Source organism: Homarus americanus, unplaced genomic scaffold (assembly GCF_018991925.1).
Source record: "Homarus americanus isolate GMGI-L3 unplaced genomic scaffold, GMGI_Hamer_2.0 scaffold21914, whole genome shotgun sequence".
NCBI classification, from domain to species: Eukaryota; Metazoa; Arthropoda; class Malacostraca; order Decapoda; family Nephropidae; genus Homarus; species Homarus americanus.
This window is the reverse complement of record NW_024719665.1, coordinates 1,494,617-1,566,705: the sequence shown is the minus strand read 5'-3', so window position 1 is coordinate 1,566,705 and position 72,089 is coordinate 1,494,617. Positions and strand designations below refer to the sequence as shown.

Below are 72,089 nucleotides of genomic sequence, written 5' to 3'. Positions count from 1 at the left end.
CAAGATAACACAACTAACACTAATCTAACACCTAAACTAACCTAACCTAACCTAACCTAACCTAACCTAACCTAACCTAACCTAACCTAACCTAACCCAACCCAACCTAATTTAACGATATAGAAGATAGCTCGAACGGTGAACTACGAGACAGTTAAAGCATCCTAAAATAAACAACGCTCACAGCTGATTAGCTCCTGTACCGTATTGTAAGGCCAATGTTAGGTTAAGTTACGATAGTGTTAAGTTACGATAGTGTTTGGTTAAGTTACGATAGTGTTAAGTTACGATAGTGTTAGGTTAAGTTACGATAGTGTTAAGTTACGATAGTGTTAGGTTAAGTTACGATAGTGTTAAGTTACGATAATGTTAGGTTATGTTACGATAATGTTAGGTTAAGTTACGATAATGTTAGGTTATGATGGATTGCGATACACTAAAGATTATTATTCTGCTTCGGGAAAAATAATCTCGCACACGGGATAGCGGGAAGGTAAACACATCTAGATAATGTACCAGAAATGTATGGAAGAAAGAGGAGAAAGAGAAAGAAAGGAGAGAGGAAGAGAAGAAAGAAAATAAAAGGGAAGTCAGGAGAAGACTGGCATGATTTTTTAATATTCTTTTCAGGCTGTCGGATCATTAAAAATTTGGTGACACCATTAAGGAATACAGTACTTTAACGTTAGCCCTGCCCATCACCACGTGCCCATACCACACCATGGGCCAACCACCATGAGCTTCACACTGCCTTCCACCCATAACAACTTGCTCCCGTTCTCCTTACGCTACCCTGGCCCTAAATCAACCTGGACTTCAACACATCAAGAACTCCGTGTATATGTGAGTAAGGCAAGAGCCAGAGCGTCCGGATTCTCTGCGATTCGTAAGAAAAATATTCTACCCTCGCTGGGGATCAGGCTGCTTCTCTATGAGGTGTATAATTGTAATTTCATCGCCATTTGCACTTCCACCTTTGTGTGACTGGTCATATACGGTACGTTTCCACACCGCCACTGAGGGAAAAGTTTTGACTACAGAAGAGCAAGAAGTGACTGAATTAAAGCGATTAAACTGCCTGGCGTATTTCAACTTGGAAACCTGTCCGAGATAACGTCTTCGGAGTAAGAGTTGTGAACTTTTGCAATAATCTACTAGCTAATGTTGTGTCAACACCAGATCTGATTTCCTGAAAGTTGAGGCTTGACCAACACTAAAAACCAGTTCAGGTACATTAACAGACTTTGCCCGCGCCCGTTACTTGTCACCAGTGTATAGCTGCGAACTGACTGTCTGCTCGACCGGTTAGTAAGCCGACAAGAGACTAAGAAGACAAGTATGACCCTCTGTGCCAGACCTCATTATCACCACTTTAGACAACCACCGCGCGGCAACACTGCTGTAGAGGTCAACTCCTGCGGGACAAGCACCAACATTCCTGGGCTGGACGACGACGCACAACACCGCAAAAACTCACCCTACCAATTTGACACTTGCTAGCAACAGGAGGGAGGCACAGGGAAAGAAAAAAGAAGAAGACGGTAAATGAAAAAGCAGATCAGATTAAGGACGACGAATGGGGAAGTCACCCGACATGACAATACAAATTACAGACTAACTTCCTAAGACTCTACACTAATATTAATCACAATCGTCATCACTAACCAACTCCGGCCGCAGGTGACACACACACACACACACACACACACACACACACACACACACACACACACACACACACACACACACACACACACACACACACACACACACACACACACACAACAACCGCGCCTAGAAAAATTATTTGGATCGCCTGAAGAATCTCCATCCTAGCTTATTTCACCTAAGATTAACCACCCAAACACAGTAACGCTATTTGGGTAAGGTTAAGTTAGGTTAGGTTAAGTGTTAGGGTGGTTAATCTTCAGGTGATATAAGCTAGGTTGGAGATTTTTCGGGCAATTCAAATATTTCAAAGTAAAAATGGCCATAAAAAGGGTTTAACATTTTTCCCAGCTGGCAAAAAAAAAAGTCGTAAGTGTGGAAGTATGAGGAGGACACTGCCATTTACCTCACCAAATTAATAACTTCATAATCCCAAGCTCCAGTCATCATATATAACTACTTTTACATTTTTACATTTCAGGCCAAGCAACTATTTTTTTTTTTTACGGGGCTTAGCCCACCCGGGCACAGGTCACTGACCCACATCAGGGCCTGGGGGACGAAAATATAATAATAATAATGTCTATCATTATTATTACAACAATTAATAAAATTAATAGCAAATTAATAAAAATAAAAATAAAATAATAAAAATAATACAAATAATAATAATAATAATAATAATAATAACAACAACAATAATAACCATAAATAAATACAAAAACGAAAAAATAAACCAAGAGCGAGAAACGATATACATTATGTATGTTGTGTTGTCAAAGTAAGAGAAACAATTGAGACCCTGCAATTGTGTGTAAATGAGGCAGAAAGTCAGATCAGCAACCTGGGACTTGGTCACATATGGCAGCAGGGTCTACCATTAGACAACACATTATGCTTGCAATATCTTCCCAGGCGGTAGTACCTCCCTGTTTGGCAGCTGCCTACTACCTACGACCTAACTAATGTAACAAAAATAAATAAAAATAAATCGTAAAAAAATCCCAGTAATTAAGTCAATTTTCTTTCTTCACACATAACCTTCTCGGAAATGGGACTCCAGGCAGCCATCAAAGGTCGGTATCATTTACAAGTCTGGTGTGCAACTTTGAGGTGGGGTGAGGTAGGGTGTGGAGGGGGCGAGGTGGGGTGTGGAGGGCAGGTGGGGTGTGGGAGGGGCGAGGTGGGGGTGTGGAGTGGGCAGGAGTGTGTGTGGTGGGGTGTGGGGCGGTGTGGTGGGGTGTGGGGCCGGTGTGGTGGGGTGTGTGGGTGTGTGTGGTGGGGTGTGGGGCAGTGTGGTGGGGGTAGGGGTGGGGTGTGGTGGGGTGTGGTGGGGTAGGGTGAAGGTGTGGTGGGGGTAGGGTGGGGTGTGGGGGTAGGGTGGGGTGTGGTGGGGGGGTGTGAGTGGGGTGGGGTGTGGTGGGGTGGGGTGTGGTGGGGTGGGGTGGGGTGGGGTAGGGTGTGGTGGGGTGGGGTGGGGTGGATTGTGGGGTGGGTGGGGCGGGGTAGGGTGGGGTGGGGTGGTGGGGTGGGTGTGGGGGTAGGGGTGGGGTGGGGTGGGGTGAGTGTGCTGAGATGGGTGGATGGGGTGGGGTGGGGTGGGGGTGTGGGGTAGGGTGGGGTGGGGTGTGGTGTGGTGTGGTGTGGTAGGGTAGGGTAGGGTAGGGTAGGGTAGGGTGGGGTGGGTTAGGGTGGGGTGTTCATAATTTTAAGTTGTAAATACAAATGCAAAACTTCCCTAATCATATACACATCCTCTCGTGTCACATCAGGGGCCCAGTGTGTAGAATTATATTTTTGTCCATACGGATATTACATAAAAACTCTGCAAATGAAGGACACATTTCTACAAGCTTTTTTATTTATCCATTTTATGAATACTGTAGCACCAATAACAACACTAGTGACGAGAGTGGGTATAGACTGCACCTTCAAAGTTGTCTATGTTAAAATCCCTCCTCCCCCTCACAGGACCAATCAGTGTTTGTGTGTTTACGTGTGTGTGTGCCTGTTTGTGTTTATGTGTGTATGTGTGTGTGTGTGTGTGTGCCTGTTTATGTGTGTGTGTGTGTGTCTGTTTAAGAGTTATAATGCAACTTCGACGCCGTGTTGGTCGCCATCTTGTGTCATGGACGTATGCCACCCACGGGAGCTTTATTTTATTTATTTATTTATTAACTTCGAGGGGTAAACTTTCAACACAGGAGCATAACGGACCCACCCCAGACACAGCTCCCACACCCCAATACGAGTGTTTTTATTTTGCCATTCTGTCATGTGCCACCAAACAACAACAATGGCACCTGCTAATGAGAATCCGGCCATCATCAACCCTGAGTCTTTGTTCACTATAAAAGAAAAAACATCAAAATATGGGGTTGGGTTGGGTGGGTGGGAGGGAGTGTGGGTGGTTGGATAAATTAGAGATCGAGTGGGTAGATAAATGGTGGGTGGGTATAGTGGGTAAGTGAGGTGGGTGGCTAGTGGGTGGATAAGCGTGAGGTGATAAATAAGTGGATAAATTAGGGGGGAGAACAAGTGTTTTTTTTTTTGTTTTTTTTAGTTTAACAAATTTATTGGTCATATTCTAATTGAAGAATAAGAAACGCCATGAATAAGTAAGTGAGTAAAAGGTGAATAAATGACAGGGGTTTCGGCCACAAAAATATACAAGGTAGAGACGGGGGGAGGGGAGGGTACACAGCCAGCTTCCCTCCTTAACGCGGCAATTTTCACACTTTTCAACATTACCACACACACACATACTACAACAATAATAACCTTTACTGCAGAACGAACGAGAGAGAGAGAGAAAGTACCGGGAAGGCTGTGTTTTGTATCAGTGTGCCCAAATACCGCCGCCCCACTCTGTAAAACACTTGCCTTTGTGGGAGTAATATTTACCACTGAGCTCCACTACTGAAACACGTTACAAATGAGTTCTTATTCAGGGTATTAACTGACTGACTGACTTGACTTGACTTGACTTGACTGACTGACTCTACTGATTAAGTTTATAATACTTGTAACTTTGAACACTCGGCTCGACATGTTTGGAGGGGGAATAGCTCACCACCCACGACCCCCCCCCCTCCCTCCTTCCCCTTCTTCTTCCCCCCAACTTTAATGTCACTAGGCTGGAAACTGGTGGGTGAGAATATGACTTGCGTGGGTAATGGGTGAGTCACATGAGTGGGAGATGGATGATGGGTGACTGGATGATGGATGATGAGAGAGTGGATGAGGATTGGTGAGTGAGTGGATGATGGAAGGTGAGAACATGAGTGGGTGAGTGGGTGGGTGGGTGGAGGGCTTTAAGCATGCAAGTGGTGGTGGAAAGTCGTCATACAGCGTGACTAAACACCAAAGGAAGGCTGGGTGTGGAGGTGGGTGTGGATGCGTGGGTGTGGAGGTGAGGCCTGTGGGTGGACTCTCCTCGGAGGCTTAAGTCATCCTCAACAACAGGGAGTGGAAGGGCAAGTGGGTGGGTGCGGCGGTCAACGTGTGGGTGCGGCGTTAGTTAGGTGGGCGTGGGTGACGATGGCCAGCGGGTAGGGTTCACATGGTGTGGGACGGGCCCGTGGGTGGCAGTCAGCAGGGCGGAGGTGGTACTCAGCTGGTATGGGCAGGTGGGTGTGGGTGGTGGGCAGCTAGTATGGGCAGGAGGGTGTGGGTGGTGCCCAGCTAGTATGGCAAGGTGGGTGTGGGTGGTGGGCAGCTAGTATAGGCAGATGGGTGTGGTTGCCAGCTGGTATGGGCAGGTGGGTGGTAGCCAGCTGGTATGGGCAGCTGGGTGTGGTGGGCAGCTGGGTGTGGTAGCCAGCTGGTATGGGCAGGTGGGCACAACAAATCGAGAGGTATGAAGACTGACGTAGTAATCAATAGCTATGGACAGGTAAATGGGCACAGAAACGCATGGAGGGGATTGCTAGGGGAGTGTTGGGGAGTGGTGGGGGAAGTGTTGGGGGGTTGTAAACAAACAAGCCAGCTGACCAGCACCCCGAGGAGCCACGCCACACCAGTAACAACCCCCAGGGAGAGAGAGAGTCCACTGTGGCAGGCACGGCCAGGGCTGATCCCGGCGATAAATCATCACGGAGAGTCGCACGTCAAGAGATCCAATTTACAGATTCGAAAAATGACACAGGTAAGTTCAACCAATAAGCGTACGGTACCCAGCTTGCTTTAGGGTTGAGAATGAGAGGTGTGGTGTCTTTAGCAGGTATGGCGTCTTTAGCAGGTGTGGTGTCTTTAGCAGGTGTGTTCTCTTTAGCAGTTGTGTTCTCTTCAGAAGGTGTGGCGTCTTTAGCAGGTGTGGCGTCTTTAGCAGGTGTGGTGTCTTTAGCAGGTGTGTTCTCTTCAGCAGGTGTGTTCTCTTTAGCAGGTGTGGTGTCTTTAGCAGGTGTGTTCTCTTCAGCAGGTGTGTTCTCTTCAGCAGGTGTGTTCTCTTAGCATGTGTGTTCTCTTCAGCAGGTGTGTTCTCTTAGCAGGTGTGTGTTGTGTCTCTTTAGCAGTTGTGTTCTCTCCAAGGTGTGCTCCTCCAGCAGGTGTGTGTCTTTAGCAGGTGTCTCCTTTAGCAGGTGTGGTGTCTTTAGCAGGTGTGGTGTCTTTAGCAGGTGTGGTGTCTTTAGCAGGTGTCTTTAGCAGGTGTGGTGTCTTTAGCAGGTGTGGTGTCTTTAGCAGGTGTGGTGTCTTTAGCAGGTGTAGTGTCTTTAGCAGGTGTAGTGTCTTTAGCAGGTGTGGTGTCTTTAGCAGGTGTAGTGTCTTTAGCAGGTGTAGTGTGTTTAGCAGGTGTGGTGTCTTTAGCAGGTGTAGTGTGTTTAGCAGGTGTGGTGTCTTTAGCAGGAGAACTAAAGTGAAACCAACAAAGCAGCCACTGTCTATCCCCATTCCACTTACTTAACCTATCTCATTGCCCTAACCTTCCCAAATATTCATTTAGGGATTCCTTCTTCAATTCAAATCCTGATTCACGTGGTACAGTTCCGGGGAAGACTGTCACTCTTGGTGGCCATCAGCAACAGGGGTGCAGGAAACATACTGCAGGTGTGACGACGGGCACCAACATCAGGTGGATAGGCATGTCATTAATGCGTTAAGAAAACCCATGACCTGTCCTCCCTTCCAAGAGGCCCGAGAGATGGAGGATATATGCGTAATACTGTGTAAACAACCCTGCCTTGACAGTAGGAGTCAACACTCGAGGAGGGAGTGATCTGGAGGGGAGGCATCACATACTCTACTCGCTGGGAAAGTCCAGCCTGAGTGGAGCGGCGCGCACGCACACACACACACACACACACACAAGCACGCACACAGCACACGCACGCCCGCACGCCCACCCACACGCGCACGCGCGCACGCACACACACACACACACACACACACACACACACACACACACACACACACACACCCACACTATCATTTAATTTATATATATATTCAGAATTCACAAAAGTTTACAACCATAAACTAACTATGAACCTATACATAGCTGCACGCCATGAATGACGCTTTGTTGAGCGAGCCATCCGCCAAGAACAATTGAACAAAGCTGAAGACAATTCGCAGTCCTAATAAGGCTGTCCAATCCTCCGCCGAGATTTTCTCCATTGTCAAAGGTCTTGAGCCGAGCGGCGTATTTCAGGCAAGTGTCCTTATATGATTTTCCCCGCCCGTGACGATACTAAAACCTCGATGTAACAACACAACCCAAATAACTGCATGAAGATATCAAAGTAGATGTCGGCTGATATTTCACCTCCACAAACTTTACTGCACAAAATAGCCATTCAATAACCAACAAGTGTAGAGCCAGGGAGCGAGTCGGACAAAAACGATAACACAGTAACAGGGGGACGAGGGGCGCTGTACAGGTGTCCAATCAGTGTGTGGCAAGCGTGATGACAGCTGGCACGTTCCTGGCAGCTAACCTACTTCGCCTCGCCAACACATACACGATCACAAGCAACTGTGAGGCAGGCAAGGTGTGGAGAAGTTGGCCACAACAACGATCACACAGAAGGAAGACCCATCATGACTGTACTTTATCTGGGATCAGCTTCTCTACCCCCCGCAGTCCCTCTTCAGGCTGAGGTTCCAAGTTGTTAATGTTTGACAGCCACAGACCAACACGTCCAAAAGAGTCAGGGTTGATTATATATATTATACTGTCCACATGTGTAACAGCCACATGGAAGTGGAGTCAACCTCCTTCACCACCTGGCTTCCCACAGCACGCACACACACACACACTTTCTCCTGCCCCGCCAGCATCTCACGCCGGATAATCCCACGCCCCCACCACCTCCTCCCTCACTTATGAGCTGACATGAGCGGAGGGGAGAGGCTAGATATCCTCTCACTCCCAGGTGAATGTACGTACTTCAGTAGAGTGAGGCCAGGCAGGAGCCCCTCGTCCTGGCGTAGAACAAGAGGCGGTTCTCGTAGTAGTCATGTATTCCCGCTAAACTCAAACATATCATTTCTTATTCTAAAACTACTGAATGGATGTACAGTACACGAACATACTTAAAAATGATAAGTCACACAACTCGTATTAAAGTAAATCACGTTCATTAATTATTAATAACTACCCGGTATGTACAAGGTAGAATGACAGTAACAGTTCCCACTACATCAATCACAACACAACAAAGAACAATAACGGTACTGGCAACAACATACACGAGCAGAACAGGATTACCTTGGGACACACAGTACCGTATACACGCCCCTGTCGTATGTGACTTTGACCTCTGACACGCAGCCTTCACTTATGTGGTCTAGTAGTAATGCAGGCGAACACTAAAATATAGGCATCGATACAAGTTATATTCAGGACAATATTTGGACCCCTTGACCTTCTGACATGACCGTAACACAGGCTTAAATTTGGTGCTCTAAACCATACCAAGTGATGATAGAGTAAATATTCCAGAAAATAACAAACGAAACACCTGCATCTACAACCACACAAGTTATGCTCATAACATTTGACGTTCAGCTGTGACTTTGACCTCTGATATACACACAGTTTAAATTACACAAATACCCATGTCAAAGATACAAGCTATACTCCACTCAGTCAATGTCTCACCGTCAACCATATGCTATAAGACACGCGCCATGTCTTTAACAGGTATAGGCATAATAAAAGACGTTAACAACACAAATTATTTCAATCGTAGCAATAATAACACTTAGTACATTCAAGTATATATCATCTCTAGTTCTTTCTTCTTTAAGCTTTTGAATTTCCAGCTTGAACAGGAAAAAAACTTGGGCCTACATTGAATCACTCAACCTTTTTACACATACTTACTGAACCTAATCCTCAATATCCGGAAACTATTCTAGATCCATACATAACACACAGTTCCTTAGGCCATCCAATAAGGGCCAATTAAAATCTGTTATACAAGCTGATAATATCATACTCATAGGCACCCCGACTCAAAAGATAATAATAAAAAACAGTACTCGAGGCACAATGCACTGATACCTGCTTTATACACACAAGGGTTGAACAACAAGGAAGTAAGTTCACAGTCCGCGCTAAACCACATTCCGACGCTGACATTCATGATTCTTCCATACCCTACAGTTTTTTCTTTCCTTTTGTGAAGACGAGTCGGCGCCAATATCTTTAGTGTGACCGCGGCCAGTGCCCGATAAGGATGCACAAGTACAGTAACTCTCTACCCCACCCCAACACACACCATCCCTCCCTCCCTCACAAATGGGAAAAAAAAATCGAGTTTATCTGCCGTGGATTCCAGAGTTTCTTCCTACCCTCAAAACTCGGGTAAAGAAACGAATACAAAACTAAAGCAAAAGTCTTTAATATCTTGAAATATTTCATTGTTTCAGAATTCCCAGTAAGCCTCTGACTCCTGTTCATATACCAGTGCACAAAATAATGCTTTACAACAATGTATTTATCATAGAGACGTCCAAACTCCTGACGTGGTGTATCTGAGGCTGTTAAGAAATGGATGTGGTGTGTTGTGTAAAGGGCGGTGGTGTAGCAGTCCTCCTTTAGTGTGTCGTGATACTGACAGTACCAATGCTTTAGCCCACAGTGTAACCCCATCCCCCTCACCCACTACCCTGACCACACTGCCAGCTGCACCACCCATTCCCACCCTACCTCCCTCCCTCCCACCTCACCTCCACAACTTCAAAGGTTCACGGGGGTCACCAGCTGCTTGCCTTCCCTCGCTGACTTATGCCCTCATAGTGATAAAATCTCGTTCCACAAGCCGAGCAATCTTGACTCGGCCAAGTTAAGAGAAAATATATAGAAATAGTTTATCTGGCATAGAGCTGCGTGACAGTTCAGCATATAGTAATGAAATAGATGAAAACTGGTCAGTAAAGATTATAAAATGCAAAGAAATATATGTACAAATAGAGCACGGTATAGTACACTTAGCGACATAATTAATAAACAGAGACGGTAAACAATAATAACAAGTACAATAGTTTCCACTCTTCCTCACCATCTATTGTGACAGACTTACCTTAACTTTACCCAACCGTAATTCTGAAGTCCTGGCACAACAGACAGCAATAGCGTAAAAATATGTACCTTTAATTTCAATCGAGCAGTCAGTCAGTCCAGAGAACTCCTGACACACTCACTCGCGGAACATGGAGACTTCAACGCTTGGAGCCAGTAGGGAGAACGACACACGTGGGCCACCCTTATACACCTCCCTCCCCTCCCGTACGATGAATCACCCCAGCAACAAGCTACACACACTTTAATTCACAATACAAGCACCACAATCAATGCCTCCATACAGCTATTTCCTCACCTCCAAAGCTGTGAGCCTTTAACATGATAACATTTGGCCCACACACAAGGCATGAAGCCGGCGTGTGATGGGTGGTATGAGGTGGGCGTGTGATGGGTGGTATGAGGTGGGCGTGTGGGGGGGATTGAGGTGTGGGCTGTGGGGGGATTGAGGTGGGGGTGTGTGGGGGTGTGTGTGTGTGTGTAAAATAAATAATAATAAACGGTTTTTTAATAGAGTTGCAGCCGGTGGCTGAAAATATACAAACTTACATGTGAATTAGATATAATATACGTTAAATACATTTACAGGGCTGTACAGTACATAAATCAGGAGATGTTTATTATTTTAACAACAGATGGGATGGTGCTGTTCTTATATCTGTCGGTGCGGGCTCTTATGGGCTGAATTTTGTTGTAGTGGCGGACTGCGCGAGGTGGGCGGGGGACTGCCGGTGGCAGTAGGTGGCGATGACGAGGATGGTGCATTAGCGTGTGTGTATGTGGTATAATGATGCAGTATGTGTGGAATGTGGTATAATGGTGTGTGTGTGTGTGGTATAATGGTGCAGTGCGTGTGGTTCCGTCATCACCATGAGTAACCACCCACACCGCCAATACTGTCCACACACACCACGCTTTTATGTCCACGCCGACGAGTTATTCAGCATTAATAAGTACCATCTGGACAAGTCAAGGCGAGTGGAACCTTGAGTGTGGGCGTGAGCGTGATAGTGAGGAGACAGTGTAGGCGTGGGCGTGATAGTGAGTGAGGTGACAGTGTAGGCGTGGGCGTGATAGTGAGTGTGAGGTGACAGTGTAGGCGTGGGCGTGATAGTGAGTGTGAGGTGACAGTGTAGGCGTGGGCGTGATAGTGAGTGTGAGGAGGTGAGAGTGTGGTGTGTGAAAAAGGCGTATTGGTCACCACTGGGTCAAGGCATCAAATATTTCTACCACAAACTACAACCACCTAGTAAACACAACAACTTATTAAGGCTACAGAGACCACTAACACGAGGCTGCCTCAGTGGAGTACACAAACCTTCGCCTTGTAAGGAAGTCATTAGTGGTATCAAAGTTCGTTCCGACAACCGAGAATCTGAACGTTTTTTTTGGGGGGGTGACAAGATGGTGGAACTGGGCTCTACTCTACAGTCCCTCGTTATCTTCCCACAGCATATAAACTAGAAACGACCATATAAATCACGAACGAGAGAGAGAGAGAGAGAGAGAGAGAGTGTGTGTAGCTTTAAGGTGCTCTCTCTCTCTCTCTCTCTCTCTCTCTCTCTCTCTCTCTCTCTCTCTCTCTCTCTCTCCAGTCGATTGGTCTTGTGGTCTCGAGCCCGTATCTCTCCCTTGGCCTATAACTCCGTTTCCATCTCCGCTGTCTCTCACCAATACACTGCTGCTGCTGGATGTGCGTGCTGCTGCTGTTGTATGTGCGTCTGAATTCTTTGCTGCGTAGTTGCCTGTTGTATGTGCGTCTGGTGCTGCTGTTGTATGTGCGTCTGGTGCTGCTGTTGTATGTGCGTCTGGTGCTGCTGTTCTGTACGTCAAGGTGCTGCTGTTATGTGCTTCTGGTGCTGCTGTTCTGTACGTCAAGGTGCTGCTGTTATGCGCTTCTGGTGCTGCTGTTCTATGTGCGTCTGGTGCTGCTGTTCTATGTGCGTCTGGTGCTGCTGTCTCTGCTGCTGTTCTGGTGGTGCTGCTGTTATGCGCTTCTGGTGCTGCTGTTCTATGTGCGCCTGGTGCTGCTGTTCTATGTGCGTCTGGTGCTGCTGTTATGCGCTTCTGGTGCTGCTGTTATATGTTCCTTTACTGCTGCTGTTAGGTGCTTCTGCTGTTACCTACATCAATGAGTTTGCAGACCACAAACTGTTACCAAGGAACCTTGACAGGGAGTTTTGTAATCCATCAGCACAGTGGTATTGGCCAACAGCCAGCCAGGCAACACATCTCCTGCAGTCTGGCGCATCAGTTACACACTGAAGTAACTGATCAAACTCCCTCTTGTATGCATCCGCTTTGCCTTCTCTCCCGCATTCCTCTCCTTCACGAGCCATTACTCAAATACTCCACCATTTATATTATCCCACCTGAAGCGCGTATATCATTTCAAGACTCAATCTTGGGTTACTCTTGTCTCCCAATACCCAACCATCCTCCCAATGTTTTGACAACACCCAGTACGGTACTAGGTCGCGCCTCTCCCTCACCCCAGTGCTAGGTTGCCTCACTATCCTCCGGAGGGTCAACACACTACTCTCCCTCAGATCTACACCACACCACCAGTCACACCAGTTTCTCCAGCAGGCTAAGCCACATCCTCATTCCCCAGATTAATACCACACTAACGTCACGTTTATCATCTTAGGTACCACAGCAGCAACAGGAAGATGAGAAGCAGCGGGAATTATTCTCCACACAAATTACTGGGGTAATTGAAGAGCGGTGAGGGGGAGGTGGGTGGGTGGGTGTGTGGGTGTGTGTGTGTGTGTGTGTGTGTGTGTGTGTGTGTGTGTGTGTGTGTGTGTGTAGACAGCATCTTCGTGAGGGTGGGAGGCTAGAGAGACGGGTCATGTTCTGGTAATCATATAAACGAAGAAACTTATTATTTCAGCAACTGTCCTTCGTATAGAGAACTGACTGATTCAGAGTCTAGAAAATACCAGAGTGGCAGTAATGTGAGCCTAGACAGCCCATGACCCCACAGCCAGGTGGCAACGTGTGGAAGGCATCGATTGTGTGGAGGGTCGGGCAGCGAGGCACTCACCCGGGGGACCTGCTACCCGACACCCCGACACCTGAGCTGCACACCTGTCCACACCCCACACTGCCACGCCCTACCTTCTAACCCACACCCACAACCTGTACTCCTACTAAAGCCCCACATGTTACACTCCCCAACATTATAACTTCCTGGAGGTGATGTGTACCTGTAGATGGTTCTAGGAGTCTTCCCACACAGTCGGTGTTCAACCCGGCAGCCGAGAATGTCTCTCTACCTATCCATCTGTTTCAGCACGCAGGCAGGCCACCGTTTACACTGCTGTCGTCAACCATAAAAAACATACATACGATATATACTGTATGTATGGATCTTGTTTACTAAGAACATAAAAGATTCATGGCCGCTAGTTTTATTAATATAATTTATTGCACTAAACTGCTCATGAATTCCAACTCCCACCTTGTACTCCGTCAAGGATTACTTTCACACTAGGAGTAAGGACCAGCAGGTCCTTTATGACATGTCACAATCAACACTTCCCTCAACATTTTCATATAACTCACCTAAAAAATATTAATAATAAACAAAAGGTTAAACCCTCTAATAACAGTAATAAAAAAGTCTGATTTTGTGCGTTGTAATCAGCGTGTCTCCCATATGAGGCGGTGTACTAGACGGCGTCGCTGGCCAACACCTCCCAGGTAAACTCCAAGCAACCTACCGCCTGGGAAGATATTGGGAGCATAATGTGTTGTCTAATGGTAGACCCTGCTGCCATATGTGACCAAGTCCCAGGTTGGTGATCTGACTTTCTGCCTCATTTACACACAATTGCAGGGTGTTAATTGTTTCTCTTACTTGACAACACAACACATATATTGTTTCTCACTATTGATCTTTTGTGTGTGTACATTTATTTATGGTCCTTTATTATTAGTACTATTATATTATTTTATTTAATATTTATTTTTATTTTTATTAAATCATTATTATTATTATATTTCCGCCCCCAGGCCCTGATGTAGGTCATTAACCTGTGCACTGGTGGGCTAATCCAGTAAAAAAAAAAAAAAAACATTCCACGTAAAGTACAAATTAATCCCCAGCATAATTCAGGTCAATTCCACGTTAATATTAGGTACGTGAACAAAGGGGAAAAATCCAATTCCTTGTATACTGAGGCGTGGTGGTGATGACGGCGGCGATACTGTTGGTGGTGTGTGGTAGTGGTGGTCCCAGATTCTCATTTGTACTATAAACATTTCCTCGTAACTGAAGACATAATATGCACACTCACCTTACCTAACCTAACAGCAGGATCTTCCTTTATACTGTAAGGTGACTATGAGAGCCACACTACAACACACACACACACACTGGTATACAGTACTGTGTGTGCGCGCGCGTGTGTGTGTGTGTGTGCGTGCGTGCGTGCGTGTGCGTGCGTGTGTGTGTGTGTGCACGTGCGTGCGTGCGCGTGTGTGTGAGGGTCACCCTACTACTACAACACACACAAACCGGTATAAGTGTCAGTGTGTGTGTGTGTGTGATTAAACTCTGGTGTAACGGTCAACGTGCTCGCCTCGCAAGCGAGCGGACCCGGGTTCGATCCCCGGGCAGGGTGAAACTATGGGCAAGTTTCTTTGTGCCATTTGCCTCTGTCTACCCAGCAGTAATTGGGGACCTGGATGTTAATATATTTGCGGATCGTATTCCGGGGTAATGGTTAGCCAGTGCAGTTGGTGAGTTGTCCGGTCTTCTCACACTATTCCTCGACACTGGGTCATGCAGCTCGTTAACTTATGGTGTGGTTGTTGTGTTGGTGACAGCTTCTACATTTTAAACAAATTCACGCCTAGGTGACCCTTAGGCCGGCCATCCTCGTTATGCGAGGGGGCAACCATTATTATTATTATTATTATTATTATTATTATTATTATTATTATATTTGTGTGTGTGGGGGGGGTCACCCTAGTATAAGACACAGCTGATGCACCTCGTATACGCCAGCCCAGTGTGTGTTTACCCACAACACACTAACATGGGAAAGCAATGTCATCATGGGAGAGCCTGTTGGACCCATGCCAAACAGCCCCCCCCCCCATCATCACCGCCCATGCACAACGCCTCTTACCTCATGAATACAATCACTCACAAAATCATTTAATTTGATATATCCGTCTGTCATTTAATAATAATAATAATAGTGGTGGTGGTGTAATAATAATGTGGTGGCAATAATAATAATAATAATAATAATAATAATAATAATAATAATAATAATAATAAATACACTAAACACGGAAATATTACAAATAAAAAACACTAAACTAACTCGTGTTAAATCGTTCATCCAGTAGCCGGGTGACTGCACATACAGGCCTACATATAGACGAGTCTGTAAATAAAAACTGTACAAAATAAAAAAAATATAAAACAAATTAAACCGTACATAAATTGGTCTGGTCTGTCCATCCTTCACACTTAACCTAACCTAACCTAACCTTCACAGAGCCGGTATAATATTTGGGCTGACATATACGGCGGTCAGGAGGAACTAGTCAGGTAAGGTATTTGATCACCCCTGTCAGCCCGTAACACCTCCAGTGGCCAGAGTATTATTTATCAACCGCAGGTACATACAGTCAGTCACTATGTTTACAAACTACTCCCAGCTTAATTTATTTTACCTGATGATTAAAACACCCTCACGTTACCTCAAGAGTCAAGGCAGGTTAGCGTTCGGGTGTTTAAACAGGTCAAATAAGCTGCTTGGTCCCTATTCTTCGGGTGATTCATTTTTTTTTTACAAGTTTAAAACGTGTTGAAATATATAAGTCTTTAGTGAGTAGTGAAGATGTACAGGAGTTTACACCGTTCGCCATGCCCGCTAGCCAGTATGACCTTTGACCTCGGTGAGCTTCAATACGTACGCATAGTGATGGTATCTATCTGTCTGTCTGTCTGTCTGTCTGTCTGTCTATCTATCTGTTAATCCATTAAGTTCCGTCCACTTCTAGCTTCCTTAACCAATCATTACACAACTCGTCGCTGATTGGCTGCTGACTTAATACCGTAAATCAGAGCAGGAAAATTATGGTCTTTTTTTTTTCCTTTTCACTCTAATAAAATTCATTATATCATAAAAACTAACTAAAAGGAAACGAGTGGAAGTAAATTCTCAGACGTGACGTGGTCAAACCCTTAGCATCCAGCCACCAATCAGCTTCCAGGGACTGCATCGGTCGCTAAGGAAGCCAAAAGTGGGCGGAGCTTACTCGAGGGGTTAACAGAAAATAAGAACTAAATCCAACCAAAATGCGAGCTCGAATCCAACCAAAATGCCCACTGGAATCCAACCGCAATACGAACTGGAATCCAAACCAAATACGAACTTGAATCCAACCACAATACAAACTGGAATCAAACCAAATTACGAACTTGAATCCAACCACGATACAAACTGGAATCAAACCAAATTACGAACTTGAATCCAACCACAATACGAACTCAAGACAAAACACTACCACTGGGTTGTATCGGTTAGGATAGGTTAGGTTTCATTCTACTCCAGAGGATCTACGATACCTCATAAAACCAGGTGCCTTCATCCACTGTGTCTCCAACTCTATCCCGTATCGGTACTTGTAATCCTTGTCAACCAGTGATCATGTCTCAAGAGCACAAGAAGTTAACTCGATAACATACTAGCGGGAAGTTAAAACACCGTAATGCATACTCATAAAAACACTACCCTCCCCACGGTGTCTTGACTACTGTGGATTGACGTTATATTGTATTCTCAAACCAGGAAACTAGAAATGAGAAAGAAAATGACGGAAAAAGGACGACAAAGAAGGGAGAGAGAGAGAGAGAGAGAGAGAGAGAGAGAGAGAGAGAGAGAGAGAGAGAGAGAGAGAGAGAGAGAGAGAGAGAGGAGCCGATGACCAAGACTGATTCAAGGAACTAACTGCGGGTGGAGGAAACATGGAAGAACGGAAGGGCGCAAGAAGTGGGGAGGTGGTGGTAGTGGTGGAGCTGGGGAGGTAGTGGTGGTGGTGGAGCTGGGGAGGTGGTGGTAGTGGTGGAGCTGGGGAGGTGGTGGTGGTGGAGCTGGGGAGGTGGTGGTGGTGGTGATGGAGCTGGGCAGGTAGTGTGGTGAGCTGGGGAGGTGGTGGGAGCTGGGGAGGTGGGGAGGTGGTGGAGGAGGTGGGTGGTGGTGGTGGTGGTGGTGGTGGAGCTGGGGAGGTGGTGGTGGAGCTGGGGAGGTGGTGGAGCTGGGAGGTGGGGGAGGTGGTGGTGGTGGTGGTTGTGGAGCTGGGCAGGTTGTGGTAGTGGAGCTGGGAGGTGGTGGAGCTGGGGAGGTGGGGAGGGGGAGGTGGTGGTGGTGGGTGGGGTGGTGGTGGTGGTGGTGATGGAGCTGGGCAGGTAGTGGTGGGTGGAGCTGGGGAGGAGTTGGGGAGGTGGTGGGTGTGTTGTTTTGTTGTGTGGTGGTGGTGGTGGTGAGGTGGTGGTGGAGCTGGGAGGGTAGTAGTGGTGGTGGTGGTGGTGGTGGTGGTGAGCTGGGAGGTAGTGGTGGTGGTGGTGGAGTTGGGAGGGTGGTGGTGGAGCGTGGGATGTGGTGGTGCACGATTAGCATCCATGCATTTTGAACTCCTGCCAGATTATTTTGCCCTGGAAGATGGAAACAAGACGAGGAGGAGGAGGAAAGAGGGAGAGGAAGAGGAGGGAAGAGTTGAGGAGGAAAAGTTGAAGAGTAAGAAAGATGATGTTCAGAAACCTAATCCAACAACCTAACCTAACTCCAAATCCTAACCTAACCTAACCTAACCCACTTCATAGCTCGCCAATACTATATGCACCCTTAAACCAGTCTTCATATGTGGAAATCTGCAACAATCTTACACTAATCGAGGATTAAGAGCACAAACCAAACCACCTAACAAGAGCGTTTAAATATCAAATCAATACTAACTCAATACACACACACACACACACAATACGTCAGTGATAAGGTGATTAAGGGTGACGTGCTCCTCCACCATAACAGTCAGTCATAACTCGGGACTATTGTTGTTCCTCTGGCATGGCATCTACCCCACCCAACCCACAGCTGGCCCCTGTCTTCTACCATACACCCCCCACCCACCCAGCTGGCCCCTGTCTTCTACCATCACCCACCCACCACCCAGCTGGCCCTGTCTTCTACCATACACCACCCACCACCCAGCTGGCCCTGTCTTCTACCATACACCCACCCACCACCCAGCTGGCCTGTCTTCTACATACACCCCACCCACCACCCAGCTGGCCCTGTCTTCTACCATACACCACACCACCACCCAGCTGGCCCCTGTCTTCTACCATACACCCCACCCACCACCCAGCCCAGCCCCGTCTTCTACCATACACCACAACCACCACCCAGCTGGCTGTCTTCTACCATACACCACAACCACCACCCAGCTGGCCTGTCTTCTACCATACACCACACCACCACCCAGCTGGCCTGTCTTCTACCATACACCACAACCACCACCCAGCTGGCCCTGTCTTCTACCATACACCCCACCCACCACCCAGCTGGCCTCTGTCTTCTACCATACACCACAACCACCACCCAGTTGACCCTGTCTTCTACCATACACCCACCACCCAGCTGGCCCTGTCTTCTACGTACACCCACCACCCAGCTGGCCCCTGTCTTCTACCATACACCCACCCACCACCCAGCTGGCCCCTGTCTTCTAACATACACCCACCACCCAGCTGGCCCCTGTCTTCTAACATACACCCACCCACCACCCAGCTGGCCCCTGTCTTCACCATACACCCACCACCCAGCTGACCCCTGTCTTCTACCATACACCCACCCACCACCCAGCTGGCCCCTGTCTTCTATCCCCACCACCACCCAGCTGGCCCCTGTCTTCTACCATACACCCACCCACCACCCAGCTGGCCCCTGTCTTCTACCCACCCCACCCACCACCCAGCTGGCCCTGTCTTCCTACCATACACCCCACCCACCACCCAGCTGGCCTGTCTTCTACCATACACACCCACCACCCAGCTGGCCCTGTCTTCTACCATACACCCACCACCCAGCTGGCCCTGTCTTCTACCCACCCACCCACCACCCAGCTGGCCCCTGTCTTCTACCATACACCCACCACCCAGCTGGCCCCTGTCTTCTACCATACACCCCACCCACCACCCAGCTGGCCCCTGTCTTCTCCACCACACCCCACCCACCACCCAGCTGGCCCCTGTCTTCTACCATACACCCCACCACCCAGCTGGCCCCTGTCTTCTACCATACACCCCACCCACCACCCAGCTGGCCCCTGTCTTCTACCACACCCCCCACCCACTGCTGGCCCTGTCTTCTACCATACACCCCACCCACCACCCAGCTGGCCCCTTTTCTACCATACACCCACACAACCCCACAGCTGACCCTGTCTTCTACCATACACCCCACACAACCCCACAGCTGGCCTGTCTTCTACCACTACACCCCACCACAACCCCACAGCTGGCCCCCGTCTTCTAACATACACCCACCACCCACCACCCAGTTGGCCCTGTCTTCTAACATACACCCACCACCCAGCTGGCCCCTGTCTTCTACCATACACCCCACCCACCACCAGCTGGCCCCTGTCTTCTAACATACACCACCACCCAGCTGGCCCCTGTCTTCTACCATACACCCACCACCCAGCTGGCCCTGTCTTCTACCATACACCCCACCCACCACCCAGCTGGCCCCTGTCCTACCATACACCCACCCACCACCAGCTGGCCTGTCTTCTACCATCCACCCCACCACCCAGCTGGCCCTGTCTTCTACCATACACCCACCACCCAGCTGACCCCTGTCTTCGCCACACCCCACCCACCACCCCAGCCCCTGTCTTCTACCATACACCCCACACAACCCCACAGCTGGCCCTGTCTCTACCATACCCCACCCACCACCCAGCTGGCCCCTGTCTTCTACCATACACCCCACCCACAACCCAGCTGGCCCCTGTCTCTGCACCCACCCACCACAGCTGGCCTGTCTTCTACCACACCACAACCACCACCCAGCTGGCCCCTGTCTTCTACCATACACCACACCCACCACCCAGCTGGCCCTGTCTTCTACCATACACCACAACCACCACCCAGCTGGCCCTGTCTTCTACCATCACCACACCACCACCCAGCTGGCCCTGTCTTCTACCATACACCACACCACCACCCAGCTGGCCCTGTCTTCTACCATACACCCCAACCACCACCCAGCTGGCCCTGTCTTCTACCATACACCCCAACCCACCACCCAGCTGGCCCCTGTCCCTACCACCATACACACCCCACCCACCACCCAGCTGGCCTGTCTTCTACCATACACCCACCCACCACCCAGCTGGCCCCTGTCTTCTATACACCCCACCCACCACCCAGCTGGCCCCATCTTCTACCATACACCCCACCCACCTTGGCTGGCTGTCTTCTAACACCCACCACCACCCAGCTGGCCCTGTCTTCTACCATACACCCCAACCCACCACCCAGCTGGCCCGTCTTCTACCATACACCCACCACCCAGCTGGCCCCTGTCTTCACCTACACCCCACCACCACCCAGTGGCTGTCTTCTACCATACACCCCACCCACCACCCAGCTGGCCCTGTCTTCTACCATACACCCACCACCCAGCTGGCCCTGTCTTCTACCATACACCCACCACCCAGCTGGCCCTGTCTTCTACCATACACCCACCACCAGCTGGCTCATGTTCTACACCCACCACCCAGCTGGCCCTGTCTTCTACCATACACCCACCCAGCTGGCCCCGTCTCTACCATACACCCCACCCACCACCCAGCTGGCCCTGTCTTCTACCATACACCCACCACCCAGCTGGCCCCTGTCTTCTACCATACACCCACAGCTGGCCCCTGTCTTCTACCATACACCCCACCCACCACCCAGCTGGCTGTCTTCTGCAAACACCCACCACCCACCTTAACTATCCAGCTGACCTCTTGATCTTCAGCTTCCTGTCCCATAACCACCACCCTCCGATCAACCTGTCTAACCACACCCCCACCTCCGACCTCACCCTATCTAACCACCCAACCTCATCCTGCTCACCCTATCCACAACTGACCATGCCTCGTCCCAACCAACACCCAATTTCCTTCTCCTCTCCGGAAGCATCCTCGCTAGTCACCACCATCTCCTATTCTCTCTCTAGCCTCAACTATCCTCACAAGTCTTCCCTCTCTCCCTTACCTGCCCCCCCCATAAGCATCCCCCCCTTCTCCCATCATTAAGTTCCCAATCATCAATATTATCCGTCTATCCTCAGCTTCCAGGCACATCACTACAAAAACTAACCACAAAAAATAATCCTTCAACCCTCAATATCCTTCTCTGTCATCCTTCTCACCCCAACTCCTCATCCCTAGCAGTATCCTATCGTCGTCTCTTTAAGATCACCAATGCCAAAATTCATATCCTTTAAGACCCATCCTACTGCCACCACTAGCATCCTTAGATCACCCTGCCCTGGTCTCCTATAGCTGCACAGTCTATCTCCCCTCATCATGAACCTCAACTTCACTATCCTCCTCCCCTCTTTTCCCCTCAGGTCAATAACCCTCATATCCTACCCTTATCTGCAGACAACAACCATTCCCCTCTACGTCTAGATACAGTGTCTCAAGGATCCCCTCCTCATCCTCGTCTCCTGCACCCATCCACGAGCCAAGTTTGATCTAACTAACCTAACCTAACCTACATACACAACACTTAGCATGTGCCTTATAGTCGTCTCTCTCCTCTTTTCCTTCAGTACAGGGCTTTGGGTCTTTTTCTCATCTCACTCAGCTGTCACCAGGATCACCAAGACTCACCTGGAAAGAATTAAAGTTTATCAATCCATGAAATGGAAGAATGTCAGAGGTACAGCAAGTTTAATTTGGTACATTTGACAACGGACCTTCCTTGAGACTATCACACACAAACACTGGTAACTGTTGAAGCCAGTACAAGAATTCCAGGTGTTAGTTTAGCGCAGTGTGATTGTAATTCTTTATCTAATTTACGTCTAAAATAATTGCAACTCGTTACTCTGATATACATCTAAAATTACCCCCATTATGTATTATTTCACGTCTGAAGTAACTTCCTGCTCTAATTTACGTCTGTAATATAAACAAAGAGTTTCTAGTAAAAGAGAATTCACGTGAGTACGTCAGCGGCGCTTTAATAACACGGAAGTAAGGTGCAGTGCCCAACTCTACCTGAATTCACGCACGTTTATCGTTACCATTCGCTTCGCTTTCGCTATTCCCGCAGAACTGTGTCGAAGACTTCAATATTCTTCCCCAGCAGGAAATATATTACCTAAGCTATTTCAAATGCTAGTTTGTACCATTACTAACAGGAGAACAATCAAGTGAAAAAACTAATAACATTATTCATTAACACGGGAAAACTAAATATTGTATAATACCGTTTCTTCATCACCAACTTCACAAAAAATGACAATATGAGACATCCAGACATTGTGAAGATGGTAAAGACGAGATAAAAACACCAAGAAACACAAGACTACACCCAAAAAATTACATATTACCTTTACATATATACACCCAAGGGAAAGAACACTCATATACGGTAATCTGATACAAAGCAAACCTTCATATTTTTCCAGAACTTTTGTCAAGAACTATTTCTCTCTTTCTGTAGTGATGACGACTGGTAAGAAATAGCTTCAACATCACTACACAGCCGCGACACTTTACGACACAGTCATCATGGGGTTTACTCTCCATCACCGCTCAAAATCATGTCAATATTTTTCTACCTCCACATGTTCAACGACTGACAAGAATGTGTATATCTGGGTATATACAAACACACCTCTCCCATCAATGTCTCAATTTTTCCCAGGATCAAAACAAGGTACAGTAAGTATATTGTATGCCGGTATCTTACAATCCAAGAATTACTGAACGTAGATTATATGACAACAGAAATATACGACCAACAAACTGGAAAAGTAGATAACAATAACAAATTTACCTAAATAAAACGAACACGTAGTCGACTATAAGCTACCTGTCATGTACCTGAGTGACCTGGAGCCTATTACCCCTGTAGTGATAATTAGATAACCTGGGATTATCATCATATACCACACACCTGAATGGGGCCTCCAGAACGATTGTCTGTGTGCCAAATTATCAACAGTAATCACGTTAGGTGAACTAGGTTAGGTTACCCCCAAATTACTTTAACTTGTCTTTCAGTCTCCACACACCAAATGTACAGGGATTCATTATACGTTTCCTCGTTATGTGGGCGGCGCTAAAACAACATTATTTGGGTGAGTTTCAACACTTTATTGCCCCCAAGTATGTTTACATCTGGGCGGTACATGTCGTCGCTGGTGTTAATGTGAGATGAGGAAATTTCTTAGCCGAGACACACTCTTTGGAATAACTCGGTGTAAACAACTCACACTAACTAGGACAAAAGCTTCACATCCTCTTAGAAATAAAAATAAAAGTGAACTTTACATATTCTTTTGTATGTATGTATGAATTTTAGTTACACAATCAGAATACGTAAATATAAAATTTGCACTTATTTCAATATAAATTAGAACAAACTCGATACTAACATAAATAAGAATATTCTCTGTAAAAATCTCACATAAGACTTAACTTTATAACTTAAGATAATAAAAACACTATTACTTACCGTACACTAAGTATATACCAGTACCGTATACAGAATATAGTCGTATATTAGTAAGAATCACAAGTTAATTTACATAAATATACTGTAAATAAATGCTTAAATGCGTTTACATTAAGGGAGCAGCCGACACAGAGTATTGTAGAGTAAAAGCTCCTGCCTTCCCTATACCTCCCTCCCTCCCTCGTGGTAAAATAAACACAGGCTTCTGAGAAATGTGAGTCACTCTTTAAAGACAAAACCGTTCTTTCGGGAAAGTGAAGTCCGTCAACAAAACATTCTTGCTTGTTTCCCTACCGGGGGCTAGCGTGCTTCACGGACTGGAAAGACAGCCAGAGTGACAGAGACAGAAATACTGATAAACACAAGCAATATGCCATGCATTTTACTCACGACAAGCAAGGAAATAGTTAGCAGTTTTGAGACGTTGCAACATCCGCTAATTACTGTATGTTAATGGTTGCAGAGTCTCTTGAAAAATATAAAATGTGTGATACTGATGATGACAATATTTCTGGGAACTGGGTTTGTATACCATGGCATACCGTGTGTGTGTATGGGGGACTGAAAGCGTTCATCAAGAGACTCACTCCCCAATTTCACCACTACTAACTTTATCTTTTTCAATAAACTTATTATCATTATTATTATAATATACAGTACAGGTATATTTATACCGGTATATACATACACCTCCAGAGTCAGTTTAGTTGGGTGACTGTAGAGTTAAGATGTTAAGTTCTTAATATCCGGTGTTATGTTATGTGTGGGAGACACGCGGCGAAGAACAATGCAGGGGGTGTTACATAAGGTGGTGCAGGCGGGTGAGGGGCCAACCCACCTCCTGTGCCCACCACCGCTATACCACACTCCCACAACGATTCACACATCTAACACCTACATTCTTCATACCTTACAACGACATGAACTAATAAATAAAATCTACTTTAACAATTTACTGTACATCTCTCAATGTCCATCCTGTGGACGTTAGCCTAAGGTCTTGGAAGCGGCGATTGAAAAATATACACAAATTAAACGGAGTACAAATTATCTACCCCAAAATATATACTTTGATGTAACAGGAACTCTCTAAGATTCAGAAAAACAGCAACAATGAACCAGAGGAAGATTAAGTTTCCTAACCCAGAATTCTTCAATTATTGGGGCAATTAATACATAATGTTGAAGGTGGTGGCCCTGACACCTTATATTCAGTGTGTTGTAAGACATGTAGCCAAGACACACACCTGGTTTTCCCTTAACTTGTTTGTCTGCTCACGGGTTGTTGCTTCACATAGCTACGTGTGTCTCTCTTTATTACAGGTACGTGATCATCACCTAAGACTCCACTTGTAATAATGATAACACCGGTACAACTACTACTAATAATTATAATGGTTTAGTGAAAAGTATAGCAGCCAAAACCTCAAGATATACAATGAACAAAAGTTACTGATCATAAATAATGTCATTGGGAAGTGGATTGTTTACCAAAACTTGTCAGTACAAAAACATAATACGTTATATACGAGGTGCTGGAGGGTTAGAAGTCAGGTTATCATTTTACCGATTACTGTCTGAAGAATTATGTTTAATAGGACATGGGTCAACTCTCTGCACCTTAGAGTCTGTCTAGTTCATCCGTGCTGTAGTGCATGATCTAGTAACTTCAGCTTGACCCCCTTCCATATATTGCCATCTAACCTCAACACCTACAAACTACTGTGCTTGACGCTGGGAGGAACCGTTGACTACCTAGAGGCCCAGCAAGTACCCACACACGCCCACCACCGCCCTCCTCCCAGAATTAGGGTAATCAAATGGAGCTTTAATCAAGAACTTAAAAGTGGTGAGACAGACAGTCATTTACTGTACACACTGACAACCGGAAAAATAATCCACCCCAGATACTTGATGAACTGGATGAGTATGAGGGTCACCTACATACTTACTCCACATGGTTAGTTGAAGCCACAAGAACATTCCAAATAAATTTAAACATTAATGCTCCTCTTCCATATATACAGTACATATTTACTTTTAAACATTTACAATACTACCTTCTCCAGGATGTGTGTGTGTGTGTGTGTGTGTGTGAAGGTGAAAATGGAGGAGGGGAAGCCAGTCTTATTTTAGGTGGCTGGGCTGAAGCCAACACCAACATCCTCTCCCTCCCCACTAACATCATGTTGCCCTACATTACACCTGTCACCAACACTCAACTCTTTCCCTTATAACACACACACACAGATGTCTCTTTGTTGACGTGTGGTGATAAGGGAATCCTCGGTACAAGCTCAGGGTTATCTTAGGCTAGTCTGCTTGTTTGTGGTAGGATGGCCTACTTCACACACACACACACACACACACACACACACACACACACACACACACACACAGCACCGCAACCCACCACAAACAACCCAGCAACACCTTAACCCAGTCAATCCCTCCAACCTACAAGACAGAAAAAACAATCATCGTGTGGTGATGTTTACAGTATATAAGGCAGGCGACACCGGGAGTGTGTGTAATCTTCCTCTTCCCCCTCCTCCCATACACACACGAGCCATTCCCGGACGTATCCACAACACACACTGAGCTCACAGCACTAAAGCACACACTACACAAAACCTTAACCTACACCACTAACCATGCCACCGTCTACACACTACCAACCAACACCACTACCCAACCATGACACCGTCTAGACCACAACCAACCAACACCACTACCCAACCATGCCACCATCTACACCACTACCCAACCATGCCACCGTCTACACCACAACCAACCACACCACTACCCAACCATGCCACCATCTACACCACTACCCAACCATGCCACCGTCTACACACTACCAACCAACACCACTACCCAACCATGCTTACCGTCTACACCACAACCAACCAACACCACTACCCAACCATGCCACCGTCTACACCACAACCAACCACACCACTACCCAACCATGCCACCGTCTACACCACACCAACCAACACCACTACCCAACCATGCCACCGTCTACACCACAACCAACAACACCACTACCCAACCATGCCACCATCTACACCACCACCCAACCATGACACCGTCTACACCACTACCCAACCAACACCACTACCCAACCATGCCACCGTCTACACCACAACCAACCACACTACTACCCAGCCTGACCGTCTGCACCACTACCCAACCATGCCACCGTCTACACAACCAAACACCACTACCCAACCATGCCACCATCTACACAACCAACCACACCACTACCCAATGCCACCATCAACACACCACTACCCAACCATGCCGCAACACCACCACCACAACCAACCACCACTACCCAACCATGCCACCATCTACACCACCCAACCATGCCACCGTCAACACAACCCATACCACCGACAGCACCACACACAAGCAACAGACACTCCTGGCAACAAACACCATCCCGGAGAGCAGCGTCGTCATCAACAGGTGTGTGTGTGTGCCAGCGCATAATTACGTTGGTGTTCGGTTACTGTTACTGTGTGTGACTCCTCAAAGCTTGGGGAGGAGTGACAGGACCTCAAATATCGGCAGCTTCATCAAGAACTCCTTTTGCCGAGTAGAAATGGCATCTTGAGCCTGGCATAAGGGTAAAGGAGGGACCTAAATACACACGTTTGTCTTCCCTGATGCAGCTAAGGGTCTCCAGTCACTCTGAGGGCATACGACCAGAGGCAGAATATTCGTCTAGACATAATAATAATACATGGACCTTAACCTTCAATCCCGAGGGAAGGTTAGCTAGGTGGTGAGGGAAGGGGAAGGGCTAAGAACCAGGCCAGCGTGATATTGATGAAGTGGAGGCACACACGCTCAACGCCACATACGGCCAACCACATCACTACACCCTATAGGTTTACATGCAACCTGCAACCTCCAACACTCTCACACTCCCCTGCCACACTCCCTCCAACACCCCCACACTCCCTCCAACACCCTCACACTCCCCTCAACACACACTCTTTTCTCCAACACCCCACACTCCCTCAACACCTCACACTTCCTCCTAACACCCCCACACTCCCTCAACACCCCTCACCTCCCTCAACACCTCCTTTACTCCCTCCAACACCCCCACTCCCTCCAACACCCTCCAACACTCCTATCTCCCCTCCAACACCCTCACTCCCTGCCCACCTCCCACTCCACCACCCACTCCTCCAACTCATCTACACCTCTCCACCACACACCTCCTCCACCACATCTCAATGGGCTACTTGACTTAAATCCTACCAGCCTAAGACTAAGTAGCCGTTTCTAGGTTATTTACTTAATCTCCCTGTTGGTAGATGGGCCCACTAGACGGCTCATTTGACCAGAAACTGAATTATGTAACCTCAGTGTCTATATCTCGGGGAGGGAGGAGAGGGAGGAAGGAGAGGAGGAGGAAGGAAAGAGGAGAGGGGAAGGAGGAAGCAGGGAGGGGAGGAGAGAGGAGAGGGGGAGGAGGAAGGGAGAGGGGAGGAGGAGGGGAGAGGGGGAGGAGAGAGGGAGGGAGGAGGATGGGGGAAGGGGGAGGAGGAAGGGAGAAGGGGAGGAAGGGAGGGGGAGAGAGGAGGGAGGGAGGGAGGGGAAAGGAGGGAGTGAGGGGAGGGGGAAAGGAGGGGGTGAGGGAGGAGAGGAGGGGGGAAAGGAGGGAGGAGGAGGGAAGGAGGGGGGGGTGAGGAGGGGGAGAGGAGAGGTGAGGAGGGAAAGGAGGGTGAGGAGGAAAGGAGGGTGAGGAGGGGGGAAATAAGGAAGCGTATGTTAAAGTTTTTATTAACCGGCAACTAAACATTCTATACAGTTACTCTGCAGGAAGATGTTAATTGCTTTACCCCGAACAATTAAAGCATTGTATTCTCACCAGGCTGTTCACTACACCTAACTCAATCCTCATTTGTCTACACTGCAATTTCGGAACTAAACAAAAGAGAGTGAATCGTGACTTTTTTTTTTAATGGAGATAGTTTACACAAAATAAACCCTGTCCACTGCCTCATAAATAGTTATCCGAGATCCATTTTTTTTTCACTGAAGTTTTTAATGAGGTTTAAACTATTACTGATATTATAATTTACTACTATCACCACCACCACCATCCTCCTCACAGTCATCTCACGTTAAGAGGCCGGCGGCTATACTGTCAAGTCATTTATCTTTTATGTAAAATTAACAAAAGAATCCTTCTAAGGTTACATTGTTTGTGTTTATCATTGACATTATTATTAGTCAGCCATTTACCCGAGTCACGAAACAAAAGACTTGTATATTATGTTGTTGACCCCCCTCCCCCTGTCCTTGCTGACCGACTTTAAAATTGAGGCTGCACGACTATTATTATTATTATTATTATTATTATTAATATTATTATTACTATTTTATTATCATTATTATAATTATTACTATTATTGTTATTATTATTATTGCCAGTATTATTTTATTATCATTATTATTATTTTATTATCATTTTATTATTATTATCACTGTGAGGTGCGGTGGGCGAGAGGGTAAATCGCGCCGAGGCACCACCAGTCGACCCTGAAGTGAATGGGTACCTGAATTTAAAAGGCCTCCTGTGTATCGAGGCGCAGTGTTCATGTGTTGTATTCGCACTGCGCCTCTAACACGCCATTAGACCACGGGGCATTGTTATTATCACTGTAGTAGTACCGTAATAATAGCACAACTAGTATATAGATAGATAGAACACTTCTCAACAGCTGGGCATTGCTAGTACTCCCCGTGCCCCCCCCCCCCGAAAATTAAACAGTGAAAGCAACACAAAACAAACAGTATCGCCGCCAGCAACACAAGAACCTGCCGCTGACACTGCCCTACCACCAGCCAAGGGTCTCTCTCTCTCTCTCTCTCTCTCTCTCTCTCTCTCTCTCTCTCTCTCTCTCTCAACAACCAAATACTACCCAAGTTCGCAGCACGTGGTCAACAAAGTGATGTTACGACGCAAACAGTAAGTCAGGGAGGAGGAGGTGGGGAGGTGGAGGTGGAGGAGGATGAAGGGGAAGAAGTGAGGAGGAGGAGGAAGGTAGAGGAGAAGGAGAAGGTGAAAGAAATGAGGAAAGAAAGAAAAAAAAGTGAGGGAGAAGAAGGAAGAAGAATTTGAAAGAAATTAGGAGAGGAAGGGGTGGGGAAGCTAAATAATGTTAAGTATGTGTGCCACAAGTGTACCGAGACTGAGCCCTGAGAGGAAAGAATAATTGGGGATTATCTCATTTGTTTTGTGACCTGGCCCCCCACCCTCCCCTCCCCCAACTGCTCACAAATGATTGGCCAGTCCTTAATAGGCCCTCATTAGGATTGGGGCTACGGACTTTACGGGGCCCCAGTCTTAAAGGGGGCCCCCAACCTACAGTAATTGGAGTCCAGTCTTAACGGGCCCTTACCCAACCATTAGTAGCGCGGCCCCTGTCTGACCAGCATACATATTTCAACCAGGGTTCAGTTTTTCATGCGACGGTCATCCCCCCACACACCTGTTCTTTAACCAGTCTCTTTCTAGCACAGCCCAACTCTTCCTATACCGTTCACCTGGACCAACAAAGGGCCCGCCATGTTTTTGTTTTAATGTCTACATCCACCAGCTCTTCATATAAGTACAACGTGAACTACTATTTTTGTATTAATTATTTATATCTGTAAATACACACACACACACACACACACACCTACCTCGTCTTCACGCTAATGACAAGACGACAACATTCCACTTAAAATACCGAACGTATCAAATTCTTGGAGACAGACAAACAGTAGGTTGAGTACGTGGAGGGAGGGAGGGAGGGAGGGAGGGAGGGAGGGAAGGGAGGGACGGCAAATGAACGCATGGTGTTGGTAATTTGTTGCTATTTACACTTGACCTCCAACACTTGGTTATGACAGCGGGGAAGACACGTGTCGAGGGTGAGAGTGAGGGCGGGTACTAGCCACTCAGGCCACACACCCGGCCCGGGGACGCACCACCACCCACACTTGTGCTCGACTACTACCACACAGTCACTTCTTAACTACCTCACTTTCACTCCTGCCCACGACTCACTTTCTATATTTTACGTATCAATCATCTATTAATCACAACCTAACCTACCATGACATTATCCGCCTTGGGGTACAACTTGGTAAATTACGGCGGATTATTCTCCCAAGGACACGGTATGCGACCCAAGCTGACCATGTGACGCCCTCAGCCGCCCTCTCCTCCACAGACACACCTTACCACCCCTAATGTAAATAAACAAGGTGACGTGTACCAGCCACCACCACAATGTACCACAAGTATAAAACAAACTTGGTAGGCACAGCAACCACTCCACCTTGATGCGGACCCTTGTAACACACACGACACAAACACACCACCTCACACACACACACACACACACACACACACACACACACACACTAATCATGTTATTACATTTTCATATTAAGACAAGACATTCCTCCCCAAACTGGATTAAACACCAAGAAGACTCCAGTCCGCCTCAGTCAAGAGCTGCTACATTACATCTACCACATAATAGTAAGGAGGTCTCTCAAAAACTTAGCTACGTTGTGTAAAGAAGATTCTAGCCTATGGGAGTTGTAAGAATAGCGAGACAAACATCTTTCAAGCTCTTCCTCCGTCCTCATTCATTAAAATACTTATTCACTCTTCCTTGTCCCCATCTTCCTCATTTATCCCTCTCGCCATCCCTCATTCCTCCCACTATCCATTTTACCTTATCCTCCCTCCCTCCATCTCCCTCACTCACACGAGAGAGAGAGAGAGAGGGGGGGGGGGGTAACACTGCCCCTGTGGTAGGTTGTGGCCCCGATACCTACCAGACGAGGGTGTCAATGTTGCTGCCCTCGAACCACTGTTCACTTAATAATAATTACAACTCAAAATAATGAATCACAACACCATCAAATAATCCTTTCCGGGTTATATCACATCATAACATGCTTACCTTCTACTACTACTTCTAGGTACAGTCCCCCCCAAAAAGTCCTGTCGTTTCTCATCCTGAACTACAAACCCCAAGATTCAGACTCATGAACCCGAAGCAGTAGACACTGATACATTATTCTGTTCACAAATGCTTCGGATTCAAGAGTCTGATTATAATATTGGAATTAGTTACTTTTACCGCCACACCATCCCGTTAAGTACTGTAGTGTCCCTCAGGACTCACTTAGATTAAAACTCGGGTTAAAACACGACAACCCTCTTCAAGGGAAGATGTTGTTTAATAATACGGGCGTGACTCGGGGTACATGGTTCAGGATGAGAGGCGACAGGACATTTTTGGGTGACTGTACTTATTATTATAAGTAATATACGAAGTGATTTACTTTACTGGAATTTATTGTATACAACATTGGTTCTCAGATTCAATTTTACAAAGCAGTTATAACTGTAAGTCAATTACCACCAAAGATCTTGTGTAATGCCTTACGATACACACAACTACTGTATGTTTGGGAATTCATAATTTATTCACACTTATTATTGAAATTTTCCATTCCGGTGTATGTTTTACACGGAATATATATATATATATATATATATATATATATATATATATATATATATATATATATATATATATATATATATATATATATATATTTCATGTAGATCCACAATGAAAACGTGGATAAGATAAATGCTCCGTTGTTTCCCTTTTCCCGTGTGAGTTTATCAATATATATATATATATATATATATATATATATATATATATATATATATACTCTGTCTTGAGGAAGTCGTTTACGATTATAAAATTATATAATTAATTTTTTAGTTAATATGATTATCTACATGATCCCCCCACATAATTATACACTTCGAATTTTCGGAGAAAACTTATCTAAGAACTAATATAACTCACCGTACAGCTACAGCCTAAAGCCAAATGTAAAAACACAACCTTTAAAACACAAACAAGTTATATTTAAAACTTCAATCGGCAGAAAACACGATCACATCAAGCAAGAGAGAAGCAATAAAACACACGTAAATAAAATGTAAACTTTCAAACGCAGTCTTTAATAAAACCAAACGTACAAGGCAAGAAATAAAACACGCAGAGAACATCAAGGGCCAGCCAGGAGCCCAACCAGTTCTACAAACACACAACCACAATGTATTAACACAAAAGCGCCAGGGGAGCAGAACGGCGTCACATAGTACACACAGACACAACACTGTGATGAACCTCCATTCTCTACACTAATTGGCAGAAACAACAACACATCTAACGAGATCTGGTTCTAAGGCTCGACAAAATGACTGTGTGGAAAGAATAAAAAGGGGACGAGACAACTTAAACTATCATGAATAAATGAGTTCTTTCAGTATTTATTAGAGGACAAAAATAAACACGAACCTCTGAGAATTCAAACACTGGATCCGGATTCTCAAGGTTCGTACGTAAGATAATCCTTCTCATTGAGGACCGGAGAACGTCTCTTTAACTGGTTCATTTAGGCTACGGTACAAACAAGGTTACAAAATAGCTTTAAAATAACATGGAGAGACTTAATCATAACTAAATAAATTCCTCACATCACCAGATAAGACGAAAAATAAACCAACTTACGATAATTTACGAGTCCTAGCTTTGATTAATTAATTATCAGTCTAGTAAAATGGCGTAAAAAATGGAATAAAAAAAAAATTCTCATGTCACCAACAGAAGAACTTTGGGAAGCCTGATCCCAGAACCCGGATAACCCACGACTACTGCAGACTACCATAACAGATGGGAACTGATCGCTACGAAGTGCATTCTCACACGAGCCACGAATGTTCGAGAATGAAGATCCAGGTCCCGTTAGCGCGTCAAGTGGAGTTTTAATTAAGCGTAGAAGGAGTGAGAGAACCCAGCGAAGGAGGGAGGGAGGTAATCCTGGGCGGTCGTGTTGGATAACATTCCACACCATATTAGAACTGGATTATATGCTTGTGGCTTGGCGGGGCTTTACTTCAAACTGGTCCTGGCCACGAGGACCCACCCTTCTCTTTATATCTTTGTCTATCTGCCTATTTGCCCCCCCCCCCCTTCCTCATTTCCTCTAGGATAACTAAATGTGTGTGTGTGTGTGTGTGTGTGTGTTTGTATTTACCGTGTGGATACTATTTCTTGTGATTATTGTTTTGCTTGCCTGTGACTGAGTGAATAAATGTGCATTCGTGGTGAAGACAAACGCCCGGATGAAAGAGTGAAGAGAGAGAGTGTGATTGAGTGAGGTGATAAGGCCCGGGGTAATTTTGTTATCGTTACAACATATCCGGAGTCGAAGCTGTAACACCACTAACGCCAAGCTGCTCATCACGAAAACACTACTCACACTTACACCTCTGCCATCAAAACCTTCACACACCTACACCCCACCCTCCCTCGCCTACACCCCACCCTCCTGCCTTCCTGGCTACACCTCGCACCCTCCCTGCCTACACCCCACCCTCCTCGCCCACTCCCCCACCCCCTCCCTGCCTGGCCACCCCACCCCTCCCCGCCTAACACCACACCTCCCTTACCCACTCCCACAACTACACCCCACCCTCCCTCGCCTACACCCCACCCTCCCTGAACTACACCCTTCCCTCCCTCACCTACACACCCCACCCTCCCTCGCCTACACCCCACCCTCCCTGAACTACACCCTTCCCTCCCTCACCTACACCCGCACCCGTTGTCCCGCATACATGACACAGACACCACCTCCACCTCTCATTCAAGATACACCCACTACCTACACTCCCCATTCACGACACAACACAAACCTTCCCCCAATTCACGACACAACCCAACCCTGGCCCAGACAGCACCTGCCTCCTCCTCCTCGTACATGGTCCAGACACGATCCACCTTGTACATATCATACAGGGGCCGGGGTTCCAAACACGCAGGGACACAGCCACAGTCTGGGTAATCCTATGATGTCATGCAGCAATGTTGATGTTGTGTTTGATCCAGTAAGAGAAGCCCTCGACCTGTGCCTTGTTCACCTGTGTCCAGTTCTAGTTGACAACATCTGCCAACTTGTTCCAATTCCATATCGTGTCGCAATATTCTAAAAATGAACAAAATAATCCCTCGCGAAAGTCTTAAAATATAACTATATATAGACTCATTCTAAAAAAAAAATCTATACATAGGCCTCCATCTGAACTGCTACTGAACGTAGCCTATAGCCTTCCCTATATCTACCAGTGGGGCGAACCCAACCTGCCCACACTACTATAAAAACACAATGTACATGTGTAGCCTTACTACTGTTACTGATAATGGATCAACATATATTCTATTCCGAGGTTCAGCCCGTGTGACAAAAGACACATTCTACTTAAATCTGGTATCCCCGCCACTATGACTGGGAACCCAAGAAGACAAACAGATGAAACATGGCCCCGACTCCCTAAGAATCCTACCTCCAGAAGGCCATCAGCTAGCTTACCATTATATGAAGGGAAAATAGTTACTGTCAATCATGCCTGAAATTACACTGTGTTACATTCACACGTCAAATGTTCATCGAATGTTACAATTTGTTCAATTCTTCCTAGTTTATAACTCTTCTGTGGTGGTTCAATGTTTGTAATAAGGCACTCGGAAGATGTCATGTCTAACGTCAACAGGTTAAGATACTGTACACAGCTGGCATTCATTAGGACGGTGTAAGTAAGCAAGAGTCAGGTGTCATGTGATGAGATTGTACCGTGCTGAAAATCTACTGGGCAAGCGCAGTTCCATCAAAAGCTAGCGAGACCCTAGCTGGTGCTGGCGCATTGGAATGACGAGCGCGGCTTTCGTGGACGACGATCGGAACATGGCGGGCGACGCGGGTGGGCACTGGAGGTTGAAGTGACCACGACGGAGGAGTGTCACCTGTGTCACACTCTGTCGCCCAACCACACAAACAACAACACACGCACGCGCACACACACTCAAAACACACACAGCAAGACACACTGAAACCTCACTACCTAAAGAAAATAAAAAAGCTCTGTTCTTTTTCCATAATGCATCCCATCACACAAACTCCATCTCTGTAGTCTGGTTGACCATGTTGGGCGTCACACAGTACGAAAGACAAATAAAGAGATGAAATAATACACATACAACTCTCTCTCTCTCCCACCCCTATAAGTTAACCCAACGACTGCTGCATCATCGTCGTCACCATCATCATCATTGTCAAGAAAGTGGAACAGCTGAGACAGGCCCACCCACTGTCCTCCTCCTTGGAGAGCTTAAGTGGCCCCACAAGTGACCGTCATATCTCAGGAAGGGCGGCACCAGTCCTCTCTACGGCTCCTATCCAAAGAGACACCACCTTATTAACTACACCACATACCGACTCGACAGTGATTGGCTGGTGTGAAGACATCGCGGTCAGCTTAAAACACCAACTGATGATCAAATGTCAGGCATAAAAAAAAAGTCGAGGTTATGTTTGTGGCGCATGTTGTCATCCCACGGCGGTCCCTGTGGCATGAACCCAGAGCACCAGCAGGAGGGCACAGTACCGTACATCAGGTAGTTGTCCCCAACAGGGTCTGGGTGAGGGTACAGCATCCTGTGGCTGTCCTACATCTAAATGTTTTCTGATAAGACGCTAACAGGACACAAGGTTCACGAAAGACCACGGGAGGGTAGCCACACAGACTGCCAACAAAATATTTCACTGTCAAGCTCCTGTAACAAGCAACATACCAAACAGTATCTGCCTCATCAACAATCATGGCCAGCCGCCACACCAAAAATAACTACACCAGTTGTAGCTCTAACAACAATGATTTAGACAAAGGTCACCACACCGACAGCTATAGCACAACAGTAACAACAACATTTACAGAGGTGGCATTCATAACGGCATACACTTTAGCAAGAAGGGCAGTAACTTGGACAGCTGTAAGAGGATGGCTGGCGTGTGGGGGTAGGGAGCGGATGTTGGGGCAGATAAGCCAAGTGGGTCTCCTACCTGGCTAATATAACACACCTACCCGACACCTCTTGTCACCAGCACCTACACTTCACTCTTAATGCACAACACACCATAACTTTTCACTCGACACAAATACCTTTGACAGAATATTAATAAGCTAAAGAGGTACACGCATCTGTGTATCGGCGTGCACTGATACACTAATCTTCATGTAGTGTGCGTACGTGTTAAGAGGAGTGCCTTGTTGGTGCTTCATAACACAAGCCGCCAAAATTATGACAAAATGTACCGACATGCGTATATCTTTTAAAAGGTTACATGACGTACAAGGTTGTGCAATTGGCAAGTCGCTGAGAACATTTATATTTCACAACACAACCCTAAAAAAATAGGATATTCTATACGATTCGTTTTTATGGTTCATTTCGTAGCATATGTAGTATCGTACTGTACCGTATACACATCACTGAGGGATTTGTGGGCTGGTGTTTGGTAACAACCATTGTTTCAGCCCAACCACCTACAACATGTACCGTAACTCCACAATAAACCAAGCCACAATGATTGAGAAACACAGCCACTGACAGAGTAAACTTTAGGTTTTGAGAATTCTGTATTGACCAGAAAACAGGGAGGAAGTGAACCGCTTTGAACCGACTGACTGAGACGCAAAAAAGTACATATAAAGATAGACAAATCACATGAAATAAATGTCTGCAGGCCACTAGCAAGACCAAGGAGGCGAGAGATAGTTTCTGAGGACACGCAACATGTGAGTGTGATGGAATGCAGAGATGGATGGAGATTGCTGGGGATACAAGAGCTTAGAGAGGCCTAGTGAGAGAGGCGGTGGATCACCCCATGCTCCGTCACACTCCGGAGTGAGTAGTCGTGTTTATATGGAATTCCTACGTCTCAGCCCAGGGAATGACTCCTCCACCTAATGTATGTACAGGTATGAGATATGAAATTAAAGTGATATGGGATAGCATTGGGAGAGGGAGGGAAATGCGTTGTTGGATCTTTTCGTAACGCCTTTTCTTTCGGATATGCACGAGGTATATATACTACAAAATTACAGGTGTAACAATGCCAAGGTAAACTACCCTCCATTAAAAAACAAAAACGTATCTTAATACTTACTTTTCTAATCTATCTTTGACAATCCGAGTTAAAAATCATCTACGAAAACGTTTATTTTAGAAAACACGATATCTTAACTGTAGTGTCAGGCCTAATACTGTACATTACTGCACTATGGAAGGTTAGGTTTGGTTTGGTTTGGTTTGATTAGGTTAGGTTTGGTTTGGTTAGGTTACGTTAGGTTACGTTAGGTTAGGCTCTAAATTCAAGCTCAATACATGAAAACAAGTACAGAGGTAGTTAAAATACCTTGCCTCTACCGTTTCTCTGGTCGGGACACCGTGACGTCGTTGGTGTGTGGAGTACAATACTAATAACCTCTGCTGAATGATGTTTATTCCATTTGTCTTTTTCTCTCTCCCATTTACTTAGTTCCTAATCCTCCTTCTTCTTTCCTCAGTTCCCGTGTGGCTCTTCTCAAGGTCAACAAGTATCCGTGTGTGCATATATTATCTGGGGAGTGTTTTCCTACTGGCACTAATCAACTGAGCTCACCCCAACTCTAATTTTATTAACACCTATATTTTTTTTATCCTATAGTAATTAATTGTTACTAACGTCACTGCAAAATACTAACTCAGATCTTCCAGAATTCGAAGTTAACCGCGAGCCATTTTCTATTAAAAGATTAGAAACCCAGTTTATTTCACCTTATGATTGAACACCTTACAAGGGGACATACAGTAAGGTTAAGTTAGCGTTAGGGTGATTAATCCTCCGGTAAAATAATGCTATTCGTCATGAGATCTCTATTGTTTCTCGTTTTTTGCTGGCAGTACTAGAGGTTCATAGGGCGTGGGTTTGTGCAGTGCAGCGACGGAGTCATGGCCAGCCCCTCCTCCTTACTAACAAAATGGCCTCGTCCACCTGATATGTGAGAGCCCATTTCTCCACGGGCCGAAGCTCCGTCTTGGTCTCGACAGTAGCTTCACGTTAGTAGCTCCATAACACCCCCCCAGCGGTAGACTACCTGCCAGTCACTCTGGTCACCTCCTACACACTATATGTTATACCTAACTACCTCATCTAAACACCTCTACCCGGCATAAACTATGACTTACATTCCAAACACGGAGGACAATTTCTAAGAAGGTATTTAAGCCGATATGCTAAGACCCACATTTGCAACATATTTTCCCAGTGTATACACGAACACACACGCACGCACGCACGCACGCACGCACGCACACACACACACGCACACACACACATGGGGTATGTCTAAATAAAACCAAAAACGTTTAGAGAGAGAAAGAGGTTACCCTTGTAAAGCTCAATTACCAGGAACGTGCTTAAGTGGCCATCTGTCCCTTACGGCGGTTCGCTCTCACACACACACACACACACACACACACACACACACACACTCCTATTCATCATAATGAGAATAAATACTTTCACCTGTAGAACCAACGCCATATGAAGCAGCAGTAAACCCTAAAAGAGAAGCACCACTAACACCACCAGCAGGAGCCATAATAGCAGCTGTAAACGGAGAACAGCAGCAGTATGTGTGTGGCTGTAAACGGACAACAGCAGCAGTATGGGTGTGGCTGTAAACGGACAACAGCAGCAGTATGGGTGTGGCTGTAAACGGAGAACAGCAGCAGTATGGGTGTGGCTGTAAAAGGAGAAACAGCAGTAAGGGTGTGGCTGTAAACGGAGAACAGCAGCAGTATGGGTGTGGCTGTAAACGGAGAACAGCAGCAGTATGGGTGTGGCTGTAAACGGAGAAACAGCAGGTATGTGGGTGTGGCTGTAAACGGAGAACAGCAGCAGTATGGGTGTGGCTGTAAACGGGAGAACAGCAGCAGTATGAGTGTGTGGCTGTAAACGGACAACAGTATGGGTGTGGCCAAACATAGTCACAGCAGCAGGGTGTGTGTGGCTGTAAACGGAGAAACAGCAGCAGTATGGGTGTGGCTGTAAACGAAGAACAGCGAAAGCAGTATGTGGGTGTGGCTGTAAAAGGAGCAAAACAGCAGTAAGGGTGTGGCTGGATGGAAAGCTGAGCACCAATGATAATGGTGCGGACACCACGGCTAAACCGATTCCACCTCTATATACGATAACCTTTGACCTCCCCTGACTAACTCCACACCTCCCTGACTAACCCTCCACACCTCCCTCACTAACCCTCCACACCTCCCCCTCATCAACCCTCCACACCGCCCCCTCCCCTTAATCCCTAACAGTTTCTCCCTCTTCCTGTCGTCATCATCCTTCCCTCCGACACACATGTCTGCCTCCCCCCCACCACCAGTTATAAGTGCCTGGGAGGAAACTTTACTGCCACTGTCCCACTATACTGCTCCTCATCATCGTGGCGCACCACAGTTTCTGCTCAAGTCCAATTCCCCTGACACCGACACAATGCAGCGAGTGTACGTGGTATTAGTCAGCTGGGAGATAATGCCACAATATTACTGCTACCATTGGCACCTCTGCTCTTCCGCTACCATCACCACTGCCGCCAGCTGCCTCTACACCTCCCGATACACGCACGAACGCGCGCACAGAGAAAAAGGCAATAATGTCAATGTCAACCAATCTCCGTAACACCCAATGATCCACGATGACACTAAATGTTACGAACTAAAATCCAGCACATATATTAAGTATCAATGTTGCTTAAAATGTTGTCTATATCTGGGATGTAGGGTGAGGCGACCCACGGGGAAGTAAGGTGCCGGTACCATCCCGGCCATATAGTACATAATTCAGTATGGGTTAATGGATAATTCAGGAAGCAGGAAGGCTGGCAGACGTAGAGTGAGGACTGGTCCAGAACGCAAACCACCACATCACGTCGGCGTCACCAGGCGTGACCTCCACCACAACACAACGCGAGGTCAATGGTGGGTGACCACACAGCTAGGGGGTCACACGCCCACCCTTCCTATCCTGCCTACACACATTCACAGGCCGACAGCAACACAAGAGTGTGTACATAACCATCCCACCCTCTTAAGACAGGATACTACCAAGGGATGCAGCAAAAATATAATAAGTCCATAATGATAACCTGGCACCAGTCTCCATAAAACGTAGGCCAGGGAAAAACACCAAGTGACAGCCAAGCATATACGCTGCGTAGTTCCGGTAATAAGTGATGCACACAGCCTTCTTTGTCGTTGTGCACCACAGTCTGTGTTAACACACTCCCGTCCAGTGTCTGAATCATCTTATACAAGGCTATGACCCTTCGGTATGTTACACGTACACCAAATTTCGATTAATATATCCAAGTACTGAAGGTGGTGTACATGTTAACTGAAAATATTATTCCACCAAGGTGTGGACTCCGGAGCCAGGGAGCAGGTGTTGCTGGACCCCTGGAAGATGGAGGTGTGTTGGGGGTGCACGGGAGTTGAAGTAGTTGGTTACCCTAGGCACGCATACTCACCCCTGGGATCCCATCAATAACACAAAACTAATAATAATTCCAATAAACCTCACTATCAGCCCCCCCAACCATACATGTCATGCTTTATTTACACCTTCCTGACAAATGCTAGACCTGTTCTCCCTGCCCCTCGCTCCAGTCTCCCCAGGCGACATGAAGGGAGTCACAATGCTCCACGCCCCGTCAACTGCCTTAACCTTGGTCCCACGCCACCCCTCGTGACACGCCTCCACACGCAATACTCTGAGACCCGACATACTCTTTCAGATTAAACCGCCATAGCCAAAATTAAAACTAATTGTCAGCCATCAATTATATTTTGCACGATTAATGTCCCACAATCACCATGTTTCGAGTAAGGAAGTATGTGTGTACCTGACTGCTAGTGTGAGTTATATTATTTCGTGGTCGCATTCGGTCTCTTTGCCAAAGTATTCACCTTTCGCCAATTTTAGTCGCCAGATTGAGCGCTTAATGGGTAGAACGGGCACTGAATCCCCCCCCCCCCTCCACACACACGTGCACTACTACAATTACTGATAAAGGTAATAATCATCCACCTTGATAAGCAGCTAGAACGCTTCCCGATGAAATCCTAGTCAACCGGTGAAGACATCAAGACAAAGAAGGTGGATGAGTAGACAGTGAACATCGACCCTCACATAAACAGCGTCTCCTGGACAAATCTTGACATACAGGTACTACTACTCGCTGGTGTGTGTGTGTGTAAGTCAGTAGAGAGATATGAAGAACCTGTTACATAGTGCGATCTGGCAGGTATCATACGTCAGCTTGGGCGCTATGCTCCAAACTCTCAAAGACCAGTACATTTTTCTCCACTTAAATGGCAAAAGAACACAGCTCATTATAACCACGGTGTCATTTCGTAGCCATTTAGCCATCTTTGTGTTTTCACTTCAAACGAGAGTTAATTAAAAGCGTTCGCATTCCCACTTCAAAGCGACAAAATTAACTTGCCAACCACCTGGGATTCCGGCGTGGCTAAACCTACACAGTGTTGGCTCACACCTGGTGAAGACGCCAGCAAGCATTTTAACGTGCAGGCATAAACAGGTGCATCTTCCCTAGTTGGGCTCAAGGTCCCACAAACAACTATCGTCGCCTTCAGGAGAAAATAACTTTAAATGCGCCAACAGCAGCAGCAGCAGTCTCGTGCCCGTCGTCAACACACAAATAGATAACAATATTTTGCTTCTTCTCCTGAGCGTCACATGAACTTAATAGTAAGAATCCAAGTCATGATTATTTTGTTACCAACTTTGGTGAAATCATAAGAATCATCGGATCTCAGGAAGGTAAGAAACCCCACTCAATTCACCTGATGATTAAGATATCCTAACGCAGTGGTTCTCAACCTTGTTTTCTTCACCATATGTCATTTCTTTTCTGTTGCTCAAAGGATTAAATTATAATACTGAAAATTTTTTATTATTACAATTAATGGTTATTTTGTTGTGTTTAAAGTAAAATGTTTTTTTTAAAATGAGCTTGAAAAACAAAAGTTCGTAAATTAGGATATTGTAAATTTGTAATTAATTTATTCAGATGAATTAGTGTTGATTGTTTTTTTGGGAAGAGTGTGAAAGGCGGTCTACTCTAGTTGCTTGTTTAATTAAAGGTTGAAAACTGATAAATGTCGAGATACGATAGCTTTTTGCCTTTTGGGTGGAATCATCGATATTCTGGATGATTTATAATCTCTGTCCTCAGTCGAAAACCTGATTCTGTTGGACCTGTCTAACAAAGAGGGTTGGGTTAGGTTGGGTTGGGTCAGGTCAGGTCAGGATAACGGTGTTGAATCATTCGGTGAAATAACCCGGGGTTCCTGATCTTACTGACACCCAAATCTTCTTATAAAACATCCGAGGAATCGGCCCCCCAACAATAATGACCGACCCGTTAGAATTGAAACCTATTAGGATTGAGGCCTTTAGACACCCTTAGAATCTAGCCTTAACGGGGCTCCAGTATAACAAGAGGTCCACTTGACCATCCTCCACTCTCCTCTTGGGCACACTTTTTTCCCCTATTTGACCACTTGCATTACGTCTCCTCTTTGGCCACTAACACTTTATTTCTCCTGCTTGGTCACTTAAACATTATAATGACAAGATATATAATAACTATAAATGAAGGAGAGCTGTAGTAGTAGTAATAGTAGAGAGAGTGTGTGTGTGTGTGTGTTTGTGTTGTGTGTATGTGTTGTGTGTGTGTGTATGTGTTGTGTGTGTGTGTGTATGTGTTGTGTGTGTGTTGTGTGTGTGTATGTGTTGTGTGTGTATGTGTTGTGTGTGTGTGTGTATGTGTTGTGTGTGCCAATAATTAGAGCACACATCCTGCTATGCATATCCTTATCAACTTCCTGTACAGACAAGACCAGTGTTACTATAAGATATGGATAATAATCAGACAGAAATAAAACTAAAATTGCATTACAGTTAAAAATTCTACTGCTGAAGACACACACATACTCGCAAGACTAATTTGTTAAGTACAGTACATGTAATATTTGCGGTAAACTTGTGGCGATAATTTAATATTTTTTTTTTATTATGTGTAACTTTACGTGATATCCCATTTCCTCCCTTGATTTCATGTGCTAAATATCTCCACGTAACAGACAGCGCTTCCCTGTTAAGGCAACACTGAGACCAGCCTGCACAACAGCTGTCCGTCCCCACGCTGATCTCTCTCTCTCTCTCTCTCTCTCTCTCTCTCTCTCTCTCTCTCTCTCTCTCTCTCTCTCTCACACACACACGGGGAGTAAGTAAGGTTAGTGGGACGTTACAAGCCGTAGTGACAGCTGATATGGGTGAGAGGCGGGGCAAATACCCTTACTCTAGTCAAGCAACATGACACCAGCCATAAGTGTCGTACAAGGAACAACATGACACCACCCAAGGCTGACGTGTTACATCTCCAGTGACAGCTGATACGGCCTATGGATCACGGAGGAGTAGTGAAGACATTTATCCCAGCAGCTAAACACTCTTACTTTACGTCTCATGTCACTTCATCTACAGTACCTCACAAGCCTATGGTGGTAAGTATTACAGAACACAAAGTCGGTATACGAGAGAGAGAGAGAGAGAGAGAGAGAGAGAGAGAGAGAGAGAGTGTGTGTGGAAGAATGATAAGTAGGGAAAACGTGATGGAATGAGGATGTGGTTTAATGAGTGACTCTGGGAAAGGAGTAACGTGCAACAGCTGTTTATTAGGGGGGGTCTCTCTCTCACACACACACACACACACTTATAATCCGGAAAAGTCAGAAGTACATACGGAGTCGGTAGGGGTCAGGACAACTGCATATATAAAATTAACAAATAAATAAGTAAATTAATTAATAAATAAATAAATAAATAAATAAAGTCGTCCCCAAATACACAAAATAACGCCATGGTATTAATCATTAGGTCCAATGTGTTATGGGAACTGGGGAAGATTATCAGATAACTAAGGAAATTGTTCTCATATCAAATGTGGAAGGTTTCTGAATATGAATATGAATATATATATATATATATATATATATATATACACACATTTTCCCTCCTGTTGGTGGTAATAACAAATTCCAAGAGTTAGAAACCGTTACAAAAAGTGTACACGGAAATTCCCAATGGCCGGCTAAGAAAGGCTCACTCATTGACTCACTCACTCACTCACTCACTTACTCACCGGGTCTTTATTGACAGGCAGCAGTTGGTATAAGCGTAACAGAATCGTTGACAGGAAGCATTTGGTAATTCTGTACAAGGCAGTAAGGGGGGTGTGGCCGGCATGGGCAGAGAAGAGTGAGGCTGACCAGGTCCAATAACACTAAACATGTGTCGGTGGTCGACCTATAGGGGTGATGGGGCGTGGTCATCTGATAGGAAAGAAGGGCGGGGGGAAGTTAGCGTTATCTATATTAGAGGAGAGAGAGAGGGCGTGACAGTATAAGGTAAAGGTTCTAGATTGCAATGAGAGGGCGTGGTCAACGGGGGAGGGCGTGGCCAATATATTTGTTATATGGGACAGGGCACCATTATGTCTCATATTTTGGAAAATATAAGCGCCACTGAACAATGCTAATGGTAGTTACCGATGGGGGGGAGATAGGTGGAATGAGAGAAGAGCAGAGAAGGAAGGGAAATAAGGGTGGGAAAGGGGAAAGTGAAATAAAGGGAAAGGACAGGAAGAGAAAAGGAGAAAGGAAAAGCATTGTTTAATTTGAAAGTGGTGGGAGGGGGGTGATCAATTTCTGGAGATGGGTAACATGAGCAGGATGGCGCGGTTAACAAGAGGAGGAGGTTAACAAGAGGGGGCGTGGTCAACTACAATAGAAAGGCAGGGGCATGGTCAAAATGACGAAGGGGGGCGTGACCACTAACAAAGAGAGGGAGGGGCGTGGTTAGCATTTAGTGGTTAGCATTTAGATGGGGGGGCGTGGTTAGCATTTAGATGGGGGGCGTGGTTAGCATTTAGATGGGGGGCGTGGTCGGCATTCCACAACACTGCTCACAACCTTCAGCCACTAACAACACCCTCCCACCATCACCGAGTGTTGCACCACCCCACTTTTTACACAACTCCCGCACATAAATCCCTGTAATTCGGCTGCAACTCAGAGACTGTAATTATGACTGGCGATACGAGACTGGTTTTTGTCACCTTGTGGGGATGAGTGGGTTGGTGGGGCGGGGTTGAGGTGGGTTGATGAGGGATAAGGGTGGATTGATGAGGGATAAGGGTGGGTTGATGAGGGATAAGGGTGGGTTGATGAGGGGTAAGGGTGGGTTGATGAGGGGTAAGGGTGGGTTGATGAGAGGTAAGGGTGGGTTGAGAGAGAGAGTGTCAAGCTGGGTAGCGGCGTGAGTCATCCAGCCCGCGGTAATTTACCACGCCTGCAAGTGACACGAGGTTGCCGGAACATGACGCAGTACACAAGGTCACCACCACTACACCCCTGGGCCCACCTGCTCAATAATTAGTCGATTGATCTCCTTAATGTAACAGGTGGTGAGGAACGCCTAAGGTGACAGCAGTCTTATTGTAATTTCGAACCCGTACCGGACACGATCTTTGTGGTGAAGATTAAATGAGACAATCCGCCCCAAGGTAACAATAATACACACATATTTTCCGGTAAACAACATGTTAGTCTTTGGAAAAAGGAACTGATCCCAAAACATTTGGTTCAATAAACGGGTCTGACGCTACAGTGTACGTCTACGCTATCTATTGTGTAAAGTTTTCTTGTGTGGATCTGGAAGCATTTAATGAGTTGAGTTCAAGTGCTTTAGATGCCAAGGGCTTAACGTGGAATGTGTTGTGTTGGGTCTTAACATCCACCATCTGCTGCGTGATAACTCCTTTTTTACCATTCTTCGGTACTTCAAACGTATTCACTTCCTCTAGTAATTCTTACATAAAATTTACCTTTCCTCTTTACACAGGACAACGAGTCGAAAATGTCACATACAAAAAAATTACCATTTCACCAAGACACTTCGTTATTATTGGGTTAAAAAGACCAACAACTGATATATTCTCGTGGACGCAGGTGTCGCGGCGCCAGTTATATGGAGCACTTTCTTTAATATCTAATATAACGTTGAAAGAACTATAAAAATATAACATCCTTCGGTAAGTAATGCTGACATCTCAAAAAATTCCCAGTTTGTGTGACATTTACATCAAGATAAGAGGCCTGATGTCATCATACCCTGGCTGGGAGTCCGCCCCCACATCTTCCTTTATCAACACTTATCAGATGTTAAATAACTCAAAAATATATAAGTATCCCATTAAGGTTGGTTACATTACCGGGAGGACAAGTTTATGTAGAGTACTGAGTGCGGGAGGAACGCCTGGTGAGACAACTCGGCGTAAGGTAATTAACGTGAGCAAGAAGCGCGGAGTGAAGTGAGGGGGGGAGGGGTGGTGAGGGGGGGAGGGGTGGTGAGGGGGGGAGGGAGGTGGTGAGGGAAGGGAGGTGGTGAGGGAAGGGTGGAGGTGTTGGGGTACAATCAGATGGTTGGCGGCGCGCGACGTGGGTACAATCTGGTGCACCAGGAGCCAGCACGGTCTAGTTAATCCGTATGACGTTCACTCCACCTACAGTACAGCCGTGACGTCACCACCACTCACCTCACACAATAACGATAACCTGACTCACTGTGATCACGATGATAACGCTGATAGTGAAGATAATGAATGCCACGGTGATAATGGTTATATTAATAATGCTGACGATAATTATGTCATTACCAACAAACTATCGCGACAACCTACTCAAAAAACGCCTTACATAACTGATACACTACCAACTATAATATGTTCCACAAGTAATCTGTAGCTGTCTCAACATTCATCTCGCACTCGTACAGACAAACACTCGCCCAATAAGCCACGTGTGAGCTAATGATTTGCAAATACACACGACGAGTAGTTTAACGACACACAACCTCCATTGACTATCTGTAAAACACCCACCATTACAGCCTCTCTTGACAGTAAATATACGAACTCGCATGTCTGGGTATCTTGGTGGCATGTCCTCTCCTTGGCATGTCATGTCTGGCACATCTTATCTCTGGGTATCTGGCATGTCAATGGCAAGCATGTCTGGGTATCTTGGTGGCATGTCTGGGTATCGTGGTGGCATGTCTGGGTATCGTGGTGGCATGTCTGGGTATCTTGGTGGCATGTCTGGGTATCTTGGTGGCATGTCTGGGTATCTTGGTGGCATGTGTGGGTATCTTGGTGGCATGTCTGGGTATCTTGGTGGTAAGCTCAGAATATCCTACCCCACCTCTACAAGCTCGCGGGGTGCTTACCGTCAGCTTTAATTGAGACGCTGAAGCACAATGTAAACAATCGGGGGTTGGTACACACGCTGCACCCTCACACCTTTATGACTACACTGACAGCGATGACAAGACGAGTTGGCCACTGATATTTAATGGGATATCAATGTTAACAAAACCACCACACGTCCATAATAAAATATAAGCTATTATTATATACAACTTTAGAAACCCGTCAATTAATTCTGTATGTTTCTTCAAATACCACAAAGAAAACTAGATGTGCCTTGGGGGATTATTTAGATACACATTAAAGTAGGTGAAGGAGGAGGAAAAGAGGAGCCAACGCCAGGTAAAACTCCCAAGTAAACTGTGGATGAAATTTGACGTGTATTCAAGGCAAAGTTGGTCCAATTTACACTCGGCCAACATGGTGGTGGTAGTGCTGCTTATACATCACCTACACACGTGCACAAACACTCATCACCACTAAACAATGTTCAACCTACACTCGCTCTACCGTCAATGTACTACAGGTATCAATGTCTTATCAGTAGTAAATTAAGTAAAGTTACATCAAACCGACAGCCTGACTTTGCAGTTTTACGGCCAAGGTACCAGTTAGTATTTTTCATAGAATGAGAACTTCATCCCACAATAATATCGTTCTTCCTTCCACGAGTATTCTCAAAAAGGCTAAACGTGTTGGGCAGCTGTTGGATGCACTCCTCCACACTTCCGCCAACACACCTGCCCGTGTCGCTTCTCACCTGCCCCAACACTCACTGATAAGGTACCACCAATTCTCTGCTCTATTTCTGCGGAACTCAACACTGTACAAACACGAGATTAACACACCAAAGAAGGATGGTACAATGGGACAGACTCTTGATGAACAAACTATTATACAATTAATGATCCCCGCCCAACAAAAGCCGAAGCCTCCTGAAACTAACATTGGGTTTGTAAACAGCGAGCCAAGTTGGTCACTTTACGTGTTAAATATATACTCCAGAAGAACCTTCAATGGTTATCAAAATGGATTAACTCACGCGTTGTCCTCAGCAGCTGTGAATACTGTAACTGCTAACATTGTCTAAGGGTCCCGCTCACACTGAGGCCGGAATCGGACATAATCTGACGTTATTTGTCCAGACACAGACGATATGTTCCACGACTTCCAGTCTTTCTAGGTTGAGAGAAACTGTCTTCATCTAGGACTAAATTTAAAACATTCGAATTAGATGAGAGATACATGTTGTTAATTGACTTACTCGGTCAAACAATTTGCGTCAGGATATGTCCGTTTTGACCTCGGTGTGAGCGGGCCCTTAAATAACCAATAAACACCTCTGAGTCATATCACCACAAAGAACCTCACCCACCGGTTATGATTTAACATTTATATCTAAGCTACCAAGTATACGACTTAATGTAGTGATTATATTAGTCTTCCTTGAGTGTTGACGTGACACACTGAGGTAAACACAGCCCAGCAGCTACACCGGCCATCACCGACTATAAGCGCTGCTCAACTTTAACGCCATATTTTACACACAAACATTTCCTACTCGCATTTTAATTCCTGTATAGTATGATATTATACAATGAATTTACAGGAGTTAAATACACAACATTGTTAAAAGTAAGGATTTAAATGTTGAAGAATTTGATATTTCCGACTTGTGACAGTTTGAGCTAAAAATATTATGCAGCTCAGGTTTAACTTAACCTTTACCGCTGTGTGTAATGTAACAGTTCAGGCGGACCTCTAATCTGAAGCTTGACATCACACATCAACACAGGGTAACAGACTGGAGGCTCTTTTCTGTGTTGTGAGTGCAAGTATGTTACAGGGAAACTTTAACTCCGGAATTAACGTATTCACGAAAATGTTCATGAATTTCTTTTAACTGCTGCAACCGTCAGCTATTCTAACCTGAAAACCATAACCATGTTAGGTTTGGTTAGGATATCTGACGTCATAGCGATTACAAGATTTTTTTTTTAACATTTTAGGATTTAGTTACATGAACCTGAACATTTAATGTATTATGTGAAATACAAAGATACGCAGATGCCCTGTGATATGTAGCCTATAGGTTTGAAGAACCTGTCTTGCGTATTAATGAGAAGCTGGAGTCCCTCTAAGGTTATTTTTACTGAAGTACTTAACCTATGAATCGTTTATCGTGGAAATACAGGAAGGTCCTTATTCCCTCGTGGGGGGGCCACACCTCACAGAAGCCCCACTACAACGCCAGTATTGAGAAGGGACAACACAGTTCCTGCCAAGAGACCCCGACTTCCTCACAGCCTCGCCACTAAGGTGCTACTGTCATACACCTACAGTACACCACCACACTTGTTTCTGTATGACTGTCAATAAAATTATATCACACTTTCAGGACTAATTATTAAATCAATCCTATGATCATATGGTGGATAACCTAGTAAGTCGATATCTACTCAATCACATATTCCAGGGTATTTTGTGGCTACTTGGACCGTACAGGTGTGTGGTAGGTGCCAGAGACTCACAGGAAGTATGTACTGTACAGAAGCTTATCAGTATGAGTTACACTAACCTTTGAGTGTTGTCGGACTTGAGCCAGTTAAGTGTGGTAGAAACTAGTATCATTATATAACCACCTGAAACGGGTACAGTCTTACCCAAAAGTTGGTTAACTCTCCCAGCCAGCTATTGCTGCACTGCCTGCTTCAGATGTTTGAAACTGTCTCAGTACCAACCAGAACATGAAACTGATACGAATGAATCTAAATGTTCGAAGTAACAGACTCAAGTTCATACACCTGAAGCAAGCAGTGCAGCAATAGCTGGCTGGGTGAGTTAACGAGCCTTTGGGTGAGATTGTACCTCAACCAATACCCAGAACATCAAACTGTTTACATCTAGAGAGGGAGGTGAGGCAAGAAGTTTCTCCTCTTAGACAACTGCTACCACCACTCTAGGAGATACAGAGAGATGGTTAAGGGCAGGGAAGTCCAGCATCACCACAAACTGTTGTGGATCCCCTCTCACAACAAAAGAGGCACTCCAGGTGGTGGTGGCATTACTCTGGATGATGGTAAGAGACGAACACCTCAACACCTGTCGCTGTACTCTACTGTATGCGGCCAAGCTGGGGCTACCTCTGCCTCAAGGGTGGATGCTGTAATGCCCAAACTGCTCCAGGTTTCCACCCGAAAGTGGGGAGAGGAGACAGGAGTGGTGACGTGAGTGCCCATAAATAGTTATCATTTAAAATCATTACAGAGTGAGGAGAGAGGAGCGAGGCTGATAAGTGGCCCGGCGCGGGAGGTGAGACTTGACTGGCTGTCACCGCCCTACTCACAGCTCCACCAATAATTTTCCACTATTCGCATACACAGTGACATTGGCTCCAGCATACAAGACTTTATTAGTATCTCTAGCAGCTAAACCCGCCCCGCCTCATCCACTGTCCAAACATCACTTACCACTACGCCATGTTGTGTTGACCTGACCCGCCACTAATACATTTAAAATACTCTCTCTCTACCACCTGCAACTCAACCGTGGAGCTCATTAACCATAGGGGCCCCAGCCTTTGAACACACCATAAGCTTTCCTGTACTGTAAACATACCAACTAAGAATCACCCCAAGTCTCCATTTAGTGTTACTGGAATCGATGCTATTTTTTTTGGTGTTAATAGACCATAAGCTTAAACTACAGATACAAAACTCACATAACATTTCCTGGGAGGCTTTCTTCCTGTATGATAGGACGCTATTCCTACAATGAGAAAATCCCCTTAAAAGGAAACTCCGATACTAATGCTTTCTCAACACTAATTCAATAACAATAAAAATGCTCAAGAACCATCCCCAAGGAGACTCTATCAAAGGCAATACAGTTCTACATTAAACAAAATCAACACGACGGTTCCCTAACACAGAGTCGGGTAAGCCAAAACACCCCTGATATATACGGTACGATACGCCATCACACACAAAGACAAATATCCCGCTGAGTCACATAATATAATGCACGACGAGAATCAAGATTTTTCACTCCGGATAACAAGAAGATTCTTTATTCCATTCACTTAAAAACGATTCTAAATACTGTACATTACCGGTGAAGCAAAAAGGTCAACATTCTGAGGACTTAGTTTGTAAAAGGTAGGATTATTATCAAACTAGGTCTCTGAAAATGGCATCTAATTCCTTCTTATAGCTGTTATAAATCTCTGTCTACTATCTGGCATGTACTGTAATACAAGCCAAGAGATTCTATAAGGTAACTAGCTATATATACTGTACCGTACCATCCGATGTCAAATTTAAAGAGCAGCCGTCAGTCGTATTAATCGTGGAATCCCCCAAAGCGATGATGGCTTAACACTACTGAGTTCAATACCTATTATAACTACTGTATTTGGTAAGTTATAAATGAATATTACCTTGGAAAATGATAAGAAAAAAAAAACTAATTAAATTAACCCTGGCAGGTATGGGTCATCGGTGCCAAAAATGAACTCCTCATCGTCGTCTGGCGTAAGATACGAGACAAGGAACTTTACGATAATTCAATAAAATAAACTATGTACTTTGAAACGCTCGTAAATACTATAAAATCCAGGGGCACTTTCCCAGGGAGCCATGAAGCCTGGCACTACGGCTGAATGTTAAACCCTCTCATAATTTCTCTTCAGGGTCCATCCTACACATTCCATTTAAACTTACTCGACCATACTTAAACAACAGTAAGTGGCCCCTTTACCTTGGGTACTCTGATAAATGTTTACTTGTGCCACATTGATTCCCTGCCACCGTCATCATCAGCACCGGGATTATGAATAATTATTGTCCATAATGCTACCAATTACCACACAGAGTATAGGTGTGTACCGGGCAGCCTTGTAGTGTAGGGTAGTGTTGAGAACATTAGTGTGTGAGGAGGTATAGGTGTGTTGGCAGCTTTCCTGCTCTCACCCCGGCGGGCAGCCACGTGCCAGACTTGGGAGGGGTGGAGAGGGAGGTAGGTAGGTGAGTGGGGGAGCTACTACCATCACGCCACCCTTGCTTGCCCACTCCTGCCTCGCCGACCCACTCTACAACAAAGGAGCACACCTTAATCACGTTGCTCGCCTAATAAAAACTGCCTTTAGTTGCAACTCTAAACAGCGGCTGCCGACACGTGGAGCTCAGAGGCGGCTTACTTCTAGTTCCATACTCATACGGAGCAAACAACGACCCAAAGGAAAGTCATAAAACCGAGGTAGACAAATGAGAAAAAGGCAGGTAGGGATGATGGAGATTCGCAGGGGCGTGGTGCAACTCCGCGGGGAGAGTCGAGGAACATCCACGACTCACCAAGATAACGCGGCAGCAGCAGCAAGAACCTGACGCTGCGGAGACGTGCAAGAATGGTAAGGGTGCGGGGGAGCGGCGTCTTCCACCCTCACCCCCGCCCACCGGTAAGCTCTACGCTAACCGTGCAGCCAAAAATAGTTCCTCCTCGCCCCCTCCCCCTGAGCCACCGGGGGGAACCTCCGTCACGGAGGAATGCCAACCAAAGGTAATATTTATAGGCACCAAGCGGGAAACCATGATGAAGAGACAGCCAACTGCAGCCACTAACGCGTTACCTAATCCCTTAAATTGCGACACTAAGAGCATAGCGCCCAACAGTACAGTATATAGCTAGAACTATGGCCAGCCATTGTTCTAATAGCGTGGTTTATATATCCCACAAGATTAAGAAGATTTGGTAAATAAAGCATTTAATCCTTCGATGTTTATTCTACTGTCTAGCTTTATTAAAACTTGGTTGATAGTGATTGCCGTAAGCGACTCTAGGCACACTAACTTCTGCTATATGCCCCCCCCCCCAACAGACAGATTCATCACGCACCTACGACATACAGGACAACTTAACCACCAAGACGGCTGACGAGTCTCGGTAAAATATAATACAGAAGACGCCTACGGTAACGTGTCCATCACCCAACTGTTTACCGAGCTAACAATGTGTCTGTCAAGTTGATGGCTCGACCTTAATCCATCAACAATGAATTGAGCTTTGCCAAATACTTCATCCTTACCTTCCCCGTGTAACGTCATCTCGCCCTACTGTACATACAACTACGGTATTTAACAAAGCCTCGGTAAAGTGATCTTCTTGATGCCCCTACACCCTCATGTCTCCTTAGGTTGATGGTGTAGTCCTTCTCAGCCACACTTAAGATTTTTCCTTCAGCCCAGCACGTCAGTTTCAGGGAACATCTTGCTTTTTTTTTACCTTGCATTATTTGGTTTCAGTCTTCGAAGCTTTTTTTTTGAGTCGCCGGCATAATATGGCCTAAGCTGCTGTGTCGCCAGGGATGTAATTACCTCAATCAATCAATCTTGGGTAACTCAAGTGCTTCTAGACACACAATATTACACACGCATTATATCAAGTCTTATGTTTGTAATATAAAACAAAGTATACTAAATAAATACGTGAATCAGTCTAAGAAATGTTTCAGCTATACATATAAGTGAAAAGAATACATGCAGTGCAAAGCCTTATATCTACTCATATATACATAACGTCATCCTGTAGCAATATCCACCCATCTAGTCCCTAAGCAGCACACATGAAGCAACTTTCTACTGTAACATATGCACGACACACTAGTAGTATTAAAAAAAAGTGGAAAAGGGTAATAGAATATATGCTAGAGAAGAACATTCAAATCAATAATAATAATAACCATGACTACAGCCCACAACGTCCTATAATAGACGGGAAAACACTGACAACTGAACCCCTCCCCCCTCCATCAGGTCTGTTTGGGACAGGATCACACACGAAGTTTCATAAAAATCAATTCCTATTTCTTGGAGTCATCGCGTCCATAAAAGTCAGTCGAGCACTCCTATTAGTGAACAAGATATAATCATACAAAAATGTACTTATTATCGTATATAAAACATATGGGCTAATGGTCGAATCACTAGCTCAGTAAGTTCATCCTATTTCGTGTTCACAACTAGACATACTGTACAGACAGGCTCGCTTACTTCTTGCCCGCTCTACTACGAGGCAGGGCAAAATAAAGACTATAACGGAGTATCAGGAAGCAATTACGTGCTGCAATTTGAGCGCTTGTCTTCCCGATGTAAAGAGCGCATTAGCTACCCTCTTTATCCAGTAATATAATCGTAAGAACAGAATAATCGACTCCAGCGGGAATCCCAATAGTTATAGAGTTTTTTTTAGGGTAATAGCTACACCATTATTGATCGTATTGTCAATTTGCGGAAGGTAACTTGGGTTCATACCTTAAGAACAGGATAAACTGTCAACATATCCTGGCGTTTCCCTCGACAGTCAGTGACACGCTCATAGGGGGTATACTTGGGGCGGACTTTAACCCCACCTCTCCTCTGATAGCGGAGGTCCTCTTGTACAGCAAGAGCAGCAACCTACATTGACCTCTAGTTACACAAACCCATACGATACCATTGGCGCAGTTTAATGAATCCGACTTACCATTATGGACAATAAGTAATAATAGCAGCGGTATCCACAGGGCCTGAGCCAGTGTTGAAAGCTGATGATAAATGAAAGGATCCTCTTGGGTATGTTTGTTTGTGGGTGTGGGAGGGAGCGTGGACGACCATGAATAATCCCCCACGGGTCGTGAGGGCCACAAGACGCCGCCACGGCCGATATGAGGCCTCAACAAAAACATTCCGACGTTTGGTTGAGGGCCATCCCCGCCAGGACAGACCCGCCATTGTTTTGGTAGTCTCCCGTTAACTTGCCGCGGCGCCCACTGTAACGCACCACACTCACCTGTAGTGCAGGACGTCACTAGGTTCATGTCATTCTGTATCAAAAACTGTACATGTCATGTGACATCACTAGAGTCACGTCACCCTAAACTACCCCACAGGTCTTGTGGCGCAGCACACCTGTAATGCAGGGCACCATTAGGTTCAAGTCATCATGCAACATCCCACACGCCTTGCCCGGTCCATGCGGATGTCCCAAACGGCTTTTAAACGTTTGGCTCCGGTGTTTAAGATACCCCCGCCCAACACCTCACGCAATATGCATTCGCCTCTTCCTGCGAGACATATAGAAGTTGAAAAAATTACTTCCAAACTGTAAACTGTCCCCGGAGAGCTAACACTGAGACTTACACCTAACAATCAAACAAATAATGTACAAGCTGCGCGCAGCCAAGTACAGTGGAGTGGCTGGGTGTAGTGTAGTGTAGTAGTGCCTGGGTGTTGTGTGTAGAGTTAGTGTAGCGCTTGGGTGTGGTGTAGTGGTTTGATATATTAGATTCGGTGTAGTACTGGGTTTGGCGTGGTGTATTGCAGGGGCTGGGTGTGGCAGTGTACTAATGTGACTGGGTGTGGCAGAGTGTACTAATGTGACTGGGTGTGGCAGAGTGTACTAATGTGACTGGGTGTGGCAGAGTGTACTAATGTGACTGGGTGTGGCAGAGTGTACTAATGTGACTGGGTGTGGCAGAGTGTACTAATGTGACTGGGTGTGGCAGAGTGTGTACTAATGTGACTGGGTGTGGCAGAGTGTACTAATGTGACTGGGGTGTGGCAGAGTGTACTAATGTGGCTGGGTGTGGCAAAGTGTACTAATGTGACTGGTGTGGCAGAATGTACTAATGTGACTGGGTGTGGCAGGTGTGTGACAGAGTGTACTAATGTGACTGGGTGTGGCAGAGTGTACTAATGTGACTGGGTGTGGCAGAGTGTACTAATGTGACTGGGTGTGGCAGTGTAATTATGTGACTGGGTGTGGTGTAAAGTGTACTAATGTGACTGGGTGTGGCAGTGTACTAATGTGACTGGGTGTGGCAGTGTACTAATGTGACTGGGTGTGGCAGTGTACTAATGTGACTGGGTGTGGCAGAGTGTACCAGTAGTAATGTGGCTGGATGTGTTGTGGATAGGTATAACAGGTGTGGAATAATGGATATGTATAAACAAGGTGTGGAGTAACAGGTAGAGTCAACAGGGTGAGGTAGATTGGGTAGGTATAGCGGTGTAATGAACTGTTACGGGTAGAGAGACTTAGAGGGTAAGACCATTCATTGTTGTGACTCAGAGCTTAAGGGAGGGGCGAACCTGAGCGAGACAAGAGTAAGGGCAGGTAGGTAGAGCAAGGTCAATTATAATACGGTAAGCGGATAGGGGTCGGTGTGTGGGGAGGGGAACGGGAGGAGGTATGGGGTGGCGGAGGGGTGATGTGAGCGACTAAGGTAGTGTGTGACTAGTGACCTCAAGAATGGCACAGAGAGCGCCAAGCCGAACCCCACACTCCCCCTCACCACCCATTCATGTCTTGTTTCTCCTCTCTCCCTTCTGTCGTCTTCCCACTCCCTCTACGATGACGACCACGTAGGGAGAGAACTCTGTCCCTACACCAGAGAATGACCTCCCTCACCCCCCCTATTCCCCCCTCTCCCACTATATTAAACCAAGGAATTAAAACAACTGACGAGGGACAAAGTTCGTCGCCAAGCGCATATACACAAAAACAACTTGACCAAAGACAGGGGGATGACCAGGATACACAGCGACTTATGACAGCAACCTTAAAAATATATGTATATATTCGACCGTCAATCTAACCGTTTCTGGTCTATTAACTTTATACACCTCAGAAAAATAAAAGAAAGGTGTACCGGAAGTAGTATCATAAAACCAAAAGGAAAACCAAGTAAATAATTATATCACGAGGTCTAATCATACTACTACTGTAATAGGTTCATGAAACATCCACAAGAAATTATTCAGGTCGTTTCATGAGGATCTAGATTCACCCTGTGTACCGCTAATTTAGAACTGTGGCCGGGGGGTAGAGGAGGGTAGGGGAGGGGGCGGGAGTAGAGGAAGGTGGGGAGGGGGCGGGGGCAGAGGAGGGGAGGGGGCGGGGTCGGGTTGGGTAGTTTTTTTTTTGTAGAGAAAAGAGGTGTGAAAGAAGATTAGAGGTGGGGGAAGGAAGTTATAGTTCGGAAATTGAAAAAATTTAGGAGGAGGTAAGAGAGGGAGGGCTGACCGCCTAGTTAAGCTAATAGTGTGTTAGGATTGTGTCATGGGTTAGTTATTGTCTGTCGGTACAGGCACTAGACATCCTACCCTGTCCCATATATGGGTGTTTTGAGGGCCTTATTTCATATTCCGCCGACCCTACTGGCGGATGCTGATCTAGGGAGGTTGTCTATTGCCTGACCAAGTAGATCGGGGGTGGTAATGGACCTTTTGAGATTTGTTAACTTTTTGGGAACCATGTATGGTTGTTGTCATTATCTGGTGGGAGTCTTTGAAGGAGTTCTTGCTCTGATCGTTCCATCTTTTGCCAGATTCTGCTGGCCAGGGTGTGCAGCTGCTGGTTGATGGGTTTTATTCTCAGGTCTCTATGTATCTCGGCTGTGGTTCTGGTGAAGGGGTACCTCTCACCTGTGACGAATCTTAGGGCTTCATTTTGGACCACCTGTAATTTTAATATTTGAGTGGTGCTCATAGTATGAAGTGGTACTGCTGGGTAAGTTACTGTATAATGAGGATGGGGAGTAGGACTGGCGGAGGTGTGGCAGGCCGGTATCAGAGGAGGGGGGCTGGCCAGGGATACGGGGAGGCACGAGCGAGTGGGGAGGGGCGCTAGGGAAGGGGCTAAGAAAGGATGTGAGAGGTTGGGAAGAAGGGCAGAGGATAGAGAGGGGCGGAGGGACGGGGTGAAGTAGGCTGAGGATGGAAAGGGACGGAACAGGTTGGGGAGGGGGGGCAGGCCTGGACCACACGCTGTCATTCAGTGGATATTGACTCAGGGAAGTAATTGATCTGCCACACCAGGCCTGCCCACTCCACCCTACCCCCGCATAGCCCCTCCCTACCTCTACCCCCACATACCATCCCAGGGCACCACAAAGCCACAACTGGACCTCATGTATCTGTTCCTTTCTCTCAGGGATACAACAAGAGAGGGGTCACCTACCGTACCTACCTTTTCATACATCACATGAACTTAGAGGTGTGTATATTGTATACCCGCAGTCCTATATTGCCTACATTAACATACATACTGAATCAATGTAAACTTGTATGACAAATCAATGAATATCTATTTCATCTTATCTTCCTTCCTTTGTGCTCAGCAAGTAACAGGACAATTTTATTTTCGTTTACGAGGTTACTATTCCTGTGTACTAAAAAATCTCCATCGTTAAATTGAAAACAAACTCCTAACCTACGCTAACCCTCACAAAAAAACCCACAGTAACTGATATACCGTAACACATAAAAATACTGTACCATCAAAGGATATGAACCAAAAACAGGATACAACACAGAAGCTCCAAAGTCCAAGGAAAACAAAAAGCGTTCACCAGAGGGACTAAAAACGCGGGAGCTCCAGAATTCTTCGCCAACAAAACACAGCAGAATGCAAGTTTGGACTCGTGAACGTAAACCCCGATACACCAAGACACAGCACTCGTACACCAACACATACTATGTTTACAGTAGTGGAGCTGCATAACTCGGTACGGTACGTTTCACCAGGGGCACAAACCCACTCCCCTGCGACACATTTGGCGCCCTGGTGGCTCCCTGACACGACTGGCCCCTCACTGACACCCCATTCCCTCATCTCCTGCTCCTTTTCACCATCTTCTCCCAACCTTTCTATTTCATCTTCTCATTATCAATCATTTCCCACGTCCCATTTAATGCACTACCTGCTCTTCTCCCCACTCGTTTGTCCATTTGCTTTCTTCCCTCCCTACAAGATATGTTCATGACGGCCCAAGGTCGTTCCTGCTCTTCACATCCCCGAGAAAATAGAATAAAATTGTCTAAGATGGAATTGAAAGAGGGAGTGCAAAAGGCGGGGAATGAAGTGTGTGACATAAGGTAGATATAATATTGCAGTAACGGGTTAAGATATTGGTGTGGGAGGTAAAGAATAGCACACACAGTCAGCCCTTAGTGAGACAAGACGTGTCCTGTAAGCGCACCAGATTGGCTGAGTTGTCCCCCCCCCCTTCCTGCTATATCCCAACTCCTTACCAAACTCACTATATATCATACAGTATTTGTATCACTTATGTTACTTGTATATCATTTGTCAATCAAGAGACCCATTCCCCAATTATGTAACTATATTTTCAGCCTTCCGGCTGCCATGCTCGTTCAATAAACCGTTATCATTATTATTTTATTATTATCCCTCACACACACATAAGAGAGAGACAAGAGATAGTTTCGTAATTCTGTGCAGTACTAACAACCAAAATAAGAAGGCAATCAGGTACAGTAAGCACAGTTTTATGTCCTTTTAATTTGATCTTGACTTATCACGGCACAAAATTTTCGCGGCACCCCAAGGGGTCCCCATAGGTGATACAATCAGTGTCTTTTTTGTGAAAGCATCATCAACTTTGATGGAATTTTCTGGATAAAATTGATATCACAGGGAAAACATCAATGACATTTGATGTGTATTTCCTCGGCGAATCTACCGCAATTAGTCCCACCCTTCTACAATGATTCATTCCCAGAGTTATTGTGAAAAATGTATTTTCTGATCACCGCACCTTGATGTTTTTGGCTCCCCAAAAAAGTTTGGTCAGATTTGGTTGAGATATACTGTACAGTACTTCATTACTGTACTATACATTATTGGCGATGGTGCAGAAACACACAGGGTCATTCAAATACTGTATCTCACCAACCTCTTTGAGGCAAGGTAGCTACAGTCATAACACTAACTCATGACTACTGTACTAATACCATACTACTACTACTGTGATAATAACACAAATACAGCTCCTCCCCGACTAACGACGGGGTTAGGGACCCAAATCCAGGTCGTAAGTCGAAATGGCCGTAAGCCGAAAATGCTAAAATAATACATAGAAAATCTAAAATGGATGTCTCTTTTTCTTCTCAGCACCACAAACTCTCACTTTTAAGCTTGCCAACCATTTTAAAGTGAATTACAAACGAAAATTTTGTCTGTGTACCGACGTTGGGACTCGAAAATACGTAATTTGACAAAATTTTGGTACGAATGAGGCAGGTCATAAGTGCGGGTGGTCCTAAGTCGAGTAGGTCGTAAGTCGGGGAAGAGCTGTAGTTTAACCCAGTTTATTGTTGAGAATTGGGGACACAAGACCACTGATCTCAGATCACAATGTTTAAGACATCATGACAATTTATTACTGCACAATTTACAGATACTGTACAGGACTGTACACAGATCTATTATCATATAACACTACATAAGTGATGTGAAGAAAACACCGGAGACAACAGTGAAAGATCTGGACAATGACAAAAAGGCATCACTAAACACCATAAGTAACTTAGACAATACAGTTCATGAAGTGGATTGTTGTACTGTATAAGTACAGTACTGTACTGTGTATGGGATGGCTGAATTATTGTAGTGGTTATTCTTAGATCTTGGATGAACCGGTAGTTTTGCTTAACTTGATATGCTGTATGCACACCCCTGCAGTTTATGTTGGGTAGTCAGGGGTGTCAGTGTTTGGGGCTAACTACTGTAAAGCTGATCTAACAAAATCTAAGTCACAGGTACAATTGAGTCGAGTGGTTGTGACTTTAAGAGCGTTCAGGTAACGAGACATGGTCAACAGTTGGCTATTATAGAGGGTCAACATGGTTGGAATTAAAATAACATTTTACACTCAGTTTTGATGTTACAATTAGCGGGGGACTCATGTTCAAGGTCACAGTTGGCCGAGATGTTACAGTACTATTTAGACAATATTCTAATAAACTGACAGTAGGGTAGAGCACTTTAGGGAAACCGTGCAGGTGTGAATATTCACACCTGTAGAGTACTCTATAACCTTTATTTAATAGTACTGCACAGTACTGTAATAACATATAATTGTCTTCTTTACGTACATCCAAATATATTGATGTTTGTTCATCATATTAAAAACCTAAAATTTCCACCTATTGTAATTGCTGTATGTAGAACCTCACTTCCTCCATTCACTTTCTTTATACAGGTACTGTATTTACATACTGTTCTTGTCAAAAATTCCCAAATAAAGATGAACAAAATTCGAAGTTGCTAATAGTAGCAGTTAACTTTTTTTTATTGTATATTCAGTACATAATGGCTTTACAATTCTTCCAAAAATGCATGTAAAGTACAGTATTAAACACGAACTTTTCTTGTAAACATAATCTACTGTACTGTATTTACCATTCTTAATGTAACTTTTAAACACTTCAAGTAATCAAAATATAATACTGTACCAGTTACGGTACCCAACACCATTACATAAGAATGGAAGAAACTGCAGCGGGCCTATTGGCCCATACTGGGCGGTCCCATTTACACCCAACACCTATCGCTCATATATCCATCCAACCCATGTTTGAAGCAATCCAGTGTATTCGAGTTAATGATGATGTTTGGTAACTTGTTCCACTCATCCACTACTCTTATTCCAAACCAATGTACTGTACTTGCTACAGTAGCTATTCAGTCTCTTCTCTACACAAAGTACAGTATAGCTATAAATCTAGTCCACCATGCACACAAAACTACAACTGTTTACAATGAACATGCACGGGTAATGAAATAATCTTAGCAAATACACTACTGTACAGGTGACAAAATATGATTACACTTACCATATTCAATGAAGTCAGACACGGTCTTCTCACGTCTCAATGATGAGTTTGTGCACTCATCAAACAGAACCAAGAGCACATCCAAAAGGGTTTCAACAGAGTAACTCTGGCCACTTGTTTCAGCAGGCCCAGAGAGGAAGAGCCGCTCCAGATCCTGAAGCCGTGTTATTGCCTGGCTCGTATCTTGAATGGCGACAGTACCCCCGTCTCCTCCTCCTCCTCCTCCTGTGTCTTCCTGTCCGTCACCCATCATTGGCAGGGGGATGTCTCTTCTTAACTATTACTGTCTTACCTTTACACACTCAAATACGGAAGAACGAAATTTCACTTAAGGCGCCATCGAGATTTGAGTTAAAAAAAAAGGGGGGCAGCCGTATAGGGTTAGGTGCTTTCTTATAAAAATCGATCAATCTCTGTCATTATTGTGACTCACATTTTTCCTCTCTAAGCACCATCTAGATATCGATCATGTTGACAGACATCTCTGTCCCAATTTTTATTAATCTTTTGCTAGGCTGACCTCCCCATACACAAAACTGCACAAAATAATTTAATCTTTTCATTTATGAGCAAATTGGATTGATCATGAAGGCACATCAAGTAACACTGCTCTTGGGGGTGACGGCTGAGGTTCCCGACGGATCACAAGTCCCCCACTGGAGAGCCGATGTCGTTGAGAAATAAACACGACTTTCCCAAGGTAGAGCCGGGCTGTGGTGAACCACCTCTGAAAAAAGAAAATAGCAGCCATTAAATTATCATATAGTACAATCTACAAATCTTTGTTTTTAGCCGTCAAAATAAATAAGCCAAACAGAAACAAAATTGATACAAAATCAAAAAAATAATGAAACCCTTTGAAGAAATCATAATACTGTAGGCCTATCTTTTACTATATTTAAGTTATTTCTAACTAGCATATTACTGTACATACTACTGTACGCCAAATTTATTAAATACCGCTGCTTAAATAATTCGTTCACTGTGGTGACTCATTTCCCTGATAGAATAGCCACATGTAGAATTTGTCTAAGTATTTTTCTAGTCGCACTTAAAAGATTGGCCAAATACATCAGTGAAAACTTTTCATCTTTAATTGTATCCCCAACAGCTTAATAAAAATTCTCAAAGCCAATTTCATCTGACAAAGATGTATCTTGAACTACTACTGTAGTCATAGGTTTTACCTAACCTGATATCTCAGACAGTCCTAAAACTTTCCTGAGAAGGAACATGACAGAATATATCCTTGTGTTTAATAGACATCTAACAAGGACCCTCTTCAAGCTGCACCTCATCACTTAATGGAGGTAATCCTCTTACTGTACAACATTGGGAATTCCCTCACTTATCCACTCGAATGTCAAGAACTAAATACAGGTACAGTACTGTACTCCTTTAACTCAACCATGTTACTAAACACTTTCCATCTTAACCTTAATAAAAATTTTAACTTTTAGTATTATGTTACATTATTTCTTAAAATGAGTCAGGTACCAGTCAATCTACCACATACTGGAAGCCCCCGTTCCTGAAGCCCAACTTGACCCTACTCCCGTCTCCCATTTTTTCTTGTGGAAAATTAGAAGGATCTGGTTCATAATTTTATTACACCCAGTCATACAAGTGACTGACCAATTCCAATATACAATACAATACCTATAGTATATCTGGCATTGTAACAGTTTAAGTCATGTGAGGCTGTAACAGCTATAGATAACAATATACCAGGGTATACGTATATAAATACAACTAGACTTAAATAACTATATTTTTTTTACTGTTATACACACTGGAAAAGGCCAGCCTTAATATATAATCTTATATCTGCTCCAAGATTGGTTAGGTGGTTGTTACCAATTCATCCCCAATGCTGCCACCTTAGATCCCCCAGACTGTGACACTCAACCAGAAAGTTCACCCAAATGCAACAGTTGAAGGTTACTGTATCTATTAACTCACCTCCAGTCTCAGTAACAAGTAACTCGATATCTTAAAAAATAGGATGTACCAAGATCCAAACCGAGCCAAGTGCTGTGGGCTTGTCCTAAAAAACCCATTAGCTATAACCCTAACTTAACATGGGGAAATACCCCCAAGTCTAAGCACAAAAGCATTCATATTCCCAACCTAACCTGAGGTCTGGAAGCTGAAGCTCTCATTCCAGGCAAATTCAATTTTGAATATTAAATTCCATTCATCATCAAGGCATGGGACAGCCATATCTAAACTATGAGCCTTCCAACTGCTAACAACACAGAATAATGTTTAGTAGTTTGTGTAAAGCCACTACCCAACAGCTGCTCCCAACTTGGCTGTACTGTATACCCTGTAACCTGTATGTCGTCTGAACACAACCTGCTCATCTGAAAGCAGATACAGTACTAATTCCCTGAATTCATTGCTACTGTATAATTTATAATAGGATCACATTCAGTAAAAATAATCAATACTGAAAAAAAAATTACTGTAAGTACAGTACCAGCACTACTCAATCAAAAAATGTACTTAAGAAGAAGTACAAAATACTATCCCTCAAAACTATGTACAGGTACTGTACATGAAAGTACAAAGTGTGGTACAGTATATACTGTACTTATTCCAAAACATACCGATACTGGTACTCAAGCAGAAAAAAGTAGTGTGTTTCTGGTCTTAATATTTAGATAAATGTTACAACATATTTGCCAGATATTAAGAACAAAGATACAGAATATCAACAAACTAGATCTACAGTACAGGTATTTATATTCTATACTGTACAACAATTGAAAAATTTGAATTATTTTTCAGCAACTACCAGGTAGTCATTTTCCAAACTGTTACATACTGTGGCACTTGTGGAGCTAATTAGTCCAGCCAAGAAGAAAAGCCATTTACACTCAGGAAGAAGCATGGGAATGTTGGCATAGAATGACACCTGTATTATGCACAATAACACTCACATACAGAATGGCCAAGATGCACCCATAAGTAATGGTCACAGTCAAAGGGAATTAGATAAGGTCACAATCAAGTCAGGTAATTATATTTGATGAACAGGGGCCAACAACACCAGGTACTGTACAAAAGTTTTAGGCCCTGGAAAATCAACCCTCTATACTGTACTTGTTGGCTATGATGAATTGATTTATCCTGACACAATATTTAATGTACAGCAATCCCTTTCCTAAATCCCAATCCTCTACTGTATACCCCAAACTGATATGAAATACATTTTTTCCCTCAGGGAAATGTGACACTGTCTTGCCAGCTAAGAGGGTGCTAATGCCCAGTGCCCACTCCAAAAATGGGTTGGCAATAGAATGTGTATCAGTAATCAGCTGTAAAATTTGATTTAAATTTGTCTAAAGGCAATTAATATACCATGTCATCAGGTGACCATGGTTAATCCAAACAAGTGCCTTAAAACAGTAATAATGATGATGTTTCTTTCTTACAATAATACCCCCCAAAAAGGACTACCGGTATCACAATTATTAATATAGTAAACAGGCTTTGCAATTTTCTTAATACAGTATTATGTAAATGATCAATTTGGATATAGAGTACAGTACTGTACAGGGTACTCAACACATGAACTAACACAACAACCTATACACATACTGTATATACCTAATCTAGGATGAAAGTTTAGTAATAACTTTGGTTATGCAGGAAAAGTTCTATAGGTCGGTGCACATTGTGTTTTGTGTTTGTCACTCATCAGATACAACATGGCATCAAAGTGGACAGGTGACAGCAGCATCTGTGCTTACCTGTGCAGGTATTTACTATACAAATAGGGACAAAAACTCGAATATGAAAAGTGCTTGTATTTCATCCCATCTACTTAGACTTGAGGCAAGAAATAAAGTTTAATTTATAGATTTTCCATTAGACGACTGGATAACCCATGCTACGGTCTTTAAATATTACTTTAATATACTATTTAAGGACAATTTCCCAGGTTATCCAGCTACCTATCAAAATCTCTGCAGAAGAAAACATTTATCTTACCTCAAGGCCAAAGCTAATAAGCTCAATGAATAATTTTTTTATTATTCAGGTTTTTGTGCCTAAGTTTTCCCATAAATAAAAATGACAAATATTGCTGCAACACGACTGCTTTGAAGACACCCTTTTGCATATGAAAATACAGTAACAAACACAATATGCACCAAAAACCTATTAATAAACTTTCCCCCATGTGAGGTTTTGTCTGACATTTGTCCAAATGAAACTAATAAAAGTCTTTTAGTAACCTAATTTAATAATAATGTAATAATAAACTTCCATCAAAGGTTAGGTACTGTAGGTACCGGTATGTTGTTTTGTTTTTTAGTATACAGTGAATCGTCAAACGATTACATGTACTGTACATACAGTACGTATAATTATACAGTACTGGATTGGAAAACTGCAAATCCTCCGTACCAACTACAGGTGTATTATTATTATCAATGTCTTAGTTGTCCTTTTTGGGATATTATTATCATTATTAACATACGAAGGAAGAAATTTATCAGCTATAAAATATTTTTGGAAGTTGTTGCTGCTGCTGTTCTTTGTTATTAGTGAGTATGAAACAACAGCGTTATTTCCATATTAATGCCTAGGAAATGTTTCAACAACGACGCTGCATCCTGATGCTCTGGTAAACAAAGATTGTAGTGGCAAGCATACCAGTATCAGCTGCATATTTCTTGATGAAAGAAAAACTAGGGGGAAAACATGAATAGAAAATGTACTATTTCTCCACCCAAATTTGCTTTATTCTTGAGGTAAGAAATAGTTTCCCTCTTTAGATATTTTCCCTTAGATGGCTGGTAACTGTAGCCAGTCCTTAAACTTTACACACACAAAAAATAAAATAAACTGATAAAAAAAACTAATGTAACCATAAAATTCCCCCCAAATTAGGTTTTTTCCCAGAACTTTCCTGTACAGTATTTCCAATGTAGAGGGTTCAGGGTGTGGGCAGTGGGGACATCTTTGGGGGTCCACACCAAGGTGAAGATTAATCCTTCCAGGTATTATAATCATCTTTAATATGCATCTCATCCTTATATAAATGCATTTGAACTGTATTTATTGAAGATACCTTGTATAGTGATCAATAATTCTGTTAACTCCATTAATATGGTTTAAAAATCATTTCTAATGTATATTAACATGTCTGGGAGGGAATCTTTGAGACACTAGAGCAAAAAATGTCAAGTTTATAAATGTAAAAATATTAAATAAAAATACCGTAATGAAGGCATGGTAAGGTATATATTATGTTCAATAATTGGAACTGGAAAAGGTTTAAATAAAAACAAAATATGATGACAAAGTGGATACCGATTTGGGAAATAGTAATGTTTTATGAATGAATCGAGGAATAGCTTCATTGGTCAAGGAACTACTCCAATAGTAAGATCAACATAAAACATTAAACCCTTTATCTAAACTGTAGGCAGTCTGCTAGTTCAAGAGGTAAGAGCCTTCATTAAAACAGGCCATACTTCAGCCTGATACCTGGTAACTAGCAGTGGTAGAGGGAGAACTTCCACTCCCCGCACCATCACGGGAAGTCTACCTCTTCCTGTTCCCAATACACTAGTCCTACACTCCTCTTGCTTCATCACCATCACTGATATACCATCCTCTAGGCTTATTTTACGGAATTTCTCAATATATTAAAGATCTACAACGAATATCTCCCCCAAAACGACATAATTATGTGTGGGAAAAAGCAGAGGGAAGGAGGAGGGGCCGACCCATCCACCACAGCTGGGCTCAACTGCCCCGTTCTAAATCGATATCTTCTCTAAATATCATCATTTTCATTTATCCTCACCACTAGATCACAAACCTAAGTTACCAACATACTTTACAGAGACACTCACCCCATTGCTCTTCCAATAACGCGTGATTTTTCAAGTATATTCCATAGTTACCAGAGCAGATCACACGGAGCACAGTCCACTAACCCCCCAGGCAACCCCCTACTGGTGACTCCTCGGACCACCGCTATAGACGACACAAACTTCTCACTCTTTAACCCGGTATAAACAAAAGAGCAACAACTAGAGGATCTAATAATATTATCCCATATCTTATATTTTCATACATACAGAATTTGATATGTTATAGAGTACTGGAATCTTTGTTTGATAATATTTTAGGAATTATGATAGGGGCGGATCTTTGAGAAAATCTGCAGCGTCAGTCATTGGGGAAAAATCTCTTTAACTACTTTAACTGGGAAGTGAAATACTAATAAGAGAATACCACAAAGCTCACAGGGGTATCCGTGAAACGTTAATCTACTCTTTGATTACTGGCGGCGACGTACAAAGCCTTCATAGCCTCGCACTTAATGGAACGCACGACTTTTTAATGCAATGATACAACTAAAACTTTCTTAAAACAAAAAATAAAGACATTTGATGAAAATAGATTTAAATCCCTGCAAGAACAAGTTATGGTCTGTACCAACTTTAGCATTACTGCACATACCGGTCGAAAATGAGATTGGTACCGGAATATTTGTTGAGAAAATTAAACCATTTAACCCCCAAATAATAATAGAGAACAATATATAAAAAATGCAGCTTAATAAAAGACAAAATCACATTGCATATTTTTCAGGCAACGTAAGAGTACAGTACCGACCTATGAGCACGTGTCTGTGTAACCCGGCAAACATAACGTAATTACAACGTTTACAGAAAGGTTTTTTTTACTCTGAAAAACGTTCAATAAAAACGTTGCAAAAATGTAGCAACATACATACACAAATATATATATACATACTTAGGGATAAATAAGCTGGGGTGGCTACTCTTAGGGATAAATAAGCTGGGGTGGCTACTCTTAGGGATAAATAAGCTGGGGTGGCTACTCTTAGGGATAAATAAGCTGGGGTGGCTACTCTTAGGGATAAATAAGCTGGGGTGGATAATCTTAGGGATAAATAAGCTGGGGTGGATAATTTTAGGGATAAATAAGCTGGGGTGGCTACTCTTAGGGATAAATAAGCTGGGGTGCCAAATATTCAGGTGATGTGTTTAATGTTATCCCAGACATGGCCATTATAATATTTAACCATAAAGTAACCGTATAATTGGTTAAGTTTGGTTAAGGTCATGTCAGTCAGGTTAAAGTTATGTTAAGATTCACTACGTTAATGTTATGTTGGGTTGATGCTATTTTCTGTTTGTTAGGTCAATATTCTGCTAGATTAAGGCCACTTCAGGTAAAGTTAGGTCAAAGAGAGGTCAAGGTTAGGAAGGTAAATGTCAAGTTAAGGTCATATTAAGTTTTGAATAAATTGAAGATATAGTAGGTTAAATGTTAAGGTTTTGTTAAGATAAGATCATGTTAGGTAAGGTTAATTTAATGGTACGTTAGGTGAAGATTGTATCAGGTTAATTTTCTTAGGTTGGTGTTATATCAGGTTAATATTTTGTTAGGTTAAGTTTAGTTTAGGTTAATATTTTATGGAGTTTCATCACCAAAATAACCTCTTCAACAACCCAACACAAAACACTATCATATGCCTGCCTAAACTGGTTCCCGTTGTAGCCACTTACTCGACAACAGGTATGCATCACTGAACTAATCCTTCCTTAAGTAACATCAAAATTAAATCCTGTAATAAAAACGGTGTGGATTTAATAGCCGTGGATATAAAAATTATCCTAATTGATATAAATAACCAGATAATATTAATACTGTAATACACTTATTAGAGGTTAGTATGGCAAGGATTATGTGAGATATGCCTAATTTATTTATTTTATATTGAATTTAATTAAGGATGAGGTTAGGTTAGGTAAGGTTTAGTGTGGGTTGAGAATACAATATTGTGTTTTTTTTTTTACAAAACAATGTATTGGCTATTGATGGGGTAATTCACTTATTATTGTTAGTTTAATTGGATTACCTTTTTAGGCTATTTCACCTGATAATTAGACACTAACACGATCTGGGTGGTTTGTTTATTAAAGTTTAGGCAAGGTTGGGTTAGGTTAAGTTGGGCTAAGTGAGGTTAAGTTAGGCTAAGTTAAGTAAGGTTAGGTTTTGTTAGGTAGGTTCGTTTAGCCACCAGGGACAGACTGTCTAGATATCTGAATGACCTACTAGTTTTGTTGCTTGATTCACCTTCTTCTCACAATGGCCCGATAAATTAAGTTCATTGTCGACACACACACCCAGGGTCCTATATCAATTCTCATGTACAGAACCAAATACGCAATGTGCTTGAATACCTCCCACGTAAATGTGAATAACAAAGTGTGAGGCCAGACATACTGCCTCACACGCCTGTTCTCACGCATTTGTGAATAAGTTACCCTTTATGTATAGAACTAAACAAATAATGTAAATGAAATACTGTGTAACTTTCAGTGCCATAATATCCTGACAACGGGGTTAATTATTATGACCCTTTGTAAACCCTACTCTGTAATCCTTTTGCGCTACCGCTCACAGGATGAGTGTGGGGTGCACAATAAAGTAGCCGCTGCAAGCGGCAAAATCAAAAATCAATTTTCACATTCTGTTTCCTGGTGGGATATGTGACACGCCTCATTACTGTTGGTACGACCTAGGTGCATCCTCTTGTTCGTCGTGACATTGAATCTTCACAGCCATTTCTTCGACCAGTCTTAAAGCTGACAGAGATCTTTCTGTAGCTCTTCGCTGTCTGTTTGGTTCTTAAATTCCCTGAATAACTTGGCATCCACAACATTTGTATGGCGGAGTGTATAGCTTCACACATTATTTACTTTTACTTTTACTTTTATCCTCTTCGCCACTGATCGGCTTGTTAGCCGCTTGGGCGGTCGGTCACGTCTCTTTTCATTTATATTCTTCACCAAAAGATCGGCTCGCTAGCCGCCCGGGCGATCGGTCACGTCTCTGTCACGCACTGTTGGCAAATACTGGGCATGCACCGGCTCCTGAATGTACCTGAACCCGCTCCAGTGTTGGTCAAGTCTTCTCTTGAAAGAGCTCACACTCGGTGCCGTCACAACACTCTCTGGTAGATTGTTCCAAGAGTTTACAACCCTCACTCCGAAAAAGTTTGCCCTCACGGTTTTCTGGCTTCTTCAA

General features: G+C 44.5%; 1 long non-coding RNA gene across 1 annotated transcript; it reads right to left on the bottom strand.

The window, feature by feature from the left end:
- Window positions 1-22,081: 22,081 nt before the first annotated feature.
- On the bottom strand, window positions 22,082-68,975 carry LOC121860207. Its single transcript, XR_006087838.1, has 3 exons — window positions 68,876-68,975; window positions 63,003-63,729; window positions 22,082-22,117 (listed from the first exon to the last, which is right to left on the bottom strand). It is a non-coding gene; the product is annotated as an uncharacterized LOC121860207 (long non-coding RNA).
- Between the last annotated feature and the right edge of the window lie 3,114 nt (window positions 68,976-72,089).